At 37.8% G+C, this 72,089-nt stretch overlaps 4 protein-coding genes and 1 long non-coding RNA gene across 21 annotated transcripts; all 5 read right to left on the bottom strand.

Moving 5' to 3' along the window:
* Positions 1-25,563: 25,563 nt before the first annotated feature.
* LOC110916751 (pentatricopeptide repeat-containing protein At1g02150) lies at positions 25,564-31,919 on the bottom strand. The gene is made up of 2 exons (XM_022161431.2): positions 31,376-31,919; positions 25,564-26,986 (listed from the first exon to the last, which is right to left on the bottom strand). Exons 1-2 carry the CDS (start codon positions 31,772-31,774, stop codon positions 25,745-25,747), a joined length of 1,641 nt encoding a protein of 546 aa, XP_022017123.1. The 5' UTR covers positions 31,775-31,919; the 3' UTR covers positions 25,564-25,744.
* Positions 31,920-33,352: 1,433 nt separating this feature from the next.
* Positions 33,353-33,758, bottom strand: LOC118487941. Its single transcript, XR_004882919.1, has 2 exons — positions 33,719-33,758; positions 33,353-33,604 (listed from the first exon to the last, which is right to left on the bottom strand). It is a non-coding gene; the product is annotated as an uncharacterized LOC118487941 (long non-coding RNA).
* A 275-nt stretch (positions 33,759-34,033) lies between these two features.
* On the bottom strand, positions 34,034-34,747 carry LOC110919911. Its single transcript, XM_022164159.2, has 3 exons — positions 34,431-34,747; positions 34,193-34,344; positions 34,034-34,058 (listed from the first exon to the last, which is right to left on the bottom strand). Exons 1-3 carry the CDS (start codon positions 34,605-34,607, stop codon positions 34,034-34,036), a joined length of 354 nt encoding a protein of 117 aa, XP_022019851.1. The 5' UTR covers positions 34,608-34,747.
* A 3,736-nt stretch (positions 34,748-38,483) lies between these two features.
* LOC110915887 (ELMO domain-containing protein A) lies at positions 38,484-42,316 on the bottom strand. Of its 2 annotated transcripts, none has more exons than XM_022160633.2 (9): positions 41,864-42,316; positions 40,267-40,349; positions 40,066-40,134; positions 39,860-39,975; positions 39,711-39,765; positions 39,507-39,627; positions 39,343-39,390; positions 39,002-39,096; positions 38,484-38,884 (listed from the first exon to the last, which is right to left on the bottom strand). In XM_022160633.2, the coding sequence occupies exons 1-9, from the start codon at positions 41,955-41,957 to the stop codon at positions 38,777-38,779; spliced, it is 789 nt and encodes a 262-aa protein (XP_022016325.1). In that variant the 5' UTR covers positions 41,958-42,316; the 3' UTR covers positions 38,484-38,776. The 2 variants fall into 2 exon arrangements, with proteins under 2 accessions (XP_022016325.1, XP_022016324.1); XM_022160632.2 differs by having other exon boundaries at positions 40,267-40,364; positions 41,864-42,311.
* Positions 42,317-46,573: 4,257 nt separating this feature from the next.
* On the bottom strand, positions 46,574-60,630 carry LOC110916284. Of its 16 annotated transcripts, XM_022161021.2 has the most exons (13): positions 60,424-60,630; positions 60,138-60,357; positions 59,963-60,033; positions 59,784-59,824; positions 59,553-59,600; positions 58,085-58,200; positions 57,888-57,968; positions 57,504-57,774; positions 57,230-57,401; positions 56,032-56,098; positions 53,350-54,480; positions 49,046-49,112; positions 47,777-48,090 (listed from the first exon to the last, which is right to left on the bottom strand). In XM_022161021.2, exons 11-12 carry the CDS (start codon positions 54,470-54,472, stop codon positions 49,048-49,050), a joined length of 1,188 nt encoding a protein of 395 aa, XP_022016713.1. In that variant the 5' UTR covers positions 54,473-54,480; positions 56,032-56,098; positions 57,230-57,401; positions 57,504-57,774; positions 57,888-57,968; positions 58,085-58,200; positions 59,553-59,600; positions 59,784-59,824; positions 59,963-60,033; positions 60,138-60,357; positions 60,424-60,630; the 3' UTR covers positions 47,777-48,090; positions 49,046-49,047. The 16 variants fall into 16 exon arrangements, 12 of the variants coding, with proteins under 12 accessions (XP_022016713.1, XP_022016714.1, XP_022016712.1 ...); XR_004882916.1 differs by lacking the exon at positions 53,350-54,480 and adding an exon at positions 46,574-47,201 and having other exon boundaries at positions 47,366-48,090; positions 59,963-60,357; XM_022161022.2 differs by having other exon boundaries at positions 58,085-58,213; positions 59,963-60,357.
* Between the last annotated feature and the right edge of the window lie 11,459 nt (positions 60,631-72,089).

The raw sequence follows: 72,089 nt of genomic DNA, 5'->3' as shown, positions 1-72,089 counted from the left end.
CCTACTACAATAACTAAGATAATCTCTTAAACAAGTGCAAAAGTGCGAAAATAATCAAAGGTTATACTAATACACGTGTCGGATCCAAGTGATTCATCTTGTCTATCTGTTTTTATTTTATTTTATTTTTCAGCATTTAGTTAGTTTTTATTTTTCTTAGTTTAAAACATTTTTCTAACTTTTTGATTTGATTAGACGTTGAGGATAAACCGGTATTAAAAGCTCTTGTGTCCTTGGACGACCTCGGTATCTTACCAACACTATACTACGTCCACGATGGGTGCACTTGCCCATATGTGTGTTTAGTGTTAGTAAATATCGTGTTTTATAAATTTAAAACTTGGCTAAAAGTGTAAAAAGGGCTTAAATATATATATAAAAATATAACACACTTCACGCACATCAACGGTTTGACTTTCAGCTAATAACTAAGCTAAAACGAATTTAGAAAGGTTAAGGACGCTTACAAGAGTCCTAATTATGCTTAGGGATCACTAAGAGACTTGCTTGCTGTCCAGAGAGCTTCAGGAAGTAAGTTGTGAACTTCTTGTAAATGAATGCCCAAATGGTTACAACATTCATCCTCTTATATAGCCTTCTTGATCTCATAAGATGGTGCCACAAGAGTCTATGCATGCTCCCTGATCATCACAACTGTCCCTAGTGCATGAAAACCCATTTGTTCAGCCCCTGGTATCAGTTTGCAGGCCACAAAGTCGGTTAACAGCCCTGCAAGTGGCATCTGCAGGTTTTCTGTCGCTGGCAGTCTGACGCGGCCCGTGTAAGGTCATAGGGGACCTTTATGCGGGTCGCCTGAACCTGCAGAACCTGCCAAACAAGTTTCAAAGTTTGCATTTTCGGTCCCTGGTCCTTTGTAACATGGTTTTAAGCCCTTAAATTGCATTTCCAGCCTTCTAACTTGATTTTTAAAGGCCTTGGGACTTTTACTAACTTGGTTAAGTCCTTGACTAACCTTGTAACCACTCATAAGGCATTAGAATTCAACGTTGACGCTTTTAACCCCTCGTACACGAATTTGATCATAACTTTCTCATACGATAACGAAACTTTATGAAATTTTAGCCACATATTCTAGTGAGTATATTTTAACGTTACAAAGCTTCGGGTCTGCCAAAAGGTCACTCAGAGGTATACTTTGCACATGTTGACACATTTAGCCCCTGTAGTTTGTAATTCCTCACTTTCTTTCATATTTAGCTTCGTATGATCCATGATTTATTCGTTTGAAGGTATAAACATTGTGTGGGGCTATTTTTGAATATATTTATCCATTGTTGACACTTTGGACCCTTATATTCACATAGTTTCCACGTTTGTCAACTTTAGTCCCTCTAAAGTATTCTTTCACACGTTCAGAGCTTATGACACGTATTCATACATTATTGGACATAAATTTTCAAGGTGTTACAGGCTAAAAAAGGAAAGTCTAAATTACTTATTTTGAAAGCGGATTTCGAAAAGGCTTACGATACGATAAATTGGAAATTCCTTTTTCGTATGATGGAGAATATGAATTTTCCGGAGAAGTGGATTCAATGGATGAAGGGATGTCTTGTGTTGGGAAAGGGTTCGGTCCTAGTAAATGGTTCGCCGACGAAAGAATTCGTTTTTAGGCGGGGCCTTCGGCAAGGTGATCCTCTCTCCCCCTTCCTCTTTATATTAGCTATGGAAGGTATCAACTTGTTCTTGAAGAAGGCTATTGATCTCGGTCTTTTCAAAGGGTGTAGCCTCCCAAATGGCGGCCCGACTATTTCTCACCTCTGTTACGCGGATGATGTCCTCTTCCTAGGTGAATCGTCGGTTGAAAATGTTGTTGCATAGAGTCGTCTTCTTCGGTGGATGATCAAAGTGTCGCGCTCCGGTTAAAGATAAGATTTATAAGCCCAAATTACCCTTAACAATGTGTTAATGGTAGCAAGGGGTCGAACCACGAAGAGTATGTGGTTTGTGTGTGGATTCGATTAAATTATTAAAAGTGTCACGATTATGAAGCTTACTAGAATAATTTTGTGTTTTTGTTTAATTGAAAGATATGATTTTAAACTAGATGAATTGATGAAAATGAGTAACAACTACTAATTAACTATTGTAAGAAAAGTGATTACTAGAACAATAATAATAAAAAGGAATCACACCCGGTTTCGGTAATTATTAATCTAGGATTTCTACAAGTTTTAGTTTCAACTCAAATGCATTCGATTAACGGATTTAGTGTTCCGTGACTTAGGTTCTACTAGCTATCAACGTCCCAAAGAACGGACAAAAAGACACTTTGTAATCAACACAAGTAAATCCTAACAACGACAACGTACAATTACATATCACCGTTTCGCAAAGTCATAACTTTTAACATCGTTCGACAATTCACGAATTCGTAACAAATGTAATACTATTGTCAAAAGTTTCAAAAACCAAATACAAATTGTCACTAAGATGAAACAAGAACAAATTGAAACCCAAAAATTAACAACTACCTACACCGGGGTGAAACCGAGATGATTAGCCGCTCATGGTTGATGCAACTTGATCACCGTATGTTTGTAATGCGGATGGAGTCATCTTGAAGCTTGTAGGATGAATGAATGGTGGAGAATTAGGGTTTATGGAATGATTGATGGTGAGAAGGATGATGGATGGAGAATTAGGGTTTAATAGAGGAATTGGGGATGATTGATGGTGATTCGGTTGTAGAGATGATAGATTGAATGGTGAATGATGATGGGTTGGTGAAATGGTGAATGGTGGCTCCAAGGTGAAGTTCAAACCTCCAAGAATTGTGTAACTCCCGAAATGGAGTCCCCCTAACCAATAGGCATCGAGATTAACCCCCAAAGAACAACAAATCGCATTTCAGGTTTCCCCAACCCGTCGCCGACGGGCCTGACTCCGTCGTCGACGGGCTCCCAAAAAGCACAATATGGCCGACGGCCTAATGGTCTGGTTACGGGCGATTCTGGCATACGGGATTATCTGGAGCCCGTCCGGGACGGGCTATACCCCGTCGCCGACGGCCTCTTGAACACTAATTCCCCATTTTTCATTCCTCGCACTCCCGATTGATCCGTAATGCATCCTGGTGCTCCGGTTTTCGACCCGGTGACCCGTAAAGCTCCCGAAAAGCTCCTTAAACTTCGTCAAACCTGCAAAACACATTTTTTATTAAAAGTAGGCCATTCAAGATTAAAACTTTTGTAAAAACATAAAGTTACACAATAACAAACACCGGTTTTCAACCACGTATCACATCCTCACACTTGTCTTTTGCTTGCCCTCCAGCAAATCTGTTTTTCACTTTCACGTGGGTCGAACAACGAATACACATCTCATTCCCGAGACAAAGGTTAAGGTCCGTTGTCATACAAAAGTTCACATTCTTTACAATCTCCACATATTTACCGGTAAAGTGACAAATCACATACAATAATGGTTATCCAAGATTAACCACCCCGTAAAACTAACAAGTCATGCATATCCCTCACAATGTTCTCTCCACTCGGCTTAAAATTTGGCTAATATGTATAATGTATTAGCACTACAATCAATTAATCGCTCAAAACCGGTTAGAACACGTACCCGCATAGGCTTGCAACTCAATCATTCTCCACCACCGATCACGAATACTAAGCACAAGTCACAAGGTCTTTGAAGGGTTGTAACGGGGCTAGGCTAAGGGTAGGGAATAGGATATTTTAAAGTGGCTAAGGTGATGAAAAGTTCGATTTTTATTACAAACCACTAAACTAAACACAACTAAATATAAATGACAACTATGAGGCAACAACTTTCGCCTTTTATTCAACAATTACTAGTACATCTTTTTGTGTTTTTCTCAATGAGTTTTCATTCTTTTTTCGCAACATTTTCTGAAATTTCTCTCTCTCTTTTTTTTAACAAATGAATCACCACTATACAAACTTAAGTTGCTAAAATCGAATTTTCATCACACGGGTTTAAAAAGAAAAGGCTTATGGTTATAGGCTAAGTGGGTTGTCAAACGAAAGGTTTAGGCTCAAAGTTGGCTACTAGGGGATAATTTTTGGGTAAGGATATAAAAATGGTGTAAAAGGAAAAGGTTTACCTAATGCCTTAATCATTCTCGTGCTTGTATTCGGTCTATGGTCTCGAACGTATCAAAAGTTGCAAGTTCTACAATACGCGACTAATGGTCCACTCAACAAAGAACATGTGAATGCAATTCTATGATATAAAAGTGGCTCAAACCTCACGTATAAGGGTATGATATGTGATATGCATGATATACTAGTTTCTTAGGCGGATTATTCCTAAATAACCACCCGCTAAATACTCGTCATGCTATTAATTTGAACTTGACCATGACAAAAGACCAAATGGGTTGTGCCATCCCTCGTTGACTTGGTTACTTGTGCTTTTAAGATTGCTTTTAAAACAAGAAATTTTTGAAATTTTTTTTGAAATTTTCCCCCATCCCCACACTTGAGGCAAACATTGTCCTCAATGTGTAGTGTTTAAATGAACGGGTCAAAATCGAAAAATTTTTACTACTCCCCCATCCCCACACTTGAAGTACATATTGTCCTCAATGTGTAGGAACTAGAGTTTTAAAAATGCATAAGGGATGTGACACGACTAACCTTCCCGACTTTTCACCCCGGAAATTAAAATACACATTACAATCCACTTATTTCTAACTAACAATCAAAGTAAAAAGAAACACATGCACCTGATATTTTTTTATCGCTTGATGCTCATATCCTTCGTCTTCTTCATAAAAATGGTTGTCCCTTTGAACATGTTGTACCTACAAATTCTAATCCTTGTGTAGAAGCATGCTTCTCACAACCATCAAAATTTGTTAGTTACGTAGTTCAACCCTTTTTATGAACACATTACCAAGCCATGCATTATTTCACTTTGATTTTTGTGGAAAATATTTTACAACAACAACAAACCTAACTCACTTTCGTAGGAATCACGGTTGCATTTAGCTTATGCAACAAGCCCTTTTAAACCCCCCAATAGCTTGGGAGGACGAGAGGTCTTGTGAGGGTTATATAGGGAACACACCCACAAAGTTCATTTAACTAGGCAGAAATTAAATAAAAATGACAAGAAATAAAGGAACAAAATATACAACAACAACATAAAATATACCATACCTCAACCGCTGATATCGCTCGTTTGGATCCACTGGCGAGTTGGGTTGGTATGGATAACCAGTGAGGGCCTCGAACATCTCCCTATAGTTATCGAGGGGACTTTGCTCCCCTTGAGGCGGCGGTTGGTACGGGAGCGGGATAAAGCTAGACCCTACCGCTTCGGGCCAATGCGGAGTCGGGTCGGATGGGCCTTGTGGGTAGGGGAGGTCGGGGTAATTTGTCCACCCCGAGTGCTCGGCATATGGGAGGCCGGCTTGGTAGTCTCTTTGGTGCCGCTCCTGATCGTGGAGCACTTTGGCGTTATTAACCGTCATTTGTTGAGAGACGTACAAGGCACTCCAACGGCGTCGGTTCAATTCTCTTTCTTCATTCCGACGCGTTGCCTCTGCTTCTTCCCGTGCCCGTCTTCGGGCAGCCTCATCCTCTTGCATCTTTGCCAACTGTTCCATGTGTGATCTTTGCATTGCTTGGAACAGTTCTTGCTCTTCCATAAACTTGTTCATTCTTTCCCTATGGGCTTCTTGAGCTGCCCGATACTCCTGCATTGAGGGTCCATGGGACCCCTCCCAAGCTTCCCTTCTTCGATTGTACTCCCGTCCTTCACCTATGCACGCAGAGACATTGTCATATATCTCCTGCCGCCCCCGATCAAAATTTTTGTAGGAAGGCACCCGTCTCATGGTCCACAAAACCCGCCACATCTGCATTAATTTCCCTATGTGGCCGCATGTATCGTTGCCTTGGTCTTTGTGCACCGGAGGGTTCAACTTCCTCCTCTTCATCCCCCATTTCTTCATCTTCTTCCGATGCTGGTGGTGCCCCTGAAGTAAGAAACTCATAATTGTTACCCAAATTATCGGTCACAATATACTTGTTCCTCGAGAATTTAACCTCTATCTTCCAATTCTTCCTCATGTATGCCATGTTAAATTCCTCCAACGGCTTAGAAACCCATAGTGATTCCAGGGGTAAGCAATTTTGTTGCACAATCATGGCGCTAATGAGGCGTGCGTACGGAATAAAACGCCTCTGGGACGACTCCCTAGTAGCCCACGTGTTCATCATCACTATGTGTCTCCATGACAATGTTGGGGTTCCATAAAGCAAAGCGTGCACCACCCTACAGTCACTCACTCTAACACCTCCACGATCACCAAACCTCGCCAAGATGTTCTCAACAGAAATCCCTTGAAGAATCTTTCCCTCAAGCGACATTTGCTTTCTTTTCATTTCTCCCCCTTTGTTGAATGGTAAAATAACATCTAACAGTTGCTCGGGATCATCGTTGTTCATATGATTATCCAAAAAATGCTCGATGGGTGGGTAATCGTATGCTTGTACTCCCAAGGAGTCGAAACGCGCGATACAATTCATTGTCTCGAAGGACATTGTCATGTTCCCTCGATTAGTCTTTCCCACCAACTTCCACTGCGATGGAGGTTCATTCTTGTTCATGAGCTTCAAGGTAGATAACCATTCACATACCTCCGCTAAATACACCCTGGAGGTATTATCTTCACACCAGTCAAGAACACTTTCCCAACCTAACTGTTCGAACATCTGCACAATCCCAATCTAACGAAATTCTTCAACGTTCACAACTCGTTCACATATTATCCTTTCTGGGACTGAAGTGTTCACACTATTCACCATCTTCCACTTCCATAACTTAGCCTCTAACTTCCTTCTTGATAACCCGATAACGGTTTGTTTTTCTCATCATCCCAAATTCTAGCGTTTTGGCTATCCCTAAACTTCGCCCACTCCCAATCCTGCCTATACAATCTTGCATCATTCTCCTCTACGGGGCTTAGTTGCTCCCACTTCTTCGGTATTAAACTGGAAGAAGAACCGACCCCTGATGATGACGTTTGGCCTGTAGTCTTTTGCCTCTTACCACCAGCCATAACTACAATCACAAACAAGCAACATCAATATAAACTCAACCTTCATTAGACTCTCAAACTTTGAACATGAGATGTGATGTTGAAAAATTAACAAGTGAAAGTAAAATTGCCTTTTTAAACTTCCAAAGTCGCCAATTTTATCATCTACTTATCAATTTCATTGTTGCACTTACAATTTCTTATAATTTCGACAATATATTCAATATCACCTTCATGTTCAATCATGTGTATAACAAGTGTAATTACTTCACTATAGTTATAACATGCTCAAATTCCATTCATAACAACTAAGCATACTTAAAATCATGCTAAATCAACACACATTGTCTAAACAACCTAATCTTAAACTAAAAAGTTTAAAATTTCGGAAGAAAAACACTAACTATATGAAAATCAAGCATAAATTTAAGGAGAATCCATACCTTTGTGTTGTTGGAACAAGAAAAACTGTGAAAAGATGTAAAACAAGTAGATTGATGAACACCCTTTTAAAAACCCTAAGTAACACACTCAGAAATCTTGCAAAATAGCAAGAATTGATGAAAACCGTGTTGGGGGTTTTGTTCCTCTTGAAAAATTACCCAAGATGGACTCAAAAATCAGTTGATTTGGTGAAGATTTGAGAAAGTTATGAAAGCTTGAAGGTTTTAGGGTTTTGGGATGAGAGGAGGAGAAGATGAAGAGAGAGGGTAAGTTAGGTGAGAGAGGGAGCAAGGGTTTGGAGGTTCTAAGTAATAGGCAAGGAAGGTGGGGCGATTATGTGGTCAAAGTTGAAGTTAGAATATGTTGTAATGAAGTTTGGAGAGGGTTGGGTCGACTTTAAATGTGCTAAAACGAATCAGGATCCGAGCCAAAATGGTAACCCGTCGCCGACGGGTCCCACCCCGTCGCCGACGGGCAAGGGAAATGATGAGTTCTGGCGACGGGCTATGTATCTGGATACGGGTAAATGTGGCCGACGGGCATTTCTGCAACCCGTCCCGGACGGGCTCACCCCCGTCGCCGACGGGCACCTGTTTTCTAAATTTTTTTTTTATGAAAAATAGAGGAATTTTGTGCACTTTTAATAAAAGGGCTATATACATACAAAAATCCTAAAAAAAATATAAAAAATGTTTTTGTGAATTTTTCTAAGTTAACATTTTTAAACGCAATAACCGTCAACGGCCCTACCACCCCCCAAAAATTTGTGTATTGTCCTCAATGCACGTAACAAAGCCTAAGAGCATACCTTGTATCTTCGTGACCCGTTTTGAGTGCCCGGATTTCACACAATCAAGAAAGGTTAGTATGAAACGAAAACGATTAACATCCAAATACGCAAACAATTAAATAATTGTACATAACTTTACACCAAACGTTACCGGTCCTTTTCATTCGACCTCATAAATCGGAAAGCTTGCCATGAAGTTCACCGATTCTTTGTTTTCATTTATCTTCTCATTACCGTCGAGAAACGGTTTTAATCGATGACCATTTACCGTTTGCCGTACCCCGTCCTTCGGGTCCTCGATAGTAACATCACCCAATTGTCCGACCCGGGTGACAACATAGGCTCCCATCCATTTGCTTCGGAGCTTTCCGGGAAAGAACTTGAGCTTCGAATTGTAGAGCCACACCTTTTGACCCACTTCAAACTCTTTCTTTCTCAACTTGGCATCATGCGCTCGTTTCATCCCATCCTTATACTTAGACGCGCATTCATATGCCATCTCCCTTAGCTCCTCCAACTCACATAACTTGAGCTTCCATTCCTTACCTGCATCATCATATTGCACATTAACCTCTTTAATAGCCCATAACGATTTGTGCACAAGTTCAACCGGTAAATGGCAATTTTTACCATAAACCAACCGGTAAGGTGTAGTGCCAATAGGTGTCTTATGTGCCGTACGGTAGGCCCATAAAGCATCGTTCAACTTAATTGACCAATCCTTACGGTCCGCCCGTACGGTCTTTTGCAAAATCTCTTTGATTTGCCTATTTGACACCTCAACTTGCCCGCTTGTTTGCGGGTGATAGGGGGTAGCAATCCTATGGTCAACACCAAACCGTTTTATAAGTTTCCCAAACCGAAAATTTTTAAAATGAGATCCTCCATCACTTCTGATGACACGAGGAATCCCAAACCATGAAAAATATTAATTTGGACAAAATTACAAATCACGGAATGGTCGTTTGTCTTGGTGGCGATTGCTTCGACCCATTTCGACACATAGTCAACGGCCACCAAGATGTACACGTTGCCATAGGAATTGGGGAATGGGCCTATGAAATCAATACCCCATACATCGAAAACATCGACTACAAGGATTGGTTGCATGGGCATCTCATCCCTTTTTGAAATACCCCCTAATTTTTGACACTCTATGCAATTTTTGGCAAACTCATTTGCATCTTTGAAAATAGTAGGCCAATAAAGGCCACTATTCAACACTTTGTGACCCGTTTTGTGACCACTAAAATGACCACCACATGCAAACGAGTGTAGATGTTGCAACACGCTAGGAATCTCTTCATCATCAATGCATCTTCTTATAACTTGATCCGCACACTCCTTCCACAAATGCGGTTCTTCCAACCGATAGTATTTGATTTGGGACATGAAGTGTTGCCTTTTCCGTCTATCCCAATGTGCCGGCATATCACCTGTAACAAGATAATTGACAATGTTAGCATACCATGGCAATTTATCTAATTTCATTATATGCTCATCTGGGAAAGACTCATTGATTTCTAAGGCCTTCGGATCCTCTTCAACCATCAATCGGGACAAGTGGTCCGCTACCACATTCTCAATACCTTTCTTGTCCCGTATCTCCAAATCAAACTCTTGGAGCAACAACACCCATCGGATTAACCTCGGCTTTGCATCTTTCTTCTCCATGAGGTACCTAACTGCAGTGTGATCAGAGTAAATAATCACTTTACTACCCCATATATAAGACCTAAATTTATCCAATGCATATACCACCGCAAGTAGCTCTTTTTCGGTGGTTGTGTAATTCAATTGCGCATCCGAAAGAGTCTTACTTGCGTAGTATATGGCAACGGGTTTCTTGTCAACCCGTTGTCCCAACACGGCCCCCACCGCATAATCACTTGCATCGCACATTATTTCAAAAGGTAAATACCAATTTGGCGATTGCAAGATTGGGGCCTCCACTAACTTCTCTTTCAAACTATTAAAGGCATTTTGGCAATTTTTATTGAAATCAAACGGTTGGTCTTTTAACAACAAATTACATAAAGGCTTTGTTATATCAATAAAACCCTTAATAAACCGCCTATAAAACCCCGCGTGACCTAGAAACGACCTAACACCTTTAACAGTCGTGGGATATGGTAAAGTAGATATGACTTGTACCTTAGCACGATCAACCTCTATCCCCCGATTTGACACCACGTGTCCTAACACAATTCCCTCTTGAACCATAAAATGGCTCTTTTCCCAACTTAGGACCAAACTAGTCTCAACACATCTTTTTAACACTTTATCTAGTTGGTCCAAACAAGCCTCAAAAGATGATGCAAAAATTGAGAAATCATCCATGAAGATTTCCAAAGACTTTCCCACCATATCTGAGAAGATACTCATCATGCACCTTTGGAAGGTGGTGGGAGCGTTACATAATCCAAACGGCATTCGCCTAAAGGCGAACGTACCGTAGGGACATGTAAACGTAGTCTTTGATTGATCTTCCGGATGGATGGCAATTTGGTTATAACCGGAATAGCCATCTAAGAAGCAATAAAATTTTTGCCCCGACAATTTCTCAACTATTTGATCTATGAATGGTAAAGGAAAATGATCTTTGGAAGTTGCGGTATTCAACTTCCTATAATCAATACAAATTCGCCACCCGGTTACCGGCCGGGTGGCTACCTCTTCACCTGCGTCATTTTTGACGACTTGTATACCCGCTTTCTTGGGAACCGTCTGCGTTGGGCTCACCCATTGGCTATCCGAGATCGGGTAGATGATACCCGCATCAAGCCACTTCAGCACTTCTTTCTTCACAACCTCTCGCATGTTCGGATTTAACCTCCTTTGTGCATCTCGAACGGGAGTCACATTTTCTTCCGTGATGATTTTGTGCATCACCACCGAGGGACTAATACCCTTCAAATCCGCAATGGTCCATCCAATCGCCGCCCGATTGGTGACCAAAACCTCCATCAACTTTTTCTCTTGCTCCACGGTTAAATTTGATGCAATGATAACCGGGAGTGTATTGCCTTCACCAACATAAGCATACTTAAGATGCTTCGGCAATGCTTTCAACTCAACTTCCGGATGCTCTACTAGTGACGGCTTCAATTTAGTGTCAATACTCTCCGGTAAGCTTTCAACTTGGTGCGTCCATGTCGGTTTTCCTTCTCGAACTGCAAGCACCTCCAAACTCCTTATTTCTTCGTCCATGCTTCTCTCCACCTCCACCTGTGACCTGTCAAACATATAACAATCCTCCATTGTGTTTTCCCCATAAACGACTGTGTCGCAAAGGGGTATGCACGTGTCAACAATGTCTGCCATATAGCATTCATCATCAACTGGAGGGCTCATAAGTCCGGAAAAAACATGTAACCTCAACCTTCGGTTTCCAAATGTCATGTCAACCGTTCCTGTTCTGCATCAATTTGAGCATTTGCAGTTGCTAAGAACGGTCGACCCAAAATCACCGTAGGTTGTTTGGTTGGGTCCTTGGCCACATAATCAAGTACAAGAAAGTCCACCGGATAGTAAAAATCCTCGATTTTCACTATCACATCCGAAACAACTCCACGGGGTAGTTTGGGTGTCAAATCGGCTAACACCACAGTGGTGTTTGACGATTGAAGTAGACCAAACTCATATTGGTCATACAAACTACCTGGTAGAATGCTTACACTAACACCAAGATCTAGAAGTGCCTGGTTGATTTTAAAATCGCCTACTTGAATTGAAATAATAGGCGCACCCGGATCTTGGAGCTTAGGTGGAAGTGCACCTGAAAGAATCGAACTCACGTTTTCGGTTAAATCTAATTTTTTTGGAAATTTGTGAGTGCGTTTTTGGGTACACAAATCTTTCAAGTACTTAGCATACGACGGTACTTGCTTAATTGCATCCAAAAGAGGTAAGTTAATTTTGACTTGTTTGAAAATTTCCAACAACTCTTCTTGTTGGGGACCTCTTTTGTTTACAACTTTTTTCATGGGTCCCTTCAAAGCTTCGGGATAAGGGGCGGTATTAGCCTCCACACCCTTTTCCTTAGCCTTGGGGACGGGGATGGTCACAACGGGAGTAACATTGTTCTTTTTCAACTCATTTTTGTTTTGACCCGTTTGACTATCCTCATGCTCATCCTCGCTAGCATCTTCCACCACCCCTTCAACAAATTGGGGTGATGGTGGTTTTACACCATTATCTATGACTCGACCACTACGTAAAGAAATTTCATTTAAATGTACCTCACGTGTGTTTCTCGAGCTCGACGCTTGATGCTTAGGGTTTACCATGGTGTCGCTTGGAAGCTTCCCCATGCTTCCCTTTATCTGAGCCACTTCTTCCGCTAGTTGGCCCACTTGTTTCGCCAATGCCTCATGTGCTTTATCTCGAATCTCGTTTGTCTTCTTCATCTCTTTGTTATCATTGTGAGACTCTTTTATGTTGCTTTGAGATTCTTTTTGCATGTTCAGCAAGGCATCCATCTTGGCACTCAAGTCATTGCCACCGGTTTGATTGTTCGACCCACTTCCATTGCCGCCTTGATTGTTGTAATTCCGTTGGTACCCACCTTGGTAATTGTTATCCCTACCTTGGTACCCTTGGTTATAATTTCGTTGGTAACCTCCTTGGTTACCACCTTGGCAGTTTTGATATGATGACCCGCTTTGACCTCCTTGATTACCCGATTGGAAGTTCGGGTTCATTTGATTTGAAGCGTTACCATATCGGAAATTGGGGTGATTTCTCAAACCCGGATGGTAAGTGTTGGAGTTCATGTCATATTGCTTCCTATCTCCATACACTTGATTGACTTCCTCCGGTCCTGTTGGACATTGTTCCGTTCTATGTCTGATATCACCACATTCCTCACACACATCGAACTGGACCGCATTAACTTCCTTCTTCTTCATTCGAGCCAATTCCCGCTCTAGAGTAGAAATCCGATCTTTAGAGTCAAGATCGGGAAGTGACCGGGAAACGGGATGTTTTTTAGCTCTATCATCCGATTCTTTCTCTTTTGACCGCTTACTCTTCCGCTCTAAAAACTCCCAATCATCATCTTCGTGGTTGCTCAAAAGTGTCCCATTACTTGTCGACTCGAGACGATTCCATGTTGTGTCATCTAGACCCCGTACAAAGCACTTAACTAACTCCCACTTCTCGATTTAATGATGTGGGCATTTCCGCATCATTTCTTTGAATCGAGTGAACGCCTCATGCAATGGCTCACCCGATAATTGGCGAAAAGACCTAATTTCATCACGAGCATCATCGGTCTTTGCCATAGAGTAGTACTCATCTAAAAATGCTTGTTGCATTTCTCCCCATGTACGGATGCTATTGGCCGGGAGGGTAAGGAACCATTGCTTCGCTTTGTCTTTCAACGAGAATTGGAACAAGCGAAGTTTGACTTCTTCTAACGCAAAGTTATGCCCCCCAATAGTGCTACAAATAGAAGAAAAATCCGCCAAATGTGTGTACGGTTCATCGTTGGATCTCCTGTTGAAATGAGGAAGTATGTTGATGTAATGAGGTTTACAATCAAACATCCTTCGCTCACAAACGATTGGTGAATCGTTTTCAGTAACAATGGGCCTGAAATGGTCATTTACTCCCCATGGAGGTTGTTGACGACGATAAGGGCCGTTAACCTCTTGATCATCCATTCTCCGGTTATCCCTTCTATCATCTCTTCGATCATTTCTTCTTTCATCCCGTCTCTCATCCCTTCTCTCACCCCTTCCAACATCTCTTCTATCGTCTCTCCGATTTCCACCTCGATTACCCCCTTGATGACCACCTCCCACGAAACGAGGAATCCGGTTAGGGTTAGCATTGTTGTTGTTGTAAAACCCATCATTCCGGTTCCGTTGGTGGTTGTTTCGTGGTTGGCGGTTATTTTCGTAACCGTCATTCCTTCTATTCTAGTAACCATAATCATCCTCCCCAACGTAATTGGCATTTTGATAGCCAAACTCTTCATCTTCGTACTCTCTTGCATTGTAGACGTTACCCCTATTAATGTATCCCCAATCTTCATCGTCATCCACTCGATCATCAAAGTAATCCCCATCATCCGAATTTTCTGTATGAATGCTTACATATTCCGGCGATTGATAACCAGGAACACACTAAGGTTCATCATCGGGGATTGCATTTCTCAAGTCGTCGATGTTGAAAAATGGGTCTTCATTCGCAGGATTGCCGCGATCACGATTACCTCTACGATCGGAATTGACATTCCGATCATCAAGGTTGATGGGTAACGATGCTTGTCAATGAAGGGTTTGTTGTTGGGGTGTTCGTTGGGTGTTATTGGGGTTTTGGTTTCGGAAAGGTGGAATGGGTGGTCTAGCGTTGGTGTTACCACCCGGTTGTTCTTGAGGTATAGGTTGAACATTTTGGGTGGGATGAAAGTTTCCTCGGGATTGGAATTGATTTTGATTGAGATTTTGGTTTGAGTTGAAGTTTTGATTGGAATTGTGGTTCGCCATTGAATCGGTTTCAATGGTCGGTGTGAGTGGTGGTGTTGTGGTGGCTTGATTAGAAGCAAGTGTTGCTTCTAACCGGCTTGCTAGGTTTCTTCTTGCGACTCTTTCGATTTCCGAATCGTAGACTAAAGGTGAAGTCCGCCCGGAGTTCCGCGTACGCATGCACTACCTGTAACCTGCACAAGTAACACACCCCGCGTAACAAGGAAAAAGACAGGTACAAAAAGAAAGCTAAACAAATTAAACAGATAATCACGCAAATTCAAACAATATCCAAACACAAAGCGCATGCACTCCCCGGCAGCGGCGCCAAAATTTGATCGAAGTGTCGCGCTCCGGTCAAAGATAAGATTTATAAGCCCAAATTACCCTTAACAATGTGTTAGTGGTAGCAAGGGGTCGAACCACGAAAAGTATGTGGTTTGTGTGTGGATTCGATTGAATTATTAAAAGTGTCACGATTATGAAGCTTACTAGAATAATTTTGTGTTTTTGTTTAATTGAAAGATACGATTTTAAACTAGATGAATTGATGAAAAATGAGTAACAACTACTAATTAACAATTGTAAGAAAAGTGATTACTAGAACAATAATAATAAAAAGGAATCACACCCGGTTTCGGTAATTATTAATCTAGGATTTCTACAAGTTTTAGTTTCAACTCAAATGCATTCGATTAACGGATTTAGTGTACCGTGACTTAGGTGCTACTAGCTATCAACGTCCCGAAGAACGGACAAAAAGACACTTTGTAATCAACACAAGTAAATCCTAACAACGACAACGTACAATTACATATCACCATTTCACAAAGTCATAACTTTTAACATCGTTCGACAATTCACGAATTCGTAACAAATACTATTGTCAAAAGTTTCAAAAACCAAATACAAATTGTCACTAAGATGAAACAAGAACAAATTGAAACCCTAAAATTAACAACTACCTACACCTGGGTGAAACCGAGATGATTAGCCGCTCATGGTTGATGCAACTTTATCACCGGATGTTTGGAATGCGGATGGAGTCATCTTGAAGCTTGTAGGATGAATGAATGGTGGAGAATTAGGGTTTATGGAATGATTGATGGTGAGAAGGATGATGGATGGAGAATTAGGGTTTAATAGAGGAATTGGGGATGATTGATGGTGATTCGGTTGTAGAGATGATAGATTGAATGGTGAATGATGATGGGTTGGTGAAATGGTGAATGGTGGCTCCAAGGTGAAGTTCAAACCTCCAAGAATTGTGTAACTCCCGAAATGGAGGCCCCCTAACCAATAGGCATCGAGATTAACCCCCAAAGAACAACAAATCGCGTTTCAGGTTTCCCCAACCCGTCGCCGACGGGCCTGACTCCGTCGCCGACGGGCTCCCAAAAAGCACAATATGGCCGACGGCCTAATGGTCTGGTTACGGGCGATTCTGGCATACGGGATTATCTGGAGCCCGTCCGGGACGGGCTATACCCCGTCGCCGACGGCCTCTTGAACACTAATTCCCCATTTTTCATTCCTCGCACTCCCGATTGATCCGTAATGCATCCTGGTGCTCCGGTTTTCGACCCGGTGACCCGTAAAGCTCCCGAAAAGCTCCTTAAACTTCGTCAAACCTGCAAAACACATTTTTGATTAAAAGTAGGCCATTCAAGATTAAAACTTATGTAAAAACATAAAGTTACACAATAACGAACACCGGTTTTCAACCACGTATCAGTGGATTAGTCTCGTAACTGGATTAAAAGTCAATCGGAGGAAATGCCTCCTTTTTGGTATTGGGGCAGAAGCTTCGGAGGTCGTTAACTTCGCTAGTATTGCTAGATGTGAAGTGGGCTCCTTTCCTTTCTCTTATCTGGGCATCCCCATTGGTGTGAATATGAAAAGAGCAAAGTTTTGGCAGTCGGTTCTGGATCGTTACTCGTCCAAGCTATCCAAATGGAAAGCCAGGTATCTTTCTTTTGCTGGGCGGATGACGTTAGTCAAGTCGGTCCTCGGAAGTCTTCCATCGTACTTCCTGTCTATTTTTGCTGCGCTTAATGTGTGTTAAAAAAATTGGAAAAGATTAGGAGGGATTTTTTAGGGGGTAAATCGGAGAGGGGTCATAAACTCCGGTAGGTTCGGTGGCAATTGTTGTTGAAATCCAGAAAAACCGGGGGGATGGGAGTCGGGAGTATTGAAAATTTCAATCAAGCCATGCTCGTCAAATGGTGGTGGCGGTTCAAGTCTGAACCGAACCATCTATGGGCTCAAGTAGTAGCGGCGATTCACGGCGGTAATGGTACATCCGTTTCTGCTCCTCTTCTTCCGTTTAAAAGGTCGATTCCCGGATTTTGGAAAGACGTGGGGTCAGTGGAGGTGGCGCTGGGTAAAGTGGGGATTAATATTTCTGATTTCTTAATAAAGGTGGACGGTGTGTGGAAATGGCGGAGCGATCAGCTTGGATCTTTTTCGGTTAAACAAGTCCGAGCGGATTTAGAATCAGCTATGTTAGGGAATGGTGAGGCTGATATGGTTTTCAAATGGTGTAATTGGGCTATCCCGAAGGCCAACTACCTTTTGTGGAGGGCGTTACTCGGAAAAATCGCTTCAAAAGTGGGGCTGGTCCACCGTGGTATAACTCTTTCGGATACGGTGTGTCCTCATTGCGGTATAGCGGAGGAGGATACGGACCATATCTTTGTCAATTGTCTTTGGTCGCGTAGCATTTGGTGGAACATAATGGCTTGGTGCAGAATTAAGTTTCCTATGGAGATAACAATCTCAAGGATCTATTCTCTTATATCAAGTCCAACCCCGGGGGTAGAATTTGGAAAAGATGCGTTATTTTGGCTGCTACCGCCATGGTGTGGTGCATTTGGAAAGCTAGAAACAAAAAAGTGTTCGACGACATTTTTATCCCGGTTTCCTCGGTGGTGGACCAGATTAAAGAAGAGAGCTTCGGTTGGGTGTGTTCTCGGTCATCCTTGAAGCAGCCGGTTTGGTGTAAATGGAAGTTTTTTGATGTAATCGAGTCGATGTAGTCTGTTTTTTGTTTGGTCTGTTTTGTTTCCGGTTTTGTTGTTTTTCAGCTTCTTGCTGGCTCTTTATATATATATAGGGCTGGGCTCTATAAGAAACCCCATCTTTTTTAAAAAACTTTGGAAACTCTATGTGGTCCATTGATCTTGTTTCATCTTAATAGATTAAGGGTCATGATTTGTTTAGACAACTTTTAGCATTTAAAACATTAAAATACTCCATGCTGGTACAATTATAAGGGCATTTTGGGTAGTGAAGAATCACCTTTTGAATTGAAAGTCTTATCAGTGCCATCAAATCACCATAACACTCCTCCTCTTTCTCTTACCTCTTTCTCTTTCTCTTTCTCATTTCTTCTACCCCAATCTTGAAGACAAACAAACATGAGAAACAACCACCACCAGCAACCACCTTCTACAGGAGAAACAAACAACCAGCACCAGCAACCACCTCCTCCGGCGAAACTAACCGGACTTCTTCTCCGGCCCTCTCTCTCCTCAATAAACAACAACCACCAGCAACCACCTTCTCCAGCAAAACTCACCGGACTTCTTCTCCGGTGCTCTCTCTCCTCTCGGTCTAATTTCTCTTGATAATTTACTATTTTCCAATTTGGTTCAATATGCTTTCAGTTATATTCATTTTCAATAGAAAACTTGGACCAAGATACTGTCGAAGAATCGAAGAACCAAGATCCTGTCAATAATAAGTTGGTTTTGATTTTTAATTGTCATTTACTTTGATTTTCGTTCTTCACAATTGGTTTTATTTTTTCCAGAATTAAGAATGTTGCCAAAAGATTAATTATTTTTCAATATCATTGATTATGTTTAAAAAAAAAGAATGACGTTTATAGGTAATAAATTTCAATACTATTGATTTTAGTTTGGTTTTCATTCTTCTGGTGTTTATAAATTTTGATTTTGATTCATGGATTACTTGTTTTGGTTTCAAACTCGATTGATTTTGATCCATGGATTAGTTATTTTTGTGTTAAAAAAATGTGTTTGGTGGTTTGGGGATTTTGATGTGAACAGTAACTGTTTTTTTGTTGGTTTGGTTGCCTTGTTTGGTGCTTTTTGATCTAAATAGTAACTGTTTTTTTGTTAGTTAGGTTGCTTTGTTTTGGGCTTTTGATCTGAATAGTAACTGTTTTTGTGCGTTATAGTACAGAAACAGACCCATAACATGTGTTAATCCCCTGTTAGAATGATATATAAGGTGTGTTGCTTTACAGAAACAGACCAACAAAGATATTCAATCGACAAGCTGGATGGATGTAGGCGACGTTAATGCGGGGACATGTGTTAAAAAAAGATATTCAATAGGTCACATTTTTTTGGGAAGGAACTCTTCGTTCATTTATAACATGTGTTAGTGGTTCATGCTGTAACAGAACACCATGATGTAACTTGACATCTGTTCATATATAACTTGTGTTAAGCCACTGTTACAATAATATATAACGTGTGTTAACCTTGGTTAGTAGTAGTATGTAATGTGAGACTCTTAGTATTTTATCTAGGACGTGTAGTTAAAAATGTTCCGGATGTTAATGAAAACAAATGTGAAAACAAACGGTGACATAAACGTAACACATGTTAATGAAAACAAATGTGACCTTACATGTACACTAACACATGTTAGTATCTGACCAACTATTGGGGGCAGTCATTTTTCCATCGTGCGATCCATTCGGCCTTAGAGAAACAAAAATGATATTTTTTGGATTCAACAACACGTACCAGTAACACATGAACCACCTAAGAATTTGTACACACGTACCAGTAACACATGAACCACCAAATATCCCCTGGAAGTCATTATCCATCAAAGGAAAAATTACTGCGTTTCATAATATTTATTCCCAAGTTACCTATACATGTGTTACCATACATGGTCCGCTATTCATATTTCACGTTACCTGCCACCCTCCTGCTGTCTGTACATGTTAACACACGTTATACATATGAACCACTAACACAAGAGCCACCAACTATCCCCTAGTACTACTGGGGAAAGTCATTTTTCCATTGAAGGAATAAATACGGCGTTTCATTTTATTTATTCCCAAGCTACCTATAAATGTGTTACAGTCGATCATGGCGATGAGTTTAATGGTGAGCTTAGTTAATATCGTAATCTTGTTGTAACTCCACTTGTATACATATGATAACATGTAAGCATCCATTATAACCCGACTTGTATTCATGTATATGAAAGTGGTTTGCAAGTTAATATGCGTACAAGTTAATATGGAACATACAAGTTAATATTGTATAACGTGTGTTAAGCCTCTATTATAACATGTGTTAAGACTTCCAGAATGGATGCATAAACTCCAATAGTAACTTAATAACATAGTATACCTGATATAACGTGTGTTAAGCCTCTTTTATAACATGTGTTAAGACTACCAGAATGTGTTAAGTCCATATCGTTTTAACATCATGTACTAGACAAAACAAAATAAGAGTCTCACATTACATATTACTAGTAAAAGAAAATACATAGCACTAAGAAAATGGCGGAGCTTCCTTTGAAAATCCGCCTTAGCTTTTCAGCGGCTACCGTTGCTGCCTTATCTTTTCAGCGGCTACCCTTGCTTTATTGTTTGGGTCGGTCTTGAAACGGTTTGTAAACATGTGGGTGTGCGTATGCCAGGGAAGTTATAAAAATGTGTTTTCATGTCACACTTAACACGTGTTACGTTGTACATGGGTTTCATGTCACATGTAAACACATGCATGTCCGAGAAGTTCAAACTATAACACGTGTTAGTTGTGTTGTGCTGCAATATAAACATGGTCATGATCCTTGATTATCTGATCCACGTTTGACGAAACCACGATGGAATATCTTTATTGTTCTGTTTCTGTAAAGCAACACACGTTATATATCATTCTAACAGGGGATTAACACATGTTATGGGTCTGTTTCTGTACTATAACGCACAAAAACAGTTACTATTCAGATCAAAAGCCCAAAACAAAGCAACCTAACCAACAAAAAACAGTTACTATTCAGATCAAAAAGCACCAAACAAGGCAACCAAACCAAGAAAAAAACAGTTACTGTTCAGATCAAAATCCCCAAACCAACAAACACATTTTTTTAACACAAAAATAACTAATACATGGATCAAAATCAAACGAGTTTGAAACCAAAAAAAGTAATCCATGAATCAAAATTTATAAACACCAGGACAATGAAAACCAACCAAACTAAAATCAATAGTATTGAAATTTATTACCTATAAACGTCATTTTTTTTTGAAACAATAATCGATGGTATTGAAAAATAATTAATCATAATCTTAACATAATAAACTTTCCCAAAGCATCCAAAAGCATTTTTCCATGACTCAAACATCCACATAGTCCCCGAGCTCAAAATTTCAATCATCTAACAATATTACCCTCGCACATAAAAAAACCCCCAAAATTAATCCAAACAAATTTTAAATCAAAAAACAAACAATTAAACCTTTGTAGTTGATATGAGTTCAACATTCGGATGGAGATCATTCCCCCAAATATAATCTTTGGATGGAGAACATTCGGGTTCAGATTGATACGATCTCAAGAGCTCGTCAACATCGATGACCTTTGAGCAGTAGTTGATGATGGCAACATTCAGATCTGGTGCCATTTTGAGGATGCTACGGACCCACATGGTTCTTCAAGAAATAAAGTATAGCCATTTGGGTTGAATATATTCAGTTCCACATCTGAATATATGGGTTGGGGGTTGGGGGATGGCAGTGGTGGAGGGGCAGTGGTGGCAGTGGTGGGGGGTGTGCAGCGGGGGTCGGCCGACGATGGTAAAGGTGCAACGGTGGTGGGGGTTGTGCAACAGGGTTGGAGGTGTTTACGGTGGTGCCGGAGGTACAACACTGATGGTGGTGTGGTGGTGATGATGGTGGTGGTGCGGTGGTGATGGTGGTGTGGTGGGAAAAAAAGATAATTGTGAGAGAGAGATTTGATGAAGAGAGAGAGAGAGATAGAGAGAGAGAGAGAGAAGATCTGTCATCTTAATTTTCAAATGTATTTGAAAGATGGAGAGAGAGACACACATTGGAAATATAAAAGGGTGTAATAAATGTTGTTGTTGAATTTACAAATGTGCCCTTAAAAGCAAAAGAAATGATGGAGATGGCTGGGACACGTGGACAATTCTAGACCATGTGATGGGTTTTCAAAGTTTTTTAAAAATCTAAGGTTTCCTATGGAGCATTATCCTATATATATATATATATATATATATATATATATATATATATATATATATATATATATATATATATATATATATATATATATATATATAAAGTGTGTTTGCCGTTAAAAAAAATTAGTGTTTAAAACAGGCCGGCCGGTTTAGATTACGCTCTTCAAAAAAAGCCTTGATGAAACTAATCTCACTTCAGAGGCCAACCCACTAGTATTACTTACAAGTATTACAAAATGGTTTCAACTCAAAGTAACCTTTTTGTTTCAACTCTTAAAGAATATAAATCTTTTAACTCATTTAAATTTTTAATAATTTTATTTTTCTCTAATAAATTGTGTTCAATAAGTTAAAAAACAAACTAAATATGTAACTATTTTTTCTCTTGACGTTCCGATACAAATTTAATTAAAAAAGGAATTGTATTCAACATGAAGTATTATTTTTCGTGTCGTAAACTATACCAAATACTCGTGCCGTAATAAAGCGAACTGATATCGACTGAACAACATCGGTATCGAAGTCGTTGCTGCTTAACCAGTATCCGTATTCGTCCTTTCCTTTCTCACTTTTACTTTCTTTTCTTATCCCTCGTTCAGTTAACTCGGGAACAGAGCGTTAAACTCACTTTCATATAATATTATAAAGACATAAGAGGTGGTCACTACTCGTGAGTAGAGGTAAACTATTTTTTCTCTTTTTTTATAAATTATTAATTAATAAATGAAACATATTTTTAACAAAATAAAAGTATAATAATTTAAAAAAATTACATTACATTAAATTAAAAATAATTAAAATTACATTTAATTAAAAATAAAATAAATTAAACTAACTAAATTACTACTCTTCGTCGGATTCCACCAATAGATTGGTTAAATATAGAATAAATTACAAAACTCGTCTTTTATGTTGACATCAGATTGTAAAGTGTGTTCTTTATCTTTAAAAAGTACAAAAAACGTACTCGATGTTTGCAAACCTTTACACGTTACGTCCTTTAACCCTAACTCAGATGGTTTTCATGGTTAAATATGACCAAGTAGACCTCACATAAGGGTATTTTAGTCATTTTACCCTAAATACTAAAATAAAAATAATAAAAAACAATAAATATTTTTTTCTTTAAATATACATGTATCTATATATCTATATATAATTATATACATACAGACACATATAAACTCTCTCTCTCACTACCCGACTCCCACCACCAACACCCACCTGACGCCACCTCCACACCACTTGTCACCCGCATCTCAAACCCACCACCTACCACCACCTCCAGACACCCCACACCACTTGTCACCGCCACTCAAACCCACCACCACCACCATCCGAACACATCGGGTGATTATAAGCACTAGATCAGAAATCTCAACCGAATTTTCCTTACTAACCGTACTTAATACTCATATCCGTCTGATGATTTGATTTTATCGACTGTTCTTTCCGGCGGTTACTTCAGCGGAGCCGGTTTATTGTCTGTACCTCTGGCGTCTCTCAAGCATTTCTTTCCGCCAGCGGTTTTAGGTTTCCGACCACTGCAGAACCTCCAGTGCCACCGTCAACAATCACCGCTTCTTCCCCTTCCGGTTTCATTTATCCCCAAACCTCCAAACAAACAAACACCACACTTAATCTGATCACCACCATTCTCAGTTTCATTTATCCCCAAACCTTAACTTCTTATGCTTCATCGACGTCATTAATCCCTATGTTTACTTTCAAAACTCTGTAACAAGTCGTTATAAAATGATTGTTTATTAGGAGTTTTGAAAGTTCTGCAATTATTTAGAGTTCTGAAATGAACCCAACCCTATATACTTTATAATACATTTAGTTAAATATAAAACAATTTTATGGGATTATACATAAAATAAAATTTGTTGATTTATTTATTAAAAAAGAAAGGGCAATTGTGGAATAAGAAGCCAGGCTGGAGGCATGTTTCACTATTCTTGGAGTGAAACAAGAGGAAAGCATGTCGTGCAACAGAGTTTGAGCAGCTGTTTGGGTGTTTTAATATTTATTAAAATAATAATAATAAATAAAATGAAAAATAGAAAAACAAAAGGTACTGTTTGGTGCACGTACTTACTCACGGCATCGAAGCCTACCTTTCACTCTCCGTACCAACCTGTCTTCCATGTGACTCTTTCCACCGGGACCATCATCAACCCAAAAGGATTTCGCCAAAAAGCCTTTTTTTTATAATACATCCATAATTATTATAAAAGTATGCTATTAATTACAAAAAAAATCAAGGCAATGTTGTATGGTTTGGAAAGGAATGACGCTTTATTTTAACTACTTGTGTCTGTTTTTGTTAATTTTTTGTGTTTGCTTGATGTTACACAACGTTTACGTAATCCAATTGTAAAATTTACGTAATTCAATTGTAAAATCTGAAATTTTGTTGTTTTGAGATCTTGTTCATGACTTGGATAACTTTCTAAATCGTGTTAAATCATTTTCAGATTGAAGTACTGTTTGTGAAATTCAAAGTATAATTAACAATCGGATAAGACAGAAAGTGAATTTCCCAAAGGAGAAGTACTTTTTGTGAAATTCAAATGATATTTGACCAAATGAATTCTCTTTATATGGGGTTAACTAAGCGTTGTTACGCTACCAACCTTCTTTAACCAAGTTACTACCGATTAGTAACAACCTGCTAGTTATTTCTAGTTTTCTACTAACCTTCAAGATCATTTTCTTTTGCAACTTTACACTATCGATGCAAATCTGTTGTGTTTCCAGTAAAGTAACTTTCATATAGCAGAAAATCTAACTCTAAATTGTTGTCTTAAAACGAAAACATAATCATTTGTGCTCCAAATTTGAGGTTTAAACAAATGTTAAGATTGCCTGCATCGTTGTTATTGTTTTCTGTAATTCAAATCTTACTTGTTTTGTATCACCTTTGGGTATGCATAATTGAGTGTGATTTATTATGTGTTTGATATTAACCACCGGGGCGACCCACTCGAGCCAGACACGTACCCGCAAGGTAGTTGGAGCTTCAGGTGATTTCGCCGAAGAAGAAGAAGACGAAGAAGATTGGAACTCGGAAAAGAATGTTCACCAGTTTTGACTTTTGAGCTTATTAACAAAATTAAGGTTGCATTTCAAAAAACAACCACAAATAACCAATTAGGCAGTTATTCAATGACATGTAAAAAAATGCTGAGTCAAAAGAGACCAAAACTTCAACTGTGGATGAAACTGTCACCCAAATCAGTCAACTTCAACCACATAACGGATGACAAACAATTAATTTTGAGGAGGAAGAGACATTTGGAAAGTGGATTTTATGATGCTATCAAGAATCAAACTTATTTAAACGTTCACGTATTCCTTATTTCCTTGGAAAAGCCGCTCAGCCTACCAGAACTATTCAGGATATTTAAAAAAAAAACATAGATTTTTAAGAAACTCTTAAGATTCGGGACCACGTTGGAACACCTACTTGTACGTTCTGCATAAATAGTTGTACATCACTCGGGATTTTGTCAAATATCATCACAAAACTCTGCATAATCATCAAAAAATCTCTGCAAAATCACAACTAAAAAAAACTCTGCAAAGACATTACAAAAAACTCTACAAAATCTTGTATAACATAAGAGGATCACACATTTTACCTTCTTTGACCATAGCTAAAATCTGCATTAATCTTCAAGAGTAAATTCACACATAAAAATATACTCAACAGACCCTAATTTAAATGCTAGACTGCAGCTCATTTAGAAGCATATCTGCACCTTCTTCTTCTTCATAACCACCCATGCTTTCCTTAACCTTTTGCGGTCCATTTTTGGAATTTGATTGTTTATAAAAGGGTAAAAGCGACATATAAACATCATCTTCAAGAACATTGGATTTTCGCACCACCTCAAACAACGCCTCCTTGCTTTTTTCATCATTTTGCTGTTCACAAATATCATACAAAACCGAAATATTAGCAGGTTTTGGTCTCCAAAAGCTTGATCCTTCATCGGATAATGCCTTTTCAAAGCAAGATAACGCGTCGGAAACCCGATGTTCTTTGATATAACCTTCGGCAACAATCTCCCAAGTACCTGAATTCGGTTTTCCAACTTTCAACATTTCGGTAAGAAAAGATTCGGCTTTTTCCGTAAGCCCGTTTTTAACGTACCAACCCAGTAAAAGATTCCCAATTCTCGGGTCGTAAGTTGACTTCGATGAAACCCATTCTTTGTAAAGAAGCTCACTTTCTTCAATATCGTCCATCCTGATAAACGAAGAGATAACAGCTTGATAACCGTTATTTGGTACATACGAAAAAATCGTTTTATAAGATTCCCAAATTCTTTTAACTTCTTCTTTCTTCCCGAGACCACCGTAGTGGCTTAAAAGGTAATGATAAGGAATCCGATCGCGATTCGTGATTAGGGTTTCAACTTTTTTAAGAGAGTCATCAGCCTTTTCGAGTTCTTGATTCTTGATGTACAAAGTAGCCATGGTGCTATAAGTAGTCCAATCGGGGTTAACCGAAGCATCGAGTTTAAGTTTTTCGAACGCTTCTTCCATCTTTTCGGTAGATCCTTGATACCCACGTGACGATATCCAGATATTATACGAATACAAATCCAAATCGATGTTATTTTCCATCATTTCGGAAACTAAAGATTCCACTTTTTCTTGATTTTTAAGGTTCATGTAGAGGGTCATCATCACATTATACGGAAGCGCGTGACTAGCGTAGTCTTTATTTTTCATTTCAACTAATAAAGATTCGGCCTTTTCTAACATTCTAGCACGCACGTAAGCGTTTAAAAGGGACCCGTATACGCGTTTGTCCATTAAATTTTTGGGTAAATTTTTGAAGTACTCTTCTGCACCTGAAATGCCGTGGACTTTAGAAACTAGATCGAGTTGAATTGCAGCATCACTTGAGGATATTCTAAACCTCTCTGGTCTGTTATTCATCCACTTGTAGATCTGCGCGTGAGGAAAATTACATCAATAACGCTAAGATGATCAGTTATCGACAGATAATAATCAAAATTTCAATTTACTTACACGATGATGTTTAACATTCAACCATATTAATGGTATTTTTCTTTTTCTTATTTTTAACGGGAGTAAATTACATTTTTGGCCCCTGTGGTTATATCACTTTTACTATATTAGTCCAAAATAAGAATTTTTAACATATCTGCCCCCATGGTCTCTATAACTAACCATTTTGGCCCTCATGATCTCTAGACTTAGGGGCCAAAATGGTTAGTTATAGAAACCATGGGGGCAGATATGTTAAAAATTCTTATTTTGGGCTAATATAGTAAAAGTGATATAACCACAGGGGCCAAAAACCTAATTTACTCTTTTAACGGGCACAACTAGATGTGGCAAAATTGACCCACTTAGGTTATGTTTTTATCACCATGTGAGTAATGGGTAAAATTGGTTCAACTAACACTATGTTCCCGAGTTTCATTTAACGATAGAAAAGAAAGGAAGGGGAATTATAAGGGAATGGAAAGGAAAAGATGTGATTATATTCGTGTTCCCGAGTTTAATGAAAAGAAAAGGAAATGAAAGGAAATTAAACATTTTATGTGTTCCCGAGTTGGGAGAAAATGAAAAGAAAGTTTATTTATAATGAATTAGAGGGTAATTTAGGAAATTTAAAAAGGTCTGAGATTCATAATAATCGTTTCTCACCAAATCTCTCCAAATTGGAAGGATGAATATTTGCATCAATCATCCCCTTGATTCCTTTCTTTTCTCACCACTTCCTTTCTTAAAAAAATCTCTGGAACACATTTTTTACTCTCTTCCTTTTAATTCCTTTCTCTTCCCTTATTAAATGAAACTCGGGAACATAGTGTAAAAGATTCAAATAAAAAAGGAAACGGATCTGAGGTCGCCCAAAATGTAAGCAAATGCATAAAGCCTCATAAATCATTGTATTAAAAGAAAGAGTAAACTTCCGTTTTGCTCCCCGTGGTTTGGTCATTTTAATGGTTTTGCCCCAATCATTTAAAAATAATCATTTTACTCCAATAGTTTACCATGTTTTTTTTTCCATTCTGCTCCCCGACTCTTAACTCAGTTAAATCATTAAACTAAGGGTAGGGGTATTTCAGTAATTTTATATATAAGTACTACAACAACAACAACCATACCCAGTAAATCCCCCAAATAGCAAGCTAATAGTAGGGTCTGGGGAGGGTGGGATGTAGGCAAACCTTACCTCCATCTCTAGGGACAGAGAGGCCGCTTCCAGATAGACCCTCGGCACTAGTAACAAAACATAGACACAACCAAATAGCAGAGCTAAGGTTGTGGATGGGCAAAATAGTAAGGTAGAAAGAAACATATAGAGAAGTCACAAGACCACAAATAGCCACAGCTGTAATAATCCCAACTAGACCTTATTAACCATTAATAATCCCACCTCTGAATATTTTCCATGCCAGTCTCACCTTTCACCCATTTTTCCTACAACCCCCCCTCCCCCCCCCCCCCCCGGTTAAAAAAACCCTAACCTAGTTAATTAAATGGCTGATGTGGCAGATGATTAACCGATGATGTGTCAAAAAAAAATCTTACATGGCATATGATTATGGCTTTCCTTGATCCTTTTTAAATCCCTAGCCCCTTTTTATTAACTGAAACCCAAAAAAAAACCCTAGTTTACAAGAATTCTCCCTAGCCGCCGCCACCACCATCACCAAAACCAAAACTGCTGCCTGGTTGTTTGTGCACCTACCAGAAATTGGTGGCTACCGGAGGTGATCAATGAGTGGGGTTGTTCACCACTTCCCCTGCAACAGGAACTCACACAAAACAAAAACGTGGTCGGAGTAAAATGGTCAATCAATCACTTTCATTCAATCATGATAAGTTGATAACACCTTTTTTTGGGTGTACCTATCTACACACCATTTTGTCTATTTACACACTAAAAAAAGTTGTTTTTTGTTCTTATATGCACACCCTGCAGTGTCGAACTGTGGCCAAAACGCGGCGTTTTGGTCCGGTTAACTAGACAAAGACTGACAGGTGTCTGACGGGTCTGTTGACCGGACCAATACGCCGAGCTTTGGCCGCGTTTTGGTCCTGTCAACCAGACAAAAGACTGACACCCGGTCTGGTTGACAGGACCAAAACGCGGCCAAAGCTCGGCGTTTGGTCCAGTCAACAGACCCGTCAGACACCCGTCAGTCTTTGTCTGGTTAACCGGACCAAAACGCCGCGTTTTGGCCACAGTTCGACACTGTAGAGTGTGCATATAAGGACAAAAAACACCTTTTTTAGTTGCCTATCTACACACCAAGTGTGTAGATAGTTTGGGCCCCTTTTTTTCCTTTAAGCTCTACTTTTACTGTTTTAACTTTTAACAGTCATGAATGGTACTCTAATGTCTAAAGTTACTTTGGCTATAGTAATCATGCTACCAAAAAGGCATTTAAAGACAAATTTCATCAACAGTTTTACACACAATTAAGCACAAATAAATACTAGATTCTTTATATATGTGTGGTGTACGCATACATAAAGAATATAATGTATATATGTGTGGGCATTCTTTAACAGTTTTAATTTAACCTATATAACAGTTTTAATTTAACCTAAATAACGTTAAAAGCGGCGAATGGTTAATCTTGCATCATGTGGTGGCGTTGATAGTCCAAAGGCACGGGGGTACATGCACCGATCAGTCCTTGTCCCCATTGCTGAGTGTTATGTGCCTTAGGTCCAAGGCTTGATGCAAAACTACCATTGAGCCAGGGGTCTCGATGGAAGCAACCTCTCTATTCCAACGGGGTGGTAAGGTTGTCTACATCTTACCCTCCTCAGACCCTACCTTAGCTTTGCTATTGGTGGGATTCACTGAGTATGATGATGATGATGATGAAATACTAGATTCTTTATTTTCTCTAAAAAACGATTAGTAGTCTAGTAACATATGATTTTTAGGTTAAATTAAAAACCCCAATCTCCTACACAAAATTGCACATGGACTCTCTATATGAAACAACTACTACTGCTGTGCTACAACTTCTATGCTAACACTATTAAGAATTGATTACACGAATGGTCCTTTCGGTATGGTCAAATTACAATTTAAGTTTGTAACTTCCTACTTTTCTGAAATTACACCTTTAATCCAACTATTTGCTCATACGTAAACATGTAACACATTTGGTGGTTGGCACTAACTGGCGTTAAAAAATCTCTTTTAAAAGTCGTGACTGGTACTCTAATGTCTACGGTTCTTTTGGTTATAGCAATCATGATGTAAGTACTATGATGCCTCTTTTGGGACCAAAAAGGCATTAAAAGACAAATTCCATTAACAATTTTACACATGATTAAATACTATATTCTTTCTCTCAAAAACAATGGGCAGTTTAGCACGTATATTTTTACAATAAATATAAAAACACGACTCTTCTGAAGAAAAATGCACATCGACTCTCCATACGAAACAACCATTACACAACTTCTATACTCTAAAATACAAGCTAAGATAATAGTATTAAGAAATAATTACATGGATGACAGATGGTCCTTGTGGTATGGTTAGATTACGACTTTAGTTCCTCCTTTTCTGATATTACAACTTTAGTCCAACAGTTTGCTCAAACGTGATACATTGGGTCATTGGCACTAAGCGGCGTTAAAATTCTTACTCCAATTGTTTGACTGCCAGCTACCCTAAAACCACATCACACATATATCCTATCCAAGTCTAGGTTAGTGCTGGAGAGGGGGCTGATAGAGTGCAGCGATGGTCATTTTAATGGTAAGGGCTGTTTTAGTCGACCATCCATGTTACGGGTCAGAAAACAGTTGGACCAAAACCATAATATGAACATACAACTGAACTATCCGTGAATTATATGAACATACTACCATACCATCCGTGAAAAATATGAACATACTACAGGACTATCCGTGTAATATTATTAAAAAACGGGTTCACTTTTTCTTCATTCTTTGTAAATAAGCCCAAAATCACATCTTCAAAGATGCTTCCCTTTTGATTTGATCTTAAAGATTCAGTTAGTATTCCTTGAATTGAAATTTGATCTTAACTCTTAATTTGTTCATCTCAAAGATGCTTCCCTTTTGATTTACAGTTTTAACCAATTCAATTTGGCTACCTTTATTTTTCCTTAACACAACACCATTTTTAGCATAAAAACTAACTCCTTACTCCCAAAAGTCAAACATTGACTTTTTATAAAACAAGATAGCACAAGTTTCAACCTTTAACAAAGCATAAACACACATTAAACTCAGCAACAACAACCAAATTCAAGAAACCCATAACAAAACCAACAAATCAGTAAACCAATTTGAACCCACACATACCTCAAGAGCAAGCTTGTGACGACCATACTTCCTCAACTCTTTAACAACCCTAGAAAGCTCCCATTTTGAAACCTTTTTCCCTTCATTCTCCCACTGATTCAACACCTCAATTGCCCCCTTTTCAGGATTACCCATCAAATTAATCCTCTTGTAAATTGCTTTCCAAGTAACCGATGTGCCACGCCTCTTTTCGTCATAGCTGTTACCCCTTGAAACAGGTGATTGAGAAGAAGAATAACTGTTTTTGATGATAAAGGGGTTGAATTGGGGTTTCTTGAAGGGTGAAATTCGAAACCCATATGGGAAATTGAGAGAATTTGAGGGGAAAGATGATGGTAATGAGAGGGAAATGGATTGTGGGTGTGGTTGATATTGGGAGATTGTTGGATGGAGTAACATTTTTGTTCAAGAAATTGTTGTGTCAATTAGGGTTTTAGGAGTTGCTATAGTATATAGAAGATGAAGATAAGAGTGTTTTTTTGTGTGTGTGTGTGTGTCTAGTATAGGTGTGACTATTTGATTTGATTGAAATGTAACCTATAGTATTGCGATTTCATCACAACGTAAAGTAAATTGAATCTTTCTCGTACAATCATACCTTATTCTATAGGATGAATTAAAGTTTTGAAAAAACAACAACCACAATTTGACTCCACTCTGCCCGGAACAAAATTTATGAAAACGTACATAACATAAGTAAGAAAACGTATTATAATAAAAAAAAAGAAGTATATCCAGATGTAGACCAACTCGAATTGATACAGACGCATACATAAATATATACACGTAAAAATGTTTTTTTACACAAAAACGTGTTATATTTGACCTAACTTGTTTACAGAAAAAGTTTGTCGAAACGTAGACACCCTTAAGTTTATACGGATACGTACATAAAAATATGCACGAAAAAATAGTTTTTTTTTAAGTAAAAAATGATATTGGTAAACAAAAGAAATTAACGAATGAATGTTGTTGAAGGAATTCAAATTAGTAAAAAGCTAGGGGCTAAAAATGTTAATTGTTAAAGTAGAAGAATAGTAAAGTTAGATAAGGGACTAAAATTGATTACTTCAAAAGTGGAAGGGTCGTAGCAAAGCTAAAGGGCTTGAAATGCAATTATGTAAAACTTTAGGGGGCAAGGCAAAGCCGGTGGGCATCCCCACCGACTTTGTCTTTTAAGTAAGTATAAAATTAGTCCTTTATGTTTTGATTTGCGTTTTAACACATTTTAGTTTTCTAACCATGAGAACTCGTTGTTGAAAAGGTAATAACTTAATACCCTGTTATGTTATGTTATGTTATCCGATTAGGTGGGTAAAGTGTAGCTTACGCTAAACATGTGACATCTAAGAGAGTCAAAGACAGAAAAGTATTGGAAATTCGGTTCAACCGTCTACTTAAGACATTGAAACGCTTACTGATACGTTACCTTTTTAAAGGTTAAATTGTTATGTTATCGTATGCTTTTATTTTTAGAAAATAAGCAAACATTTGTAACTAATGTATAAAAAAATAGGCTAACATTTGTAACCAGCGCATTTGGTGTAATTTACCAGGAAAACGGTTTTATTATACCTAGCAAAAACTAGAATTCTAAACATTTTGCCTTGATTTTGAAAAAAGTAAAAATAAAACGTACATCAGTTACCAACGTAAGAATTTTTTAACTATCATGTTTTTTTTTTCTTCTAAAATGACAGTTTATTGAAAAAAGAAAGTATAAAGAAAGTTTAGAGTGTAATTCTATAAGTACATAATTAATCATTTGTGTTCATCTACCTTTATTTAATTAGTACTTAAACGACTTTACTTTAAATAAACAACTAAATACATAATTAATGTGAAATGATTAATTTCATAAACGTTTCACGAAACTTTTTTATTTGAACTAGGGAGAAAGCCCGTGCGATGCACGGCATGCATAATACCTATTGTTTGTTCGTGGTAAGACGTCTGACACGGCCGGTGCATAACATGTAAGACAATACGCCTACAAAGGGGCGTGCTTAAACTTTATTAAACCATGGACCATAAGTTGTTTCCTTGGAAAAACTTGCCGGCCAAAAAGAAGTGAAAAAAGATGTCTTCCAAGGAAAATAAAACATGAAACAGAAAAAAGGAAAAACGCATAAACTCTCGCACGCCTTCCTATCTTATTGGATAACACATAGACCAAACTTTTGCTAATGCATGCCACCGTCATCCCCAATCCCATCACCAGCCAACTGACTGCAGTGAAATAACGAAAAGAAAACTATTAAAAAGGGTATACTATGTTTACGTATATATGCATCGAAAAGTAGTACGGGTTTTCATTACTAACACTAAGTGCAGACGGTATACCTTTCATGTGGGTCACTATCAACTGTTTCTTCCGAATCCGAATCTGCATAAGCAAGCCTGGGAAGTAAAAGCACGAAACATTTATGTAGACAGTTATCCAAAAATAAATATGCACAATTATATTGTTTATGAAAATCAATCAATTATAGTTGAAAGTTTTTTTGTTGCCTTTCCATTTATAACGACACCAAGTTTATTTTTTTCAAAAACCAACTTCTCCCCTTATATGTCTTTACACATTCGAAGTGATGCGTTACCAAGTTTTTTTATTCCTATTTTTTTAATGTAGAACAATGCACTTTTATATTTACGAACTCAAGTTTCCGACTGTTGTAGCCTCCTAATTTTAAAATAGAGTAAACATATACCAGGTATGTAAATAACATTTCAGATCGAGTAGAAAGGTAAATAGCACATCTTTAATTAAAATGGTTTATTAAACATGGCACGAATAAAGTGTAAGCCGATATATACCTTACGATCACAAAGGGGCTGTCTTTAAGAACCCGATACTGATTTGTAGGTTGCACGGCGAAACCGTTGACCAAATATACACCGCCCTCTTTGAGTTTGTCAAAGAAATAGTGGGCAATGTTATTCCTTGCGGTGCAATGCATCACACCTCTCTGCGCAAATAAAGGCGTAGATTTTTGTTTCACAATCAAAAGTAGAAAAACGTAAGAATGTGGGATAGTAGAGGGTAAAAAACTACCTTTATGTCAGTGACAATATAGTCGGTGCTCATGTACCTGCCGTTAACACTTCTCACGTCCCATTTTCTACAAACCATTATCATGATAGGTCCGGTGCTCCCTTCACGGAGTTCACTAAGGAACATATGACTGCTTGTACCACCGTCGGACGTTTGCAAACTAAGGGGGCTGGCCATGGCAATAGAGGAGGAAAGGGAACTATGAACCTACAAACATAACAAAGCCGGCAATCTTATAGCATAACCAAAGACCGTTCAACTGTCTACAAATTAATCATATCCTAATGAATGATATTAAATGACAGGGATATTCAAAGAGGCACAATAAAACAATGCAATTTAATTAATTTTAAAGCGCCTTTTGGTATCCTAGCTTGTAGTTAGAGTTTCTTGAATTGGTTTTTATATAATGTTAGACTTTATAAAAGAGAACAATTTATTAAGAAATACCTACCACTTGTACACTATTAATTATGAATGTGATGGTTCATTTATATGGCTTTGGACACCACATGATTTATAAAAAGTTTAATTCTTTTAATTTGATTTAAAATTTATAATCAATTGAATATCATCCACATGTAATATGCATCATTAAGACAAAATGGAAAACCTTTTCAATTTTCCAATCTAATTCGAAGAACTTTTCAATTTTCCAATCTAATTCGAAGAACTTCACAGGTCGCACACTCCATTTCGTAACCGACATGTATTAATCACACAATCAATGACTTGAGTTAATATTTGTTAATTGGTAACTGATAATCATTATAAAGGAGACAACTTGAAAGACACAAATGTATTTAAGAGGCTCATAATGAAGGTTGTCAATGGCATCAAAGGAAGATAACAGAATTTGAACTTTTACACATCAATTTTCATCATAAAATTCTAAATCTCTACTAAATATACTCACCAACTAACATTGAAAATCAACTGGAGTCTACTAAGATAAAGAATGAACAGAGCATTTATAGCACCCTTAATTTATGTTTACATTGTAGCTTTGTTTTAATAAAATGTTATATACAATAGCCACACACTTATGAATAGGTCAATTTGGGTTGTGTTAGGTCAATTAAAGATTTGAGTTAAAAAGAGAATCGGGTAAAAAGTTTGCAAAATTCTACTTTTAATACTCACATGTGGGTCTAAATCCGTTAGCATGTGCACATATTACTGTAAAAGAAGTGAGAACGCTCCCGTGTATGATACAGTTTATCCTTCAAATCACCAATATTATGAGTTCATGAAATACAATTTATAATCGTGTTATAAATATCATCGTCATCATCATCCCTATTTCTATCGTCTAATGTTGCGGTTGGCTGACTGAAAAAAATAGAAATATATATTAAATTAACGAACACATATACAATTTATGGATTCCGATTAAACATTAGAATTATCAAAACCAAACTTTAAGAGTTCTTATAAGATTATTAGAAGGTACTCACAAGCCCACTAATACACATTTTCAACAACGTTGCGCTCTTGTAGAACAGTAGTCTGCCACTCATTTCATTTGCTACTTTCCTAATAACAATACACTTTTATAAGTAAGGATTTGCATAAAAATAAAAATAAAAAAAATGAAGTTCAAGTAACCAATTATTTCATAAATGACTACTACACCTCAACATTTCCCACTGGGTAATTTTGTTGGTGATACATGCTAGATGACCAAAATGCCAACCCGATGTGCATTTCTTCCGGGAGAAGCTAGTGTTGGCTGTAATATCAAAAAAAATCATTAAAAAACAAACTTGTTTCAATTTTTAGAAAAAAAATCAAATCTAACCTTCGGTGATTTTTCCGGTACTTCATCTACTAACCACAAACGTCAAAACCAAAACTTTTGATTGTAACACTTCTGGTCATCTTCCCAAACACCGCCTACTAATCCTTTCGTCATGCCATTAAAGTGGTCTCTTTTATCTCCCAATACTGCCATCTCTCTCCAACCATCAAAGTGCAAATTCAAACACCGCCTCCAAATCGTGTTAACTGTCATTAATTTTCCACTACATTACAAACACTATAATTCATGGCCTATCTTTATAAAGATAAATTTTTTACCTCTTCTCATCTCACTTTCATCCAGAATATCATCATGTATCAGTATGAATCATTTCCAAAATGTCTGCCAAGCGCCTTTTAAGTTCCCTGAGTCAATTAAAGAAACATGTCACTATTGTCACATACATTTCTAACCATTTGGGGATTAAAAATTAAGTATATATACTCAATCCAAACCTGAAGGCGCTAATGTGCCTCTTAACACTTTATGAAACACAAATTGTTAACGCACCACCAAATTGGAAGCCCGAACTCGTAATTGAACCTAAAAGAATGCAAATTCGGACTGACGTGATAAACAAAAATTACACAACAGCAGCAGAAGAACTCTTATTCTAGCGCCGCCATCAATCGTGTAGAGAAGTGATAGTGGGTGGAGTGATCGGAACTTCGCCGGAGATGGATGCTCTTTTCCAACTCTCGTGACTCTCTCACTCTCTTTAAAAAAAAGGATTATCAGTTTCCATACCAATTAATAATCATTAAAGTTTCCCATCATAATTAGTAGGTTACAAAATTCGTCTGAGGAAATAGAAATTAATACATTCAATTTGTACATTTCAACTTTGAGGAGGAGATGAAGGGGCTGGAACTTAATTCAATTATTTCAATTAAAGGTATTTATAATAGGCAATTACAACTTGAAAAAAACAAATGTATTTAAGAGGCTCATAATGAAGGTTGTAAAAAAGTTGATATAACTAAATTTTTAAATATATATAGATTGTCGTTAATATCGTGCACTTGTGAACTATAATACTTATCTAATAAATATTATTCCTTGTTATCGTCCAAAGTATAACTGTTTGGATCATACCTCATTAGCAACGTTAATCAATCATGACGACGACATCTCATATTCAACAATGAGAGGTTTAATGTTAAAGATGGTATTCACTTCTTTGTCATTCGGGATGGTGGGAAAACCTCATCGTGGAATCGTGGATGATGAGTTACTGGCATGTTCAGACGGTCACCTTAGGCAAATCCAAATCCATGTTTGGGATGATGAGATAAACTTTAGCGAGCACAATGAGTCCATAAGAAGGTGAGTATAACACCCTAGGCAAATTTCACATCGGCCGTGGACATGAGAGATGTTGGGTGCATAAGAAATATCAAACCTCAAATATTACCAACACGTTTGGAAGCAGTGGTTGTAGATGAGAGAAGAACTCCATATTTGTGCATACCCGAGTCGGAGTAATACTAGGATGAGTGACCTCATGGGGGAACTCTACCCGTGCAACAAAAAAACAAATTCGCAAGCTTCTCATAGGCAAAACAAACGATATTTGTTGGTATAAGATTCGCTAGAAGGAAAGTTATAAATAAATCTAAAGATAAGCCTAGAGTCACCTATAATTTATTCATAATTACACCTATAAATTAATTTAAAGATAAGCCTAGAGTCACCTAGACACTCAAGGAAGTACAATTGATTATTTAACCATGTTTAGTAAAATATGAGTTGTGCTAAACGTACCCCTTCACCGATGGTTTTTATTGAATGTATCCTCATTTCCATACTAAATCAGTCACATCATCACTCTATTTTTTCTCATATAGGGTGCGTTAAGTGTGTTACATGGGAGTATGAGTATGTTCAGACACCCTAGAATTTTCATGTCCGGTCATATGTAGTCAAAATCACCACTAAAAAAATACAATTAAAAACTTGTGTCATTTTACAAATCGGTTCTAATGATGATGATAAATTGATAATCAATACACAAACTTTCTTAAAAGTTCACTCTTGGTCAAGATAAGTCAAAAAACCAACACATATATCCAAATTCTTGGTTTATGATATGCATTCAAGTTCTAAAAATTGTATATGATGTTCTCTAAACTATTAAATCTCTTCTAGATATGACAACCATATAACTAGTATAATATACCAAACCACCAATTTTAATCATTAAAAAACACTGGATTCTCAAGTAAAGTTTTAGCACATACAATTTTTTCAGGTTATATCAGATTGCATCATTTTCCCATTCATAAAGTAAACGATTCATATAGATCTTGTCACGTTTACACGCAGATTAGGAACAATAGTAGGAAAACACAAAACCTCTTGGAACTCAAATCGTACAGTTGGTAGTACAACATTGATGCTGTATCATGCACCATATTTGTGTGATATTATTATTATTATTATTATATGCTAAACGTTGATATTGTGACACTGTCGACTTTCTAGTGTCACTCTGATCATGGACCATGTGGATCCTAGTCATCCTTGAGCAGTTGAACCGAACGGGCTAACTGTTACCTAGTAAGTGTGCATAGGAGGGTAACTCTTCAAGCCGTGTTATGTTTTCTTCCAAAAGTTCTTTTTCCAGTTGATGTCTTGTTAACTTCATCACGGCCTGTATAAGTTATAACCATGGTTGATAAATTTTATATTAATAATCTGAAGATGTTGTCGATATGTAGGGTCAAGATCAAGTAACATATGAACAATATATGGGAAAGAAAGTGCATACGTTGAAATCCATGTAAGATGCATGCATGGCAAGCCACAGATGATCCATCAAAGCGAAGGCGACGCAATACAGAAGATTAAATGCTGATTCGTTATCTATACAGTAAATAGGGATGCAAAAAGTAACTAACCCAACGGGTCAAACGGGTAAACTTTGAAAACTTAGCTCAAAAGAAAATGGGTCAGACGGGTTGAAAGTCGTCCAAAGGGTATTTGATATGTATAACCTCATGATTTAATTTTTGAAATAAATCGTATTATCATTGTGTTAATATATAGAATATAGTTTTCATAATGAATTATACAATGGTCAAAAGTCAAAACGTATGGCCCTGTATTTACCTGAAAGAAACTTCAAGAAGGTTGCTCCAACCAAAGTCCTTGGTTTTACTGCACAAAGAACACTTGTAATTTCACAAAAGAACGGAACTCATGAACAAATCTCTTTAAAATTAGGTTTTAAACGTTCTTGTGTTAATCAAATATGGAATTTACATTTATCAGACCTGCTTCAAGGTCCAGCATCTGAATAAGCATGAACGTAATATTGACACCCGCTACTGCAAACGGATATTCCCACATGGACCTGTCACCTTCCTGCTTTCTAAGAAGATCTTGAAATGATTTCTACATAAAGTAAAGTTATTTAACGCCCACCAATAAAATCAAAAGCTATTTTATATTTTTACGAGTTGAAACAAACGACATACAGGGAAATTCCTCGCGAAATACAATAAGTTCTCCAATGAGATAAATCCACCGCCCCTATAACAAAACTCCAGGTGATCAGAATACATACAGATCATTGGTAACTTTTATTATAAAAATAAAAAATATAAATAGATTAATAGATTTTTACCGAAAATCAGTAGACGGATCTTTTCCTTGCCAGCCCATTTCCTTCCACTGTTCGGAAATTAGACCGTGGAGCTCTTCTTCGGGAAAGGCGGCTTTCCATAATGCTAGCAATGATTCCTATATCAACAATAAAATAAGAAAAAAAATATACGTATTTATTATCTTTAGATCTTATATGACTACAGCAGATTAGCGAAATACACCTACTTGGTGTTCTGGAACTGAACTATCGTATGCGATGTCTAATCTGTTTTGCAGTCTCATTAAGCAATCCTCCTGTTGGATTCAAAGAAGAAATTAGTATCAGAATCAAACATTTATAACACATTAATAAAATTATGCTTTAATGGTATAAAAGTTACAAAAACTTTTTAATGTATTTACGTTAATATATGTCTAGAATATGACCTGTTCAGGTGTCAAATCAAATGAGGGGCGAGAATCGTCTTCTGTTCCCTGAGCACAAACACATGAAAGCCATGCTGTTGATCCTGCCACAGCCTCAGCTGTGATTAGAGAGATATAATGCACAAATAAGTTTCTAGGTCATTAAAACATTACATGTGTTGAAGCATAAGACGATTTAGAAAACTAACAAACGGAAACAACGTAGGTAAACTCCAAGAAAGGACAACTAAATGTCAACTTCGTTTATGGTTATGACTTACGATAACAATTTACAACCAGCTTTCGAATGCCCAACAATTTAGAAGGCAAAAGCATCAACCAATTAATAATCACGAATGCTTTTTTAAAGTTTAGGTGAACAGTAACTATTGGCAGACATAAAGAGCATGTCAAGGACTCAGAAGTCGCCAAGTCGGATATATCAATGTGCTTGATATTATGAAGTAGGACATCGCTAAACAGTAACTTAAAATGGAAAAGGGTCTACCAAGCCAAATATGTATAGTAATACTAAACATCTAGAGTGAACAACTTAGACAAGAGTAAGACAACCTTGATTATCAAATTACACGAATACACGTCCCTTAGGCTATGCGGTATGGTGACCATCCTCCCTTGGAGGATGATCCGCCACGTAGGCGCCACATCATAGTCCTATAGAAGATGATCCGCCATGACAAAACACTGGAAATGGGAGGATGATCCTACCCCACTAATTATGGCAATTAAATTATTTTTTTTTAATTTTTGCAATGGAAACACCGGAAATGGAAATGGTTTTGTCCTGTTCTGCTTCGTCCCCAACGTCTCCATCTAGACGATCACGACGCCGACGAGGGGGGAGGATGGTGTGCGGACCATTGCCGTGGCTGGACGGGTGGGGGACGCTCCCCATACCGTCTAGCCTTAGAATTAAGCTCCCAGAAGACATATTCAGCATTATCAGATATGGTAAATTGAATAAAGATAATGATAATATTTATATCGCTTCCAAAGTAAAAGTCGAATCCTGTTTAAATGCAAGAACATATCCATCCTTAAATTTATTTTCTATAACCGTTAGAACCCGATACCGTGTTAACCAATGAGACAAGTGAAACACAGGTTTCGCTCGGGAAGGGGTTAAAGGTAGAAACCAGTGGACGCTGGATTCGAACATGAGATCTCTGCTAAAAGGAATCAGACGCTCACGACTGCGCCACCCTCTTGAAAGTTCTTGTGTTAAAGTGTTAAATAAGTAATTAGCTTTCAGATTCACAGTTGCTTGTGCAAAATTCATATTACTGTATATTTTCATTATTTGGAGATATCATGGTACTTATTAATAACCATAAATTTCTGTTTCACTAGAGTGATACTTTTAGCTAACTGAATCCTCCAATTTGACATATTAAATGAACTTCCCAATTGAGCTAACAAAATTTTAAAAAATACCCTAAAAAGCAAACTCAATTCACCGAAAAAATCAATGCAAGTAATAATCTTAAATTCAATCAAGACAGATCCAGACTCCTAGAAATTAAATGATACTAACATTGGAATGAAAATGTTGTTGTTATTGAAAACTAAAAGAATATATTATTTTATATAATAATACCTGAAGTAGTTTGACAAGTGTTATTTCTATCAAGCAGCCCTTGAGGAGAAACCCTCCTAACCGCCACAAATGATCCACCTCCTCTATCATCCATTTCCAAACAAACACACACACTATTTCACCATCAGTTGAATCATAAAGTATCAAGAACTGTAAAGAAAGAACGTTGGCATTGAATCTTGAGAGAAAGTTGTTGGTGAAACTGCTCTGGGGTTTTACGAGATCTAAAGTTGTATGATAGTATTTGAATCGGAATCAAGGAGTGTTCTGTGTTTGCACAATTCTTGTGCGTGTAATAAGTGTGTGTGAATGTATGTATGTATTTATGTGTATGAAGGAGTGTAGATTTATATTTGGGTATGTCTCTCTCTATACTACTTTCTCTCTCTGTATCTATCCTATCGACTGCTGATGAGTGTATGTATGTATATATTACGTGTGTTGTGCTTGTGAGTGGAAGAACACGGAGCTTGCAATTTTCAGATTTTTATAAGTGATATTTATGGTTTATGAAGTTTTAGGCAATGTGTAGGCTTTTTTTTTCTATTAGCAGTTTGTTTTTTCGAAGATATTTTAATAAAAAACGTTTACACAAGCTTTTTCTTCCAGATTTGGTTCAGCCACTTTTAAAATTTTCTAAGGTTTACAGAAGATTAAACACTACCATCAACTACCACCGTCCATCACCACCACCACCCACCACTACCGTCTACCACCACCGTACATCACCACCACTACCGTCTATCACCATCACCACCACCACCGTCCACCACTCACCACTACCATCTACCACCATCATCCACCACCCACCACTATCTTCTACCACCACCATCGTCCACCGCCACCCACCACCACCGTCCGTACACCAACACCAGTTTATTTTAGAAGTCTACACACGTTAAAAAACAAACAATCTTCTTCTTGCATACAGACTGCAGAGGTTTGGTCCACCTCTTCTTCTACAGATGTGGTCTGCAAATTGCAGACATTTTACCTATTAAAAAACAAACGGTACATTAGTGTTTTACCAACAATTATTTGGGTTTGAAATTATTTATATAGCTTCCTAAGCCCACACATATATATGTTGTAAACGTATCGTTAAACTCGAGCTTAAGTTCATCTCATTTACACAAGAGTTCAAATTTGAGCTACGCTTCTTAGTCCTTCCAAACTCTATATATAACTCGAGCTTACTTCGTAAAACAAATTTTCAAACTCGATCGTCACTTGTTAATTATTAAACTATATTGTTCAAATACATGTATAATTATTTACAATGTAGAGATCATGTACAATAGAGATTTAAATACATGTATAATTATTTACAGGGCCGGTTATAAGCAAGTGCAAAGTGTGCTTGAGAACAGGGCCCAAATAATTAAAGGGCCCAAAATTTTTTATGTTTTCTTTATATATATAGCCCAAATTTTTTACAGGCCCCAAAGTTTGGTAATAAACCCAATCCCTTAACTGATTATAGGCCCAAACCTTTGTCAAAATACAATCGGCCGCTGACATCCGCAGGGAAATCAAAAGTCGCGTGCGTGGTTCTTTGCTTTGCACCAGGCCACCAGGGATTTCTTATCAAATTCATCAAACGCTGCAGGATTTCTGATCAAATTCAAAGTCATCAAACGCTGCACCAGGCCACCGGACATCTGCAGATTCGCGAATCGCGATTCAGATTTCAGGAGAGGTATTTGTTTGTTTGTCTTTTGAGTTTTGTTTGTTGATTGATGTTACATCCGCAGGTTCCAAGTTTGTTTATTTATTTGTTTGTCGAAAAACATTCAGATTATTTATTTGTTTGTCGAAAAACATTCAGATTAATGATCATCATCAGAATTCAGGTTAATGATCTTACTGTTGTTTCGAGTCTGATTTCGAGTTTAAGTCGCTAAGTGTTTTCATATCCTGATTTCGAGTCTGATTTCGAGTTTACGAGTCGCTTAGTTATATAATTGAATGATTGATGAGTTTATGTTATATGTAGATTTGCGAATAGGGTCCAAATTTTTTATTTAGAACAGGGCCAAAAATTTTTTGGGATTTTCGGAGACGGCCCTGATTATTTACAATGTAGAGATCATGTACAATAGAGATTTATTGTACAAAGTGTAAAAGACAAGCTGCTGAGCCATTAATTTTCTAAGATCAATGGCTCAAAACTAGGAGGGAACATTTTTTTAAATCTCAGGTTCAAACAATTGAAGAAGCAAATAGAGAAAAGCTATGCTAGTTGTTTCTCGCTTGAACTTCTTCCCCTTTGATTTTCAAACGACTACAATTTTTTTCATACGTTAATATTTTAAATAAAAAAATACATCGTATTAACGAGCATTTAACTCTCTTTAATTCAAGCAACCTATTGCTATAGTTTTCTTAAAAAAATTACATGATTTGAATACCCATTAGTTCATTTCGTAACTTTTGAATGGTTAAGTGTTGAACCAGTAAGAAGTCTGAGCCATTAAGAGCCAGTATAATGTTTAACCATTCAGAGGAAAATGGGTAACCAATTCAGATAAAAGGTCTGAACCATTCAGACATAATATAATATTTAGTCATTCAGAGGCAAATGTTTGAACCATTCAGACATCAGTCTGAACCATTAACTATTGAACCAGTAAGAGGTCTAAACCATTAAGAGCCGAAACAAGCAACCCCTAAGTTCTATACTACGTATATGTATATATTGTGGAATAAATGGTTTTGGTAACGAGTAATCATTTTTTGGATTGATGAGGGCAAGACTACCCAAAACCAACCCAACCCGACTCGATCACACGGTCCTAATCACATCGTTTCAACCCCATCTAACAAAAGAAATCAATGGACTCAATTGATAGAAAGATGCTTAGTATAATCATCAAAACATTAAACCAAAGTTTATGATTTCATCTTTATTGTATTACAAATAATATAATTTTTTATTATCATACTATAGATTAGCTCTTTATAAACCTAAAATGTACCAAATTATATAAAACAATTCGATCCAACCCATTTTGATCGAAACCCGTTTAACCCATTACACAAATAAACCGATCCATTTCATAGCACCTGGAGTTCCAGATTCATTGTCACATGACCTTGATATCCGGTCAATATGAAAGTTAGCAAATTTTTGGAGATCATGAATGAAGCATTTTGGGCGTAAACTTTGATGGGTAGGGGTCAAAAGAAACACATAGCACCATGCTATCTTCTCTTTTGGAGATTGTGAACCAGATCACACATTAACTTTGAGGAATTTATACCCTCCCATGAATAAGCCAATCTCAAGAACAAAAAGTATAGATATTCCAATAAAAAGTTACATGTATTTTTTACTCATAAAATACTTTATGAAGTGTGGAAAGTTAGGCCACTCAACGAACAAGTATCCTAGAGTCTTAAACCAAACAACCTAGTGTGAGCGTGGTGGAGCGGTGTTGTTGCCTTTTCACGCCGTACACATCATACCGAGCCTAACATTGTCATGTGGGTTTGAGATTTCCCACCGGCGTTGAGAGTTAACGAGCGTCGATGTGGCGTGGTTTGATTAGGGTCCCCACTAGCCGTTGGACCCCAACGATATTATTTAAAAAAAGAAGATTTTTCATTTAAAAAAGGCAAATTGGAAAATAATAATCCCATCTTTCTGAAATTGGCTGATAATAATCCCAAGTCAGTTATTAGCCAATAATAATCCGACCTCGTCCAATTTTTTTGTAAAATAGACCGCCGTTAAAATAAGCTTAACGGAGTTAAGTTTTTTTCCGAATTACAAACCGATGTTTTAGGGCTTTTGATCAGAACGAGGATACGAGTCAATTGATGTAAAACTTACCTCGAAATTGTGTTCGAAATGGCTTGAATTTTGTTAATTGGAAGTTAAACACCCGAATTGAAGCACCGTTTTCGTGGGTCGGGGGCAGTATTTTGAGGTAAGTTTTACATCAATCGACTTGTATCCTCGTTCTAATCAAAAGCCCTAAAACATGGGTTTGTAATTCGGAAAAAAAACTTAACTCCGTTAAGCTATTTTAACGGCGGACTATTTTACAAAAAAAATGCAGGAGGTCGGATTATTATTGGCTAATAACTGACTTGGGATTATTATCGGCCAATTTCAGAAAGATGGGATTATTATTTTCCAATTTGCCTTTAAAAAAATATTTCACCTCCTCTATATAAAAACTACCATTTTCACCTCACTTCCTTCTACCCAACTCCTTCTCAACTCTCATTTTTTATAAAATCTCTACAAATTTTATAAAAAATAATGCATCCATACAACCGCAATTTTGATCCGAACAACCCATATGGTTTCGGCGTTTACACCACTTCGCCTCAAGGTTCTCAACCGAACCCACCACATATTACCAATCCGAACATAATGGCGTATGGTCGTCTTCTTGCGAACCTACCCTTTATGTTTCAACAACCACCGCTCATTCCTCCATCCCAAACTCCCCCTACTCTCAAGTCCGTACCGGAAACTCAACCTACACCACCCGCATACTCTACGCGAAGAAAACGAAACCATAAAAAGAAATCACGAATAAATATTGCACCTAGTTTCGGTTATTTTAGATTATGTTTTTATGTTTCGTTTTTTAAGTTTAAATTATGTAATCGGTTTTTTAGTAATGTAACCTTTTTTTATTTAAACTAGTTTTATACACCGCACGCGTTGCGGCACACTATGATAACATGTACATAAACTCACAACTCATAACGCTCATAACGCAATTGTGCAGCGTGCGAAACCGAACAGTTCTTGGTGTGATAACATGAACGTAAACTCATAACGCAATTGCGCTAAACCGAATCATTACATTACAACTCATAACCCGAATTATTTTTGACCCAACATTGGACTTGGGTTTCTATCATAATATTAATCATTGCATCTTTGCAATCATATTAACAAACTACCTTCCTACTTGTAAACCCTACTCTTTGCAATCATATTAATCTTTAACTTGTGATTCATCTTCTGTGAACCCTCCTCTTTGCAATCATATTAATAAACTACATTTTTCCTACTTGTGATTAATCTTCTGTAAACCCTCCTGTAGCTATCTCCAGTTCACTGTAGCTATCTCCAGTCCATTGTAGCTGAAAAGTCGAGCTCTTCAAATCTTTAGTTCATCTAAATCAAGGCGGCTATAATGACAAAAGTCTAAAAGCACTCAAATGTGGTGCAGTTTGAGCGGGGCGAAGAGAACGTTGACATGGCCCTTGCGAGCCAATGCCATGGTAAGTTCCTCTTGGGACTCCCAACTCGTCCCCCAACACAAAACGTTCTAGTCAATGCCTTCAATTAACTCACAAACATGATAACCACCTGCGAATATTTTGTTTAACTTAACATTTTTGGTACACCAGCAATAAACTTAACCCTAAAGTAACATTCAAAAACCTCTTAGAAAATAGACAGGAACAAATTTTTCTTTATTTTCTTCTTTTATCATAAAAAATATAATAACAAACAAAAAGCCTAAGACAAACCTGATGCCGCACAGAAGCTTTTACAGGTCTATAATCTCCAACTTTACAAACATAAATCACATTATCAATTAAACACGTTGCAAATGAGACATTGTTGTGCCAATCAACATCAAGAGTAGGTGCTGCAATGACAACATTGTTAAAATCATATGTATAATAATTAATATAAAAGTATAATAATTAATATAAAAGAAGTGGAAAACTCATTTATAAATTACTATATTTCATATGGCATGAAATTTATATTGTTGCTTCCATTCTCCAGTTTCGCTACTTAAAATATGATCTTCTTTCATTGTTCCATCTCCAAGAGAATATAGCCCTTAAGTTTTGTTAATATACTAACCAGCTCAATGTAGAAAATATACAATTGGTTAAAAAAATAGCAGCACGTGACCCTTTGTAACACCCTTAATAAATTAACATAATATATCGAAATGTTTCATGATACTTTATAAAATCAGAGTTTACAAAAGTATTTACTGTTTTAAACCATACATACTAGTGTAATTTCCCAAACATATTTAAGATGGTACAAAATTCATTTAAGAGCCATCCTTACTAATCAACTAACAACTAGCTAAAGGATTCAAAACACCATCAACCAAAAGTATTTATGACATGTTTAAAGTTTAGACAAAATTATATTCATGCGGAAGCTTCAGTTTGCGTGTTCGGTTCTTGACAAGGTGCTTGATCATCATCCGAGAGAGATTTATTTGTACCTAGAGTCAAACACTAAAAACCGTTAGTTTCGACTTAGTATATAATGTATAAACAAGTTTGACAACACGAGTGGCCCTAAAAATATAAGTTTTTCCTGGGTTCCACCGTAAATTACGGTGTCACCGTAAGTTACGGTGGACCTGGAATGATTATGGTTCTACCGTAACTCAGGAGGTTCTCATCGTAACAGTTTGAGCTCCACCGTAAATTACGGTGGAACCGTAAATTACGGTGGGCTCTGCACATTTACTCTTTTGCTATTTTTCAACTTTACAAGTTCGCAACTTTTTACTCGCTTATCCGATTTAACCGATTCTTCTTACTATGCGTCCGTAATAAAACCTCGGACTTGATCATGTAAATTTTTACATTTCGGAAACCGAGATATCCACAATTTGGTTCTCAAATTTCCTTATTTCCGTTATTCGACCCAATAGTATGAGTTCATAACATCTCTTGTCATTCTTAAAACCTTTTCAACATATTTACCCAACTACCCGGGCTCACATACTTGGTGTTTTCATGCCAATTCCTTGGCTTTGCATTTCCTCTAAAACTATTACTTGATTGTTCGGAATTCAAGCATTCCGTTTCAACAATCCCTTTTTCCTTTAACATCGTTGTTCGACCCATATCCCGGGTTCTTATACTTAGTTTCACTATCACCAAATCATTAGCATGGTGCAATTTATCATTTATCTAGATATGAGACTTTCAAGTCGCTACTTCCGTGACTATTTTTAAAACATCATTTTGACCCGTTTTGCCATTTAGTGAAAACCATCACTTCAATGGCTAACCCAACTAAATACCGAGTTCTTGTTTTGACCCGTTTGATAGTCGAGTGCACTTCGGCACTTAGCGACACACCAAACGCATCCTTTATTCTACAACATCAATTACATTTCAAACCAAAGTAAATAAACTTAATTTGACGAGACTAAAGTCGCGTACCTTCAAAGCACACCTTTTCCGCGGATATCACCTCCGGCGTGTCCACTCGATGTCCCGGATTCCTTGCCTAAAAGAGTCCAATTCATTAAAGATTAGAGCTCTTTTTCATAAACTTTAACGCATTCATTCATTACATATGTAAATCTGCGTTTTTTACAATCTTTAACATTTTAAATCCTCATTTAGGCGTTTTATCAAACACCTTGCGGGTCAGATTTTTACATGATCTAAACCAAGTTCATAACTTGAATTTACCACTCAAATTAACTTCAATTAAACATTATACACATATTTTAATATCAACAATTTCAGAGATTATCTCACAAATTTCAATTTTCACTAGAACAAGAGTCTTAATCCTAGTGTTTATCAAGTTCTACCAACTTACTAATCACCCACTATAGTGATTTTGATTTCTACAACTAACATGCAAGATTTTTAACAAGAAACATCTAGGGTTTGTCCCTAGACTTCACATTACTTCCAATTTCATGTTTTACAACACATAATCAAGCTCAACCTTCGATTTCAATCTCATGTATGAATTTGATTTGTATCAAAATAACCTAATTTGACATACCTTATGACCTTCTTGACGAGGAGATCACAATTCTATGTTCAGATTTTGACTACAACGTGATTTGAGCCTTCAATTTAGAGTTTTTTGTTGATGTTAGGGTTTGGAGGTGTGGGTGTCGCCCCTCTCTGTTGTTGATCGACCAGACCCTCAATTTTTGAGGTGTTTGGTTTGATTTCTTACTATTAGTAATTAGAGTTTCATATTTAACAACTTTAGTCCCTCCACTCTTATCTAGTTTATATTTTTGGCCCTTTTAACTTATTCAAATGTTACTACAAGATTTTTAACTAACTAGGTTATTTATCCTAGTTAGCTTATTCTTGTTTATTATGTATTTTATAATTCTAGTATATAGTCCTTAAATTTCGGGATGTTACAAGTCCACCCCCCTTAAAGAGGGTTTCGTCCCCGAAACCGAATTACGTACCGAATAGCGCAGGGTAGAGCCGTTGCATTTCTTCTTCGGACTCCCACGTAGTATCCGCACCCTTCCGGTGTTCCCATTTAACCTTCACTTGGTTGATCCTTTTGTTTCTCAAACTTTTCACTTTACGATCTAGGATTGCAATTGGCCTTACCGCGTAGTTAAGGCTGTTATCCACTTCAATATCGTTGTAGTGGACACGAGCAGTTTCGTCCGCTAAACATTTACGGAGATGTGACACATGGAACGTGCTGTGTACCCCGCTCAACTCCTCAGGTAGCTCAAGGCGGTATGCTACCTTTCCAACCCGTTCCACAATTTCGAATGGCCCGATAAATCTTGGGCTCAACTTTCCTCTTTTTCTAAATCGAATTATCCCTTTCCACGGTGATACTTTCAACATTACCTTATCACCCACTTGAAATTCTATTGGCCTCGTTCGTTTATCCGCGTACGATTTTTGTCGATCTTGAGCTGCTTTTAAGTGTGTGCGGATCAAGTCGATCTTACAATTTGTAGCTCGGATTATATCAGTCTGAGCTAACCCCCGTGGACCAACTTCTCCCCAACAAACCGGGGTTCGGCACTTTCTACCATATAACATCTCGTATGGAGCCATTTTAATACTCGCGTGATAACTGTTGTTATATGAGAATTCGACTAAGGGTAAATGGACATCCCAACTGCCCCCAAAGTCGATAATGCAAGCGCGTAACATATCTTCCAACGTTTGGATTGTTCTCTCACTTTGCCCATCCGTTTGGGGATGGTAAGCAGTGCTAATAAACAGCTTGGTTCCCATTTGCTCTTGGAAACCACGCCAGAAATCAGACGTAAACCGGGTATCTCTATCAGACACTATGGATATCGGTACTCCGTGACGTGTCACAATCTCATTGGTGTACACTTCGGACATCTTTTCTGATGTATAAGTCTCCCGGATCGGAATGAAATGTGCACTTTTTGTCAATCGATCCACAACTACCCATATGGCGTCAAAACCACGGCTGGTTTTTGGAAGTTTAGTCAGTAGGTCCATCGTAATTTGTTCCCACTTCCAAACTGGAATGTCTAATGGTTGCAGCTTACCGTATGGTTTTTGATGCTCTGCTTTGACTTGTAAACAAGTCAAGCACTTCTCCACGTACTTCACGATATCTCTTTTCATTCCGGGCCACCAATAATTTTGTTTTAAATCATTATACATCTTGGTCGCCCCCGGATGTATCGAATATCGAGATTTATGGGCTTCGTCAAGTAAAAGTGCTTTGGCTCCACATGTATTGGGAACCCAAATCCTCCCAAATCGAGTTTTTAATCCTTGGTTGCCATCCTCCAAATCTTTTAACTGCCCCACTATTCTTTCCTTTTTCACATTCTCTTCTTTCATTGCTTCATTTTGGGATTTTCGAATTTGGTCGAGCAATCCTGATGTCACAATTAGTTGCATCGATCGGACTCGAATAGGCACATAATCTGTCTTTCGGCTTAACGCATCCGCTACTACATTAGCCTTCCCGGGATGGTAATGTATATCACAATCAAAATCTTTTACCGTCTCCAACCACCGCCTTTGCCTCATATTTAATTCCTTCTGATCGAAGAAATACTTTAGGCTTTTGTGGTCGGTAAAAATAGTGAACCTTACCCCGTACAGATAATGCCTCCATATTTTCAAGGCGAACACCACCGCCGCTAACTCGAGGTCATGAGTAGGATATTTCTTTTCGTGAGTTTTCAGCTGCCTTGAGGCATAGGCTATAACCTTGCCTCGTTACATCAGAACGCAACCAAGCCCAGAATGCGAGGCATCCGAGTAAACCATCATGTCATCCGTTCCATCCGGTAATGACAATACCGGTGCTTGTGTCAATTTTTCCTTAAGCGTTTGAAACGCCTTTTCTTGGTCCTCACCCCAAATAAATTTCTCCTCCTTGCGGGTTAGTTTGGTCAGTGGCATGGCAATTTTGGAGAAGTCTTGTATGAACCTTCGATAATAACCCGCAAGCCCCAAAAAGCTTCTGATTTCCGAAGGATTTCTCGGTGGATTCCATTTCGCCACGGCTTCTATTTTCGACGGGTCTACTAATACCCCGTTTGCGTTGATGACGTGCCCAAGAAATTGCACCTCTCGCAACCAGAAGGCGCATTTTGAAAATTTTGCATACAACTTTTCCCTTCTGAGCGTCTCCAAGACTTCGTACAAATGTCTTGCGTGTTCCGCTTCGTCCTTTGAGTATATTAAAATGTCGTCAATAAAAACTATTACCGATTTATCTAACATGGACTTGCAGACCCGGTTCATGAGGTCCATGAAGGCCGCGGGCGCATTTGTTAACCCAAAGGACATCACCAGGAATTCGTAATGTCCATATCGTGTACGGAATGCCGTCTTCGGTATATCTTCCTCCTTGACTCTCAACTGGTGGTACCCCGATCTAAGGTCGATTTTGGAGAACCATCTAGCACCTTGTAATTGATCAAATAAATCGTCAATCCTTGGAAGTGGATATCGATTCTTCACCGTGAGTTTGTTCAACTCGCGGTAATCGATGCACATACGCATACTCCCATCCTTTTTCTTAACGAATAACACCGGCGCGCCCCACGGTGACACACTCGGGCGAATAAAGCCTTTGTCGAGGAGATCTTGAATTTGCGACATTAACTCTTGCAATTCGGAGGGTGCGAGCCGATACGGTGCCTTGGCCACGGGTTTCGCGCCCGGAATCAATTCGATCCCGAACTCTATCTCCCGTTCCGGCGGTACTCCCGGTAGGTCTTCCGGGAACACATCGGCGTATTCGCGCACTACAGGCACGTCTTCAATCCTTAACGATCCTTTGTTTGGTTCATTCGCGTATATCATGAATGCTCTACATCCGTGCTTCATGAGCTTGTAAGCTTTTATCATCGAGCACATAACCGGTTTTCCTTCCTTCTCACCACGTATGATAATCGACTTTCCACTTGGAGATTTTAGTTTTATCTCCTTGCGGAAACACATGACTTTCGCATTATGTCGGGATAGCCAGTCCATTCCGACCACTACTTGGAACTCTCCCATGGACATAGGAATTAAATCTATCGGGTATTCCTCATCATCTATGCTTATCTTACAATCTCGACATATATCACATACAAGGAAACTTTTGTTGTCACCTATTTCTACCTCTAAAGGCATAGGTAATTTTGTTAGTACAAAGGAAGGATGTCGAATAAGTCCATGTGAAATAAAGGACCTATTCGCACCCGTGTCAAATAGCACATGAGCAGGAATTGAGTTTATGGCAAATATACCTGAGACCACATCGGGTTCCGTTTTTGCCTCCACTGCCGTTAGCTGGAAAGATCTAGCTTTTGCTTTTGGTGCTTCAGTGTGCGCACCCTTGTCTTCCTTCTTTCCGGACAATTCCGGACACTCGGATTTCTTGTGACCCGGCTGATAGCATTTGTAGCATACCGAAACTTTCCCCGGGCACAATACAGCCGTGTGCCCTGTCTTCCCGCATATAGGACACGGCTTGTCCTTAAACCGGCACTCACCCTTGTGCCCTTTCCCACACACTTTACAGCTTGGCGTGCTATTCTTTCCTTCTTGCTTCTTTGACGAGTCACTCACGCGTGCCTTTTTCGTGGGACTTGGATTAACCACTTGCGTCCTTCTTTCACCCCTCTCTATTTGTTTCTTCAACTCTATCTCTCTTTCCCGAGCGGCGTTGATGATTTCGGTGAGGGTTTCGTATTTTGAGGGAGTCATGAACTCCCGATATTCCGCGCTTAGCATATTATAATAATAATACACCTTCTGCTCTTCGGTCGTCACCAATTCATCACAGAACCTTAATTTGTCAAGAAAAGTTCCCGTGATTTTATCAATGGACTCGCCCTTCTGCCTAAGCTGGATAAATTCCTCTTTGATTCGATTAATAACCGCCTTGGGACTGTGATGTTTAAGGAAGGGTACCTTAAACTCATCCCATGTCATCGCTTTCGCTTCTTCACTACCGATTTCCTTTTTCTTATTATCCCACCAGTCTTTTGCTTGTCCTCTCAGTTGACCCGTGCCATACGCCACGAAGTCATTTGCGTCACAGTGGGTTCTCTCAAACACCCCCTCTATATCACTTAACCACCTTTGACACACTATCGGATCCACTTCTCCGTTGTAGAGTGGCGGTTTGCATGCCATAAATTCTTTGTACGAGCAACCCTTACGCTCTACTAATTTCTCCTTGGCTGAACTTGCACTATCCTCCAATTTCTTTATCCTTTCATCCACCACTGATAACACCGTGGTTTGGATTTTATCGATAAAACCCGACAAACTATTCTCGATTGCTTTTCCTACCTCTTCAGCAATTACTTCTCTCATTTGTTCGGTGACTCTTGGCACCGCTTCGTCATTTCCTTTATCCGTCATCTTTGAAACTGAAATGTTTACATTTAAACGTTAAACATTTCGTTTATAACATTGCTTCTTTTAATTTGGTTTAGTCAAGTTCTCAACTTGCTTTAACTGTTTAAATTTAGTGCACCTCCCGGGTTTAAGTGTGTTAACACACTTTTCCCATGCACTTTAATTTTCTTCCCATTCATATATAAGACATAATTTGTTAACATAATAAGTTAATTCTTACCGGACGATCGATCAAGCTTGAACCGAACACTTTTGTTGACAACCTTAAGCTCTGATTACCAACTTGTAACACCCTTAATAAATTAACATAATATATCGAAATGTTTCATGATACTTTATAAAATCAGAGTTTACAAAAGTATTTACTGTTTTAAACCATACATACTAGTGTAATTTCCCAAACATATTTAAGATGGTACAAAATTCATTTAAGAGCCATCCTTACTAATCAACTAACAACTAGCTAAAGGATTCAAAACACCATCAACCAAAAGTATTTATGACATGTTTAAAGTTTAGACAAAATTATATTCATGCGGAAGCTTCAGTTTGCGTGTTCGGTTCTTGACAAGGTGCTTGATCATCATCCGAGAGAGATTTATTTGTACCTAGAGTCAAACACTAAAAACCGTTAGTTTCGACTTAGTATATAATGTATAAACAAGTTTGACAACACGAGTGGCCCTAAAAATATAAGTTTTTCCTGGGTTCCACCGTAAATTACGGTGTCACCGTAAGTTACGGTGGACCTGGAATGATTATGGTTCTACCGTAACTCAGGAGGTTCTCATCGTAACAGTTTGAGCTCCACCGTAAATTACGGTGGAACCGTAAATTACGGTGGGCTCTGCACATTTACTCTTTTGCTATTTTTCAACTTTACAAGTTCGCAACTTTTACTCGCTTATCCGATTTAACCGATTCTTCTTACTATGCGTCCGTAATAAAACCTCGGACTTGATCATGTAAATTTTTACATTTCGGAAACCGAGATATCCACAATTTGGTTCTCAAATTTCCTTATTTCCGTTATTCGACCCAATAGTATGAGTGCATAACATCTCTTGTCATTCTTAAAACCTTTTCAACATATTTACCCAACTACCCGGGCTCACATACTTGGTGTTTTCATGCCAATTCCTTGGCTTTGCATTTCCTCTAAAACTATTACTTGATTGTTCGGAATTCAAGCATTCCGTTTCAACAATCCCTTTTTCCTTTAACATCGTTGTTCGACCCATATCCCGGGTTCTTATACTTAGTTTCACTATCACCAAATCATTAGCATGGTGCAATTTATCATTTATCTAGATATGAGACTTTCAAGTCGCTACTTCCGTGACTATTTTTAAAACATCATTTTGACCCGTTTTGCCATTTAGTGAAAACCATCACTTCAATGGCTAACCCAACTAAATACCGAGTTCTTGTTTTGACCCGTTTGATAGTCGAGTGCACTTCGGCACTTAGCGACACACCAAACGCATCCTTTATTCTACAACATCAATTACATTTCAAACCAAAGTAAATAAACTTAATTTGACGAGACTAAAGTCGCGTACCTTCAAAGCACACCTTTTCCGCGGATATCACCTCCGGCGTGTCCACTCGATGTCCCGGATTCCTTGCCTAAAAGAGTCCAATTCATTAAAGATTAGAGCTCTTTTTCATAAACTTTAACGCATTCATTCATTACATATGTAAATCTGCGTTTTTTACAATCTTTAACATTTTAAATCCTCATTTAGGCGTTTTATCAAACACCTTGCGGGTCAGATTTTTACATGATCTAAACCAAGTTCATAACTTGAATTTACCACTCAAATTAACTTCAATTAAACATTATACACATATTTTAATATCAACAATTTCAGAGATTATCTCACAAATTTCAATTTTCACTAGAACAAGAGTCTTAATCCTAGTGTTTATCAAGTTCTACCAACTTACTAATCACCCACTATAGTGATTTTGATTTCTACAACTAACATGCAAGATTTTTAACAAGAAACATCTAGGGTTTGTCCCTAGACTTCACATTACTTCCAATTTCATGTTTTACAACACATAATCAAGCTCAACCTTCGATTTCAATCTCATGTATGAATTTGATTTGTATCAAAATAACCTAATTTGACATACCTTATGACCTTCTTGACGAGGAGATCACAATTCTATGTTCAGATTTTGATTACAACGTGATTTGAGCCTTCAATTTAGAGTTTTTTGTTGATGTTAGGGTTTGGAGGTGTGGGTGTCGCCCCTCTCTGTTGTTGATCGACCAGACCCTCAATTTTTGAGGTGTTTGGTTTGATTTCTTACTATTAGTAATTAGAGTTTCATATTTAACAACTTTAGTCCCTCCACTCTTATCTAGTTTATATTTTTGGCCCTTTTAACTTATTCAAATGTTACTACAAGATTTTTAACTAACTAGGTTATTTATCCTAGTTAGCTTATTCTTGTTTATTATGTATTTTATAATTCTAGTATATAGTCCTTAAATTTCGGGATGTTACACCCTTCTCATTGCTACCTCTATAAAATGCTCTTTTTATATATTTTAAATTTAGGAAGGGTAGACGCAAATTGACCCGTTGTCTAATTTGAAGTAAATAAAATTAACCGTCGTCAATTTGAGTTGATCCAAATGATCCCATATTCACATTTTCCTTTTTGCCCAAATTAGCCGGTTTAGGTACTCTCACTTAATTCATTTTTATTTTGTTTTTTCAACTTTTGAGAAATAGAGTATTATACCTGACGTTATTAACATTTGACCGTGTTGACTTGTTGGACCAGCAACTGTTGCCAACCTGGTTTAGTTAACATGTTGTGGGCTGCCGATGGATACTGAACCAGGCCGGTATTCTGTTCCCCTCTCCCTCAACTTCATCTTTTCCATAATGTAGCTCCTTGCTCTTCGTTGAAGCTGGTTTTAGTCAAACTTGATTTAAGTGAAGTGTCACACAAAATAATATAAAACAATATGTAAACTAATTAACTATGATGATGGTTTCAGATGCGTTGATACCTCTCTTGTAGCTGCTTAACAATTTGTCCAAAGTCTGTCCACGATGACTGCTCTTTTGGATCGAGTTGATCATGTTTGACCCGCTTTGCCTCGAATCTTACTGTCCCATATATGCTCCACAACATCCCCGAGTAGCACCGGTTAACCCGTCATCAGCGTCACTCTTCATCGACCGGCAGCTTCTGGCTGGGTTGAATCTGGTGTTGGCGATCGGAATGGTTGCCAAGTGCACCTTGAAGATTGCACATCCTATTGGCAGTGGTGCCAACACCTTCATTTACATAAATTTTTAATCATACATGGATACATTCTGCAACTGACTCGTTGTACATCAGAAGTGAACCAACATACATAACCGGAATATATAAAAAAATGAAATGATACCTTGAAGGTGTGTATAGCTGGGTTTTACCTTCTTTGTCATTCTTTCTATCTTTCTACTGTAAATCCCATCACAATGAGTATCTGATCAATATTATCGATTTCATCTTTAATAGCAGCAACAAAACTAACTTAGGGTTGAAATTGGCTTATCATTCTGATAAGAAAATTGATGGTCTCAACACATAGTTGGGTTTTACCTTCTTTGTCATGACGCTTTAGCATTTCTGACTTTTCAACTGCATTTACCATAGGTTGCATATACTTTAGTACTCTCTTTGCTGGTGATTACTCCAGATAAAAAGATTGCAACTTCCTATAGTATACCACTACATATGCATTATTCATTTTGTTAAATTAAATTTATAATTGAAGAAACTTACTGATACCAGTAAATACAAATACGTGATCTTGTATAAGACATGAGCTCTACTTTAGACCGTGGGGTGTGGGGCGTGGGTGGGGCGGCGGTTGCCAAACGACACTGGCTAGACCACGCCAGGCTAGCGTTGGCCATGGCGTTGCCCCGCTGGCGTGGCCTGCGTGGGGATTGAGCCTGGCTTTAGCTTTCAATTTCAGGAAAAAAAACCACATGGTAACCCACGCCAGCCTGGCCACGCCGCTACCACACCCCACTTTTTTGGGTGTGGACTGTTGGAGCCCACATTTGCCACGTGTCGAGCAATGCCCCCAACCCAAGCTCCTCCACACCCCATAGTCTTAAGGATTTGGGTTTAGTCTATACAAGTTCGGGTCAAACTTGGAAACACGTTTAGCTAAACGGGCTGTGTTTGAGGTACCCATTTGACCCATTCATTTACTTGTTAGGCCATCCGTAGTCATAAAGCCCCTTTGTGGGCGTTATACGACACGTGTCGTGCCACGTCACACAGGGGCTTTATGGGGCGTTATGTCACTTAAGGCCGTAGTCATAAAGCCCCTACCCATCATTACCTAATTATTAATTTTCAATTTTTTAATTAATTATAAAAACCCTTAACTATTTTTTGAAAACCAAACACACATAGAGCCGCTATATGCATGGCGCCACCCACCAAAAAAGCCCCTATAACGCTGCCCGTCGTGGTGTTCGGGGCGCTATGGGAGAAAAAAAAAACAAAAAACACGCCCCACTACAGGGGTCTTATAAATGTGTTTATGTAACAATAACTTAAAACTATTTTGGGTAATTTTATCCAAAAGTTCAAAATTATTAAAAACATATAAGCATGATTTAACATATTTCTTTCAATAAAAATAACTTTTCATGTATGACATGATATTCGGGTCCATGTCGTGTTCAAGTCAGGTCGGACTTGTCAAAACATGAACACTACGGATTAACATCCCTAAAAAATCACTATCATTTGATTCATTTGCATGTATACATTGTATTTTACAGCAAAACAACACATATATTTAGCTCTTCTTAAATGGTCCAAATGCATATTTTCTAACCAACATGAGATAATTTTTATTTCGAAGCCAAAAAGGTTTCTACTTGACGTCCGAAAGTATAATCAGATTGGTACTTTATGCACAATCATATATTCAGTCTTGATCAACATCATTACCACATGAACTTAAATCACATTATATTAATCATTCCCTTTAACTTTGGTGAATTAAAATATATATACGAAGAGTATGAGTTGACATTGTTCTTACCCGAATGTATTGATTATGACGGCATCGGTCTCATTTTTGAAGAATCCACTGTCATGAAACACAATAACACAGAGGAAAAACAAAACATGTAAGATCATCAAAACATTCAAAATTTGTAAGGAACGACACTACTGATGACAACACTAAAGCAACCAAACAAATCTAAAACCAAACACTATAAGCATTACATTCTAATACATTTGAATAAATAGAAAAATTGCATCCATATACCTTCAGATGTCTCAAAAGCAATGTCTCCAACTAAAAATTATCTGTAATAAAAAAATATTGAGAAGTTAGTTTTAAAATTTGTAAGCTAAAAAATAAACTAAGGCTTTTGTGCAAGCGTATCCGAAACCTAAATTCAAAATAAAAAAATCCAACATCAAACAAATATCAGAAGCACTGACCTAACAATTAAACAATGGCATAACATATGTTAATTAATGAAAGAGACGAAGAATCGGAGGTTTTCCAAAGTCTGGAACACAGATGAAAAACAAAAAATCCAAATTGAATCTGTATCAAATATATATATAAATATCAAAATTAGCCCTAAATTTGTACGCAAGGAAACTTAATTACTGCCTGTGGAACCACTACCGTCACCACTGCAAGGATTCTGTCCAAAGCTCAATCCCACTTTAGATCGGTCACCAGAGCACCTACATTATAGTTGGGTCACCAGAACCTTGTCGGATCTTCTTAAGCTCAATCCCACTTTAGATCGGTCACCAGAGCACCTACACTGCAAGGATTCTGTCTTCGCCGGAACCCTAGCTTCTTGTCCCTGCCGCTGAAACTCCTTCAAAAACAATGAAGTGAGTTAAAAGAGAGGCAGGAAGAGAAAAGAGGCATACGGGAGACTCACGGGAAAATATGTCAGACGTATGGCCGCCATCTTCATCTCCCTTGAACCCCTTCTTCAATCCCTTCTTCTCCACGTCCTCGTTACAATGGCTGGTAAACCACGATCGGTGTTGCTGCTAAACACTGGCTCTCATTTGCGTTCTCTCTCACTTCAAATCCAGTAATGTTTCTCTCTCTAGGTAATATATGTGTGGTTTGATGGATAGTGGTTGCCACTGTTCATTAAGTTTTTCCTTTAATATATGTATGGATAGTGGTTGCCACTGTTCATTCAGTTTTTCTTTTAATATATGTTAATAATAATAATAATATATGTTAATGTTAATTTTGTAAGTGTTTTCATTATTTATATTAGTAATAGTGCTATTTATTTAAAGTCGTTAAATAATATGTAATTATTAGATAAAATTAATAATAAAAAATATGTGTCACGTTTCGGATAAGGCCCCTCTTCGACGCCCCTTTCTACCACTCCCTTTTCCACCACGTCATTTTTCTTATGTGCATTGATGTGGCGTCTACATGTCGAATAACGCCCATTTTTCATGCCCCACCACAACGTGGGGTATAAGAGCATTCACATCCTAACCATCAAATTATGTGAGGAGGGGTTTTTATATTATAAAGGGTATAAAAAGTGGTTGTGAGTAGAGGAGAGAGAAAATGTTACTGTTCATCTGTATATTTGGGGGGACACTGTTCACCCGTTATAATTTTTTAATATATTTTGAAAGTGGTTGTGAGTGGAAGTGAGAGAAAAAGGTAATGATAATATTATTTAATAGAAAGGAGAGAGAAAAAATATTTGTTTTTAGTGGAAATATATTGATATAGGAGTTGTTTTTTAGTGGAATGTATGTATAATTTGATGGATTGGATGTGAATGCTCTAAGAGCATTCACATCCATTCCATCATTTTTTCACCCTAAATTACACTAAAATACACTACATTTTCTCTCTCCTTTTCAATTAAATAATATATTTTATACCTTTATCATTATTTTTTCTCTCTCCTTCACTCACAACCACTTTCAAAATATATTAAAAAATTATAGGGGGTGAACAATGTCTTTTCAAATATACAGATGAACAGTAGCATTTTCTCTCTCCTCTACTCACAACCATTTTTTATACTCTTCATATTATAAAAACACCACTCACACAATTTAGTGGAATGGATGTGAATGCTCTAAGGTGCAACTAACAAGTTATTTAAATGAAGAGGGCGGTGATAAAGAGAACCGGAAACCTTCAAAATGAAGTCAACAACCAAAACAACCAAACCTTAAATACCCAAACCCAAAACAAAAAGCAAAATGCAAGGTACAAACCTATTTGTATAAGAAAACAATAAAACATGATATACATGAACACATCACTAAGCTATGTTGCAGATTAGTAATATATAAATAGTAAGTAGGTTACCATCCGTGGTACCTACAGGTTGTTTTATTTTATTAGTTATTAATCATGTATATTTTTTAAGTATAACGGCTTATTTTTTAAAAAATTTGTGAGGACATTCACTGATAATCCTATACACATATCCTATAGACATATTTATTAATCATATTTATATTTGACTCGGATAAAGCTATATTCAGCTGACCATGTGAAAATCCTCTCTTAACTATCCATATTCGCAATGGTTGTAATTGAAGCTGTAATAAGATTTAAAAATGACGTTAATAATAGGCATATAAACAAAAATGATATATTATAATCTGTTTTTTAGTATTTGATTTCATTCGTTATTAAACATACCCGTGTGTTGACACGGGTGTTACAACTAGTACTATATAATAAAAGAAACTATTTGAGGGGCACTTGTCATCATATTAGGCCATGTCTTATACATAATTATTATTTTAGTTTAATCTCTTCCAATTAATTATAGATTACCATCCTACTAAATATTATTATTTAGTTTAATTTCTTATGGATAATCATTATTTAGTTTAATCTAATTCTCATTTATAATATTATTTATTTGAATTAATTATTCCCTTTATATTTATCTATTTACTTCAAATTCAAAGATCTTAACTATATATTTGAACGTTTTGTTTAGTTTGGTATCAAATAAATTTTACGAAACTTAAAATAAAATTAACTAATATTATTTATCATTTATACATTTACGAAGTTTTAAATAAAGGGTTAAATTTATTGAGACTTCGTTAACAAATTTTGCTACAACAGAATAATCTATTTATATCAATCTAAATCATTATCTATACTATACTATATAATAAAACAGTAATGTGTGACACCTATCGTTCATTGTACGCATTTATTTTATGATTTTCTCACTTCAATTCCAAACTTATCTTATATTAATTAAATCAATAAATGAATAATGAGCTAATATTAAATTTTATTCTACTTTAGATTTCGAATACCATTCTTCTATTTTTCTAATAAAATATTACCTTAAATTTTAAATTGTTAATTTAAAATATTTTTAAATAAAACAAATTATTTATCACGAAAACCAAACTTTGTATTAACATATTAAATATTTTTAATTTCACTATACAAAATTACATTTACTCGACCCGTGTAACACATGAGGTTTTTTTAAGATATAATTTTTTATTATTTGATATATAAAATTAGATTTATTCAATTCCGTACAATACACAAGGTTTTTTAAGGATATATATATATATATATATATATATATATATTATCTAGTCTAGAAAATTGAATTTATTCAAAACGTGTAATACACATATTTTTAAAGATGTAACTTTTTATTATTTGGTATATAAAAATACATTTATTCAACCCGTGTAATAAATAAGATTTTTAAAGATGTATTATTTTATTATTTGGTAAACAATATTACATTATTCAACCCGTGTAATACATGTGATTTTAAACATATAACTTTTCTATTTAGTATATAAAATTACATTTATTCAACCCGTACAATTGTACATGGTTCTTATAGATATAACTTTTTTATTATTAAATATATAAAATTATATTTATTCAACCCGTGCAATAAATGAGGTTTTTAAAGATATATCATTTTATTATTTAGTATATAAAATTTATTTATTCAACCCGTGTAATACACGAGGTTATAACCTAGTGACGTTAATAAAGGGTAAAAGGGCGTCACAAACCTAGTCAAAATTTTCCTGCACGACCTTACCGAAAACGTTCCAGATGTGTCTAGCTTCAGCTCCAAATCCCACTTATCCCTTAACTCGTTCAACACTACCTCGTTGATCATATTTTGGCACATGGTCAGCTCGTTTATCTCAGTTTCCAAGGTTCACGTCTCCATGCCCACCCCCAATCAAAGTTGTTATTTCGCCTTGCAACTCATCGCGCCACTGTGACATTTTTTTTCTGTTTCTAAGACAAACAAACCTGAGAATTTTTCTTTCAGGACATTCACCACACCACCTATCAACCCAGAATCGTATCATCTCGCCATTACCCAGCTCCTATTTTATAAAACTTGATACTTGAATGTTGACATTAAGGATGTCCTTTTCTGTTTTGAAAATAGCATTCCAAACCCCAGAGTGACTCCCACTTTAACCGGAATGTATCACTGTCACGGCCCCCGGCCCGGTGTGACCCGGTCCAGAGGCCGCGAGACAAAAACCCTGTTGGTGCATACATCTGTCGACTTCGTCTTGTATCAAGTCTTAGACTATATTGTATAGATCAGGGCACGTATAACGAGAAAATAGAAAAGTTCAGAGTGTTAGTGGCTGATTTCGCTCCTAGCAACACATATAGGTGTTTCCGCCCGAAATCACATATAGGTGATTTCGCCCGAAATTACAAGTTTCTGATTTCGCTCCAGTGTTCATTGAGATTTCGCTCCAAACTTCACTTAGGTAATTTCGCTCGAGACTGCAATTTGGGATTTCGCTCGAAGCTGTTATTTGTTAATTCCGCTCAAAAGTTGTTGTTTTTGTAAAACGTGATACGTCATCATGAGTGAAGAGTTCTACAACGCGTTCGCTTCATCTCCGACTACTCCGGCTTCCATTGCTCAGAATATGAACCTGGAAAACGAGACCGGAACGTTACAAAAGCCCCCGAAACTGATGAGTATCGAAGAGTACTACGGGTGGAAAGACAGATTCGAAAACTGGGTTCAGGCAAACCATCTTAGATCTTGGGAATGTATCTTGAAGAAATATGTGTTACAACGAATAGATTTGCAGGTTATCAAAGAGCTATCAGAGTTTACTGATCAAGAATGGAATATGTACAAAGCCGAGAAGATGATGATCAGTCTGCTTCAACAAGCCATTAAAGAAGACATCTTCATATTGCTTCAGCACGACAAAACTTCAAAATCGATTTGGGATGCACTTAAAGTCAAGTTTGAGGGTAGTGAGAACATGATTGAGCAAGAAGGCATTGCTTAAGAAAGAGTTTGATTTGTTTAGTAGTTTACCGGGAGAAGATACAAAGAAGCTGACTGAGCGATACTGCCACTTAGTGCGATCCATGTCGATGCTGAGTATTACAAAAGATCGTGAAGAGTGGGTAGACAAGTTAGCTGATGCGTTACCGCAGAAAGAGTGGGGAACCTACTTGACGATTCTGAAAAATACCGGGGTTTATGATGGGTTAACGATTTCTCAGTTTATCGATAAGATTGAAAGTCAGGATTTGGAACAGCAAAAGATCGCGAGGATGAATAGTACAAGTGGTCAATAGGATGTAAAGATGTACTACAAAGGCAGTGTTCCGGAAGCTGAAAGAAGTCCGAAAATCCAAACTGCGTTTAGTGCTGGGGATTAAACAGAAAAAGCTGATCAAAGTTCAAACAAAAGCAGTGGATTCTCATCATTTCCAAGTGTTAATCCAAAAGAGTCAACTACAAGCTTCCATTCTCAAAGCACAAAGATAGGAAATGGTTATGTGATACAGTGCAATATCGCTTTGAATCTTCCAGAGGGTCAAAGTTTCTCTGAAGAAACTGTGAAAGATCACATGGCATTACTTGGTTCTGTACTTCTCTCGTACGAAGGTCTAGTTGCAGGTCGGATCGGGAATCCTATGCTCACAAAGGAGGATTACGATCAGATAGACGCCAAAGAGATGGAATTAATGGATATCAAATGGTGTCTAGCTAGTGTTCTCAGACGAGCTGAAAAATTCAAGCTTATTACTGGGAGAAATGACTTTCTTGATGCACATGTTTCTACTTTAGGTTTTGATAAATGAAGTTACTTGTTTTCGATGCAGGGAGAAAGGTCATTTCAAGAGGGAGTGCAAGAACAGGGAAGCTAGTGGAGCTCAGAATCCGTTCAGAAAAGACGATTACTACCGGAAAGCTATATACCAACAAGTAGGTCAGCAACAACTACAAGAACCGCAGGTGGCTCATGGTAGAAAAATCGAGGATTCAAAGAGAGCATGTTTGGTGGATTTTAACTGGAACAACTACATATCACCAGAAAGCAAAGTCTGTTTAGTCAATCAGGATGATGAAAGATTACCTGAAGGTTTCAGCTGGGATATGTTTGTTGATGAAAAAGGAGAGTTCAAAGCATTTATTGCTAAGATTGTTAGAGAACCAGATATGTTTGCCACATGGATGAAGTCTATTGGTGAGACTGTGAAGAATGTGGAGGAAGAGTCTGTTGTTTCTGACGAAAGCTCATTGAGTTCAGATGAGAGTGTACAAAGTGATGCTAGTTCAGAAAAAGAAGTTGTCTTCGATCAAACACCATCTGATTCTGGTTCATCGGATGACAATTCTGAAAAATCAATCGAGTTTGATCAGTCACCAGTTGATGATAGTAGTGACGATGAGGAAGAAAAACATATTAACATTGCAAAAGCCAATCTGTCTCCTGAAAGTTTTCATTTCTATTTTGCAGATCGCTTGGAAAAACTGAAGGAGAAACAAGCTGCAAAAGAACAACAACAAATGGAATCTGAAGATGTTGTTCAGAATGAGAATGCTGAAAGTGTTGCTGAGAAGATGGTTGAGACAGAGCAATTGAAAAAGGAAGAAAAGGTGACTGAAGCTGAGAAAGTGATCGAAGTTGAGAAGATAATAGAAGTTGAAAAGATTGTTGAAGTCATCAAACCTTGCACAAAATGTTTAGAACCATGCAAGGAATGTGCAGTAAAAGATGAGATGATAGCTGAGTATAAAAAGAAGAAGGAGCAGTTGTTATTCAATCTCAATTACGTGAAGGAATCTTATGACGTTTTGAACCGAACAGTAACTGGTCTTCAAAAGACAAACTCAGAGAGAGAGGATGCTTTGACAATGATGAATGCTGTTATGATGTCGAAGCAGAAAGCTATCAACTTCTACATCGAAGAAAGTGCAAAGTGGAAGCAAGAGTTGGAAACTGAGAAGATTGAGAATGAGAGAATTAGACGTTTATTACAAAGTTATTCTAGTTCTGATTATCTCATTGATCGAATTTATCCAACTGCTGCAGGTATGGAAGCTTTTCAAGACGACAAGCCAAAGAAGAAGGATACTGGTAAGAAACCGGCTGTTAGCTATAACAAGTGTCCGCCTCCGATCTGGGAAGGGTATTCTCCTAGAAAACCAAACGAGGAGCAACTTGAAAAAGCAGTCAATATAAAGCAGTCAATATAAAGATGGGAAGGGCTAAGGCAGTTGGGCCAGATAACATACCGATTGAGGTATGGAAATGCTTGGGAGAAGAAGGAGTACATTGGCTAACTATTTTATTCAATCTTATTTTCAAATCTGGGAAAATGCCAGATCAATGGAGGAATAGTGTAGTAGTACCTGTGTATAAGAAAAAAGGGGACGCCCAATGTTGTGGGAATTATAGAGGGATTAAGTTGCTAGGGCACACTATGAAATTATGGGAGAGAATAATTGAGACGAGAATCCGAAGAGAAACCCAAGTCACGGTAAACCAATTTGGTTTTATGCCAGGGCGATCGACTACGGAAGCAATACATATTCTAAGGAGACTGATGGAGAAGTATAGGGAGAAGAAACGGGACCTACACATGGTGTTCATTGATCTTGAAAAGGCCTATGACAGTGTGCCACGTAGACTAATTTGGGACAGTTTGGAGAGTAGAGGGGTTTCTGGGAAGTATATAGACTTAATTAGGGATATGTATGTTAGGACTGAGACTAGTGTCCGAGTACCTGTAGGGGATACTGATTCTTTCCCGGTGGAGGTAGGACTCCACCAAGGGTCCGCTTTGAGCCCTTTTCTATTTGCAGTTATCCTAGATGAGTTGACAAAGTTAATTCAGGGGGCTCTTCCGTGGTGCCTGCTTTTTGCAGATGATATCGTGTTAGTTGCTGATAGTAAACAAAGCCTGAATGCGAGGATAGAAGAGTGGCGAGCAGCTTTAGAGGGAAGAGGTTTAAAGATTAGTCGATCTAAGACTGAGTACTTGTATTGCGACTTTAGTGGAGTAGACAACGATGAGGACATTCAGATCACCATTGACAGTCAAGCGGTCCCGCAGGTGACTAAGTTCAAGTATCTAGGATCGTTTGTCCAGAGGGATGGGGAGATAGATAGTGATGTTGCCCACCGCATCCAGGTCGGATGGTGTAGGTGGAGAGCTGCCACTGGGGTATTGTGCGATAGGAGGTTCCCAACAAAATTGAAAGGGAAATTTTATAGGGTTACAATTAGACCTGCTATGTTATATGGATCTGAATGTTAGGCCATTAAGGAAGTACAGGCACGCAAGATGGAGGTAGCAGAGATGAGAATGCTAAGATGGATGTGTGGCCACACAAGGTTAGACCGGATAAGAAATGATGTTTTTAGGGAAATGTTAGAAGTAGCTAGTATATCAGATAAGATAAAGGAGGGAAGATTGAGATGGTTTGGGCATGTGAAGAGGAGGCAGACGATAGAACTAGTTAGAGTGGTTGAAACCCTCGAGGTGGAGGGGAGGAGGAGTAGAGGCAGACCCAAAATTACTTGGGATGAGCGAATTAGGCAGGATTTGCAAAAATTGCACCTCTCTGAGAACATGGTCCATGATAGGAGCTCGTGGAGACGTAGGATTAAGGTTAAAGATTTCTAGGAGAGGGTACAATTGTGTTTTTAGGTGTACTGTATGGGCGTACATAAGTAACTATGTGTATAGGATGTTTTGTACAGTTGTGTTTCTAGGTGTAGTGTATGGTCGTAGATATGTAACTATGTGTATAGGCTGTTTTGTGTTGTCATATTTGTTCTGTTCTACCATGCACTATTTCGCAACTCATACTACATTGGTAGCTTCATACACACACACACACACCTCATGCTCTATTTATTTCTTTCCTGGGTGTTTTGGAGCCGAGGGTCTCTCTGGAAGCAGCCTCTCTATCCCTAGGGGTAGAGGTAAGGTGTGCTTACATCCCACCTTCCCCAGACCCTACAGATAGCTTTGCTATATGTGGGATTTTACTGGGTATGATTGATTGATTGATTGATATAAAGCTAAAAACCGACACAACTGATGAATTACCAGAAAACATTGACGTCACGTTCACCTCGTCTGACACTGATCATGAGTCTGAGTTAATAAAAAAGGTGGTCGATCAGGTGTTAGATACAGATGAGGAGTCTGAGTCAAAGTCTGAATCTGGAGGGTCAAGTTCATCAGTCAATGGTCCAAAGTCGTCGGTCAAAAAGTGTTAGGATCTGAGGCTGTCATGATTTGTGTTTGTTTGCATAAAATGATGAAGTGCAGCGGAAATGGGTAGCAAACTTTGTAAACACAAACTAAGAAGAGAAAAGTATGATAAACAATTGCTTTACATCGAGTCGAATGATTTCAATCAAAATCAAAAGATTACAAGCATGCTTACAATACTAAACTCCCCCTCAGCCTGATACTCCCTAGTTGATCGTACAAGATGAAAGGAGATGAGCAAAAAGCTCCAAGCTCAAATAGAACAGTACAGGTACTGCTCTATTTATAGTGCAGATCAAACCACTGAGAATCAAAGCTGACGTCACCATGAAAGTGACATCTAACAACCTAACAACCTGTAACTACTGACTAGTACAAGCCCTGCTTACTAAACAACTGATTACAAGATATAAGTTAAACTGCTGCTGTTGAATCTGCTGTTGATACTAAGCCATTGTTGTGGTTGAGCAGTGGTTCACCTTTGGTTGATCAGGCCTTTGGTTCAACAGTGCTTGTCTTCAACAGGGCTTTGGTCCTCAGCAGTATTTTGAGACATCAGTAGATTGGACATCAGTGCTTAGTCTCCAGCAGTCTTTAGGAATCAGCAGTTGTTGTAGGTCAACACTTGTTGTAGAATATCAGTACTTTGAGTTGCATCAGATGTTGGAGCCACTGTCAAGGGGAAAGTTTAGTGTAAACCGCTGCTTATGATGAATCCACTGTTCTGAACCAGTTTTGGCTTTACATCATCTGTTCCTCTGGTAGGGTTCAATCCCAACAATCTCCCCCTGGAACAGATGATGCCAAAACACTTCATTATTCAGGATCTTTATTGTCTCATCAGGAGTTCCCTTACTTGATCTTTGATTTGTAATTTAAAGTTCATGGAATCCTTATCACCCCCATCCCTGCACAGTGTAAGCTCAAGGAGATCTTGCAAATCTTCAACACCCAGGCCAAATGTTGTTTCCCTTGATATACGCTTCACCTCACCATTGGATCTGAGCAAAGTCGATACGTGGGTCTTTTGATCAGACTTTCACTTTAGTATCTTTGAATCCAATGGGTTTCTTGGGAGAGGTTTATTTGATCGATGAGTTTTGAGATTGAGGCCTAGTAATGACAACTTTGAGCAGTAATTTGAGATTTTGCTGTTTCTTGTAGTTCTGCTCTAAGTGTCTGAAGAACCATCTTTATGATATATTCTCTGAAGCTTTGTCTTCTTTTGGTATTTCAGCATCCATCTGCTTTGTTTCCCTTTTTGATAAAGGATGGCAGTGGTTGATTTAGTGGGGGTGGCAGTGGTTGTGGTGTGTGTTGATGTGGTATTGGTGGCAGTTGTTTGGGTGACAGATGTTGTTAATGGTGGAGGAGTAAGTGATTTTGTGAGAACAGAAGTTGTGGTTGAAGTAGTAACTGGCTTAGTTTTAGAAGCTGTGGTGGTTGATTGCCTTGTTTTTCTAACAGGACTCTTCTTTAATGAAGTACCAACCTCTTCTTTTCCTTTTTGCAGAACTATCTTTTTCTCAACCAAAGCTCTGCTCGCATCCCTTACCCTTTTAACATCAGCAGTGGTTTTAGGACCAGCTGAATTAATTTGACTTGAACGATCCTCATTTGTGTATCTTCATCATCTGCTTGAATTTTCAGGGTTTCATCACCTCCCTTTTCCTTTTTTTGACAGATGTTTCAGCAGAAGTTACTGAGAGATTTTCCTCAGAGTCATCTTCTCCCCCTTTTTGGCATCATCAACTCTTTCGAAGATAGGTGCAGGGGTTGAAATAAATTCCATAACTCATTTGCCGCAGGTGCTTGTGGTGGAGCAAGTGCTTGAGTTGGAACAGCAGTGGGTTGCACCATTTGTACTGTTAACAACTGTTGCGGCGTTTCTTTGATCTCTGCAACAGAAGTATCCAGTTTTTCGACATGTTCCGTCAATTCTAGGTACTTTAAACCATCACCCAAATTAATGAGATCATCTGATTTCCCACTAGCCGTGGTTTTATCAGTAGTTGAGGTAGGGAGTGTACTCCAAACATTAACCACTGATGCCCCTTTTTCTTGGTACTGGGGACTTCTTTCTTCATAATGAGAAACACCTTTTAGTGAACCAGTGAAGACTGGATACACACGAGTTCCCAGTGAAGAAATTGCCTTCAAGGAAGTCTTATTGATGAAACTACTGTCCAAATGCGAACCAGTGGGTTCAGCACTTGTAGTAGCTGCTTCACTTGAATTACCACCAAGAGTTACTTATAACTCAAGGGGTATAACCTCCTCAGTTGTTGCTGGGATAGCAGAGGTATAAGCACCAGACTCAGTCACTTGTTGGAGTGTACTCTCAGTGATAGGTGTTTGAGAGGAACTGATTTATGTCTGAGTTATATCCAAAGCATGCAACAAGGTTATTATTGATGGTGGTATTTGTGAAATGATGATGGGAGTTGAAAGTGAATTTGCCCCGGGTAGTGGACTGTGGATGATGAAATCAAGTGATTCCAGAGCATCATAATTTGGTGTCCCTGTTCTTACAACCTGTTCTTTTTGAGAAGAAGCAGGAGGAGTTTGAGGCATGGGTTGAGATCTTTCGACCATCTGCTGTGAGGAAGTAGCAGCAGTGGTTTCTAGTGACTTTTGTGTTGTCACTGGCAGTTGCTCTGGGATCTCATCTTCCAGAGTTGCCTTTATTGCAGGTTTGGGGGGGCTTTTGAATTTTCTTTTGTTTTGGTCTTTTGGTGGATTTAGGTGTGGGTTTCACAGCAGTTATTTTGCTGTTGTGATCACCTTGAGCAGTGGGCTCAGCAGTGGTTGCTTCAGGGTCAGTGGCAGTTTCTAAAACCTGCTCTGCCTCTTTTGTTTTTAATTTTATTGGTGCCATCATTCTTGAAAAAGTTTCTTTTGTTAAAAAGTTTATTTTGAATGAGACACCTTGTTTGGGCAGTTCTGCTTCTTTCTCTACAAATGTTTGTTCAAAATAATAGCTTAGAAATCTCGGAAAGAGCAGAAAAGCTTTATTATCAACGTTCTTTA

This window comes from Helianthus annuus, chromosome 16 (assembly GCF_002127325.2).
Source record: "Helianthus annuus cultivar XRQ/B chromosome 16, HanXRQr2.0-SUNRISE, whole genome shotgun sequence".
In the NCBI taxonomy this organism is placed as follows: Eukaryota; Viridiplantae; Streptophyta; class Magnoliopsida; order Asterales; family Asteraceae; genus Helianthus; species Helianthus annuus.
This window is presented reverse-complemented; position numbering and strand designations above follow the sequence as displayed.

Excerpts from the sequence above, each read along its gene's own strand:
- LOC110916751 (XM_022161431.2), bottom strand. The coding sequence starts at position 31,774 with ATGTTACTCCATCCAACAATCTCCCAATATCAACCACACCCACAATCC. Across the intron at positions 26,987-31,375 it reads GTCACAAGCTTGCTCTTGAG|ATCTACAAGTGGATGAATAA; the intron begins GTATGTGTGGGT and ends CCTCACGCGCAG.
- LOC110919911 (XM_022164159.2), bottom strand. The coding sequence starts at position 34,607 with ATGGCCAGCCCCCTTAGTTTGCAAACGTCCGACGGTGGTACAAGCAGT. Across the intron at positions 34,345-34,430 it reads ATATTGTCACTGACATAAAG|AGAGGTGTGATGCATTGCAC; the intron begins GTAGTTTTTTAC and ends TTATTTGCGCAG. Across the intron at positions 34,059-34,192 it reads AGCCCCTTTGTGATCGTAAG|GAGGCTACAACAGTCGGAAA; the intron begins GTATATATCGGC and ends TTTTAAAATTAG.
- LOC110915887 (XM_022160632.2), bottom strand. The coding sequence starts at position 41,957 with ATGGATGATAGAGGAGGTGGATCATTTGTGGCGGTTAGGAGGGTTTCT. Across the intron at positions 40,365-41,863 it reads CACTTGTCAAACTACTTCAG|CTGAGGCTGTGGCAGGATCA; the intron begins GTATTATTATAT and ends CTCTAATCACAG. Across the intron at positions 39,097-39,342 it reads CTTCTTGAAGTTTCTTTCAG|ATAACGAATCAGCATTTAAT; the intron begins GTAAATACAGGG and ends TTTACTGTATAG.
- LOC110916284 (XM_022161022.2), bottom strand. The coding sequence starts at position 54,472 with ATGACGGATAAAGGAAATGACGAAGCGGTGCCAAGAGTCACCGAACAA. Across the intron at positions 49,113-53,349 it reads GGAACCCGATGTGGTCTCAG|GCAAGGAATCCGGGACATCG; the intron begins GTATATTTGCCA and ends GGACTCTTTTAG.